General features: G+C 35.8%; 1 protein-coding gene across 1 annotated transcript; it reads left to right on the top strand.

The window, feature by feature from the left end:
* The first annotated feature begins 18,112 nt into the window (after nt 1-18,112).
* On the top strand, nt 18,113-39,987 carry LOC141289438 (collagen alpha-1(XII) chain-like). Its single transcript, XM_073821533.1, has 11 exons — nt 18,113-18,173; nt 19,038-19,187; nt 23,474-23,593; nt 23,662-23,826; nt 26,454-27,092; nt 35,254-35,415; nt 36,614-36,769; nt 39,200-39,319; nt 39,416-39,580; nt 39,657-39,806; nt 39,902-39,987. The coding sequence occupies exons 1-11, from the start codon at nt 18,113-18,115 to the stop codon at nt 39,985-39,987; spliced, it is 1,974 nt and encodes a 657-aa protein (XP_073677634.1).
* Nucleotides 39,988-62,300: the final 22,313 nt, after the last annotated feature.

The raw sequence follows: 62,300 nt of genomic DNA, 5'->3' as shown, positions 1-62,300 counted from the left end.
AGCGTCTGTCACTAGTGCGTCTCTTGAGATCGGGGAGTGAGGTTTACCTGCACAGCACCTACTAGCTGGCCTCCGTTACACCCGCATACCTCTTCTACAGGCAATGGAGGAGGCATGCGGAGACATTGAGCTAATGTCAATAAATGAATGGATTCGGCACACAAGAGGTAATTTTCCCCGTTGCTTAGCAGGAGAAAATATCGCTTGTGACGTTGATGAGATCCTGTGGCCAGACCCAAACAGACGGCAGGATCTGTAATCCCACCCACGCACAATTGGCCTGTTTTTCTGTATTTACAGTAGTGCATTTTGTGTTTTTGCATTACTGCATTTACTGTGCTGTAAAGTATAGTACTGTGATGTGCAGTATTGAGTTGATGCCATTTGTAACCTTTCAGTACTTTCATTTTTGGTTGTTGTGAAAACCTTTGTTGGAAAAAAATTGAACAAAACTGTAATCTTTGCATTGAGCTTCACAGAATGCTAACTGATGAACTGAATCAAAACTGTGAAAATTAAAGACTGCAGTGTTTTATATAAAGTTCACTAGTGTGTTGCTGCTAATCTGAAAGTGTATTCATATGATGCAAGTGTGTATTTGTCATACATTTTGTCATCAGAGTGACATTTTAACAAAGGACTGTCAGCTTTCGATAGCAGAGTTTCAATTCGACATAGATGTGAATGGTTTATTTTCCCAGTGTTGTGTCTTGTGTGTAAAGTTTTGACACAATGAGCCAAAGTTTTGCAAAAAGTGTTCAAGCAATAGGCAAAAACTGTAATACACTACCATTCAATATATATATATATATATATATATATATATATATATATATATATATATATATATGTGTATATATATATATATATATAATTTTTTTTTTTTTTTTTTTTAAGAAAAATTTGATTCCACAAGGGTGCAAAAAACAAAACAAAAAAAAGATCAAACGTGTCAGTAAAGACATTTATAGAAGACTTCTATTTCAAATAAATGCTGCTCTTTCTATTCATCTGTGAAGCCTGGGAATAAAAGAATGGGTGTCTCTTAAACTGATATAATGCCAATCTGCTGTTAGCATTCTCCAAATATTATGTTATGTAAAAGATTGAGTGATGATACTAATGCTGAATTGTGAAGTGTTTTTTAAAGACAAAGAAAAACCTGATTCCTCATGATACAAGAGCTCTGTTTCTGATTGATTTATTCAGATCTGCCATCAGAGGGCAGTGATGATGATCTTACCTGCAACGCTGAGGAATCTGGGAAATCAGCCCAAGAAGACTCTTACATTCACTGGTATGATGTGTTTCTGTTTCATATAAAGCAATGCCCTGATTCTCCTAAACATATTTCACGGATTTACTATAAATTCTGATGCCTAAATCCAGTCTTTTTGGCTTGGGATTATGTCAAACTGACCAACATTCCCAAAATTCAAAGTGATTGCAATGTTTCTTTTAGTTTTAGAACGAAACCAGAACGAGACCCTTACACTGTCTTCATCTGGTGCTTCACGTGTCTTTCTGCTGTCAAATCTTAACTGATTTTGATCAAGTAAACGTCATAACTATAGTGATATTTCCAGATGAACACTTTCTTGATTCTCCACGAATCTTTTTTCGTCTCAAATCTGATCATCAGGATCTTTTGAGGAACGTTTGTTTCCAGAAGTTTTTCTTTCACTGTTCCTCAGTGGAGGAATGATCTTTCCAAGTCTCCGAAACATCTCACATCTTGTGAGGAAGATTTATTTGTCCATCTCTCAATCATCATTGGATTGCATTGCTTTATATGTTTGGATCATTTTAAACTCATCTCACTAAGACTGGCATTTACATTATTTTATGTCAGTATCTGCTGTACTCTTATAAAGATCTCATTGATTTATATTACAAGAATCAAAATTTCATTGAATAAATGTCAGAATCTGCATTTTTGCTCAGTTTGATTCTCTGAATAAAACTGAGCCATTTCCCCCTCATATCCGCAACATATCAGACTTTGTGAGCCATAAGAGCCTGATGGATAAAATTTGATACAAAACATAAAACACATTTGCAAACCTTTCTGAAAGACATTTAATATATATTTATTAAACCGATCAATACAAAAAAAATGTCATTGGTCAGGGTAAAAATTTTTAATCCCTAAACAGTCTCTTATGTCACCAGGTTATGATAGTGTTATCATCATCATCAAATATGTTGTCAAGTGGCCACAGGTATGAAGTGTTTCTGTTTCCTATAATGCAACACCCTGATTCTTCTAACCAAAATTCACAGATGATGATGATGATGATGATGATGATGATGATGATGATGATGATGATGATGTAAAGAATCAGGTTTGATCAGTTATGAGGAATCATCAGTGAAGGTGGGTTTGATTCTCTGGTCGTGTTTATCTCAAAGTGTTGTGTACTTTCCCTTGAGACTCACTGCAGCATTACTCTGGAATAATCATTACCGTTCCCTATAAAGCCCATCAGTCTGCAGTTTGTGTGTCAGAACAGAACCATGAGTCCAGCTCACAGCAGCACATCTTTTGGGTGGTTATGCCACAAAACATGCCACAGATTCTCTTCATCATTAGTCACATATGTTTAGAGAAATGGGAGTGTCATGCAAGAATATCATTTTATAGGAAACAGAAATGCATCATGCCTGTGTAGTCTTGAGCAACAAATTTAATAGAACTGATTTTGGTTTTCTGATGTAGATTAACATTAAGACATATGTTTAAAATCTATGCCGCATTACTGTATGCAGTATGCAAATGACACTCTTTATCAGTATTTTGTCTTGCTTTCCCATACAAATAAGTAAACTACTTAAATCAAAATTGATTTACTGCAGAAGCAAAATGACTTTCAGCCAATGGGATATAAAAATAATCTTAGTTCAAAGGGAAACAAGATCCTTTTTCTGACCCGATGGCATTTTTTTCCCGATGGCATACCATTTAATTTCGGTATTTTTTCTCAGAAAACAAGACTTAATAAGTAAATGTATCGATAATTGATTTGGAAAACAAGACAGAAATACTGAGGAAGAATTATTTGTGACCCTGGACCACAAAACCACTGGGTTAAGTTTTTAAAAGATTTATATGAGATTTATACGTAATCGTAAACTATTTCATAATCTAAAACTATTTTCATTAATGTATGGTTTGTTAGGATAGGACAATATTTGGTCAAGATACACCTATTTGAAATCTGAGGGTGCAGAAAAATCTAAACATTGAGAAAATCACCTTTAAAGTGGTCCAGATGAAGGTCTTAGCAGTGTATATTACTAATAAAATGAGGTTTTGATATATTTACAGTAGGAAATATACCAAATATCTTCATGGAACATGATCTTTTCCTAACATCCTAAAAAAATCGATCATTTCGACCCATGTAATGTGCTTTTGGCTATTGTTACAAATATACCTGTGCTACTTAAGACTGGTTTTGTGCTCCAGGGTCACATTTGTTATTTAGTGCTGCAGTAAATGATAGAGGAACAGTTTATCTACTGATGTGTGAGAGTGCATGTTTGTAGCATCAGTTAATGTTTTTCTTTTCTTTTATTTTTTATTTTGTAGATTTAAATAATTTTAGAAGGACATCAGAATCATTTTTATATAGTATTTCTTAGTTATCAGATGACACTTTCCAGTTTCTGTTGGAGGCTTTGAACAACAGAAATCTGTTTCTGTTTTTTTAAGAATGTTAAAATGGATAAACACAAATCTCATTGATCATACTCAGATTTTAATTAGAATAAGATCAATAGAATACAACTTGTGCCTTTGGCACCATTGTGATTCTCAACTAAGACAGTTTTATGTTTTGTATAAACATTTTTTTGCAAATAATTTGCTGATTACTTTTCCAAAAATTAGACCTATTTTCTCTTAGACTGACATCAGCATCACATGAATGACTTCATGATTTCCTCATAACAGGTCAAACCTGATGATCAGCACAGATTTTTTTCCGCCATCATTAGTGAAAGATTAGACAGAGTAACAGGAGTGCTGCCTGTGTGTAAGTTTCACTTTATAGGAAACAGAAATGCTCAGTGTTTCTGTGGCTTCTTGAGAAACATGAGAACACCAGTACAGTTTAAACTCAACTCTACTGTATTCATATAGCACCAATAAAAACAATGATTGTTGACCAAGGTGCTGTACAATCAATTAAATATCAACATTAACAATAACACTATGAACAACATAACTTTTACAACATAGAAAGGACCTAATGTCACGATCTGGGCTGTGGGGCTTCCCTCAGCCACCTGAGGTCGTGACACCTAATACCCCACAGTTAAGTACAGTTAAAAGCCAGAGAAAAAATATGGGTTTTAAGTTTGGCTGTAAACTCATTCAGTATAGAAGCAGTTCTGATAGAAACCAGAGTTTCGGAGTAGCAACAGCAAAGGCTCGGTCACCTTTTGATTTCAAATTGGTCTGAGAAATGTTTAATAGACCCTAATTGAAAGACCTAAAGGACCTTCCAGGATTATGAGCAGATAGTTACTCAGATAGGTATACAGGAGATAACCCATTCAGAGCTTTAAAACCAGTAGCAGGACTTTAAAGTCAATTCTATAGCAAATGGGAAGCCAATGAAATTAAATTAGTACCCGTGGGGAGCCTAGCAGCAGCATTTTGTACCATTTGAGGTCGATTAAGAGATACTTGATTAATTCCGACATAAAGGGAATTACAGTAATCAAGTCTGGTTGGAATAAAAGCATGAATGACCCTTTCAAAGTCCTTAAAAGAAAGAAATGGTTTCACTTTAGCTAAGACTCTGAGATGGAAGAAACTTGTTTTGACTACCGTATTAATCTGTTTGTCAAATCTGAGAGCACTATCAAAATAAACCCCCAAATTCTTCACAACTGGTTTGACACAGGAAGACAAATGGCCAAGGTTTTTTTTCCAGGGGAGCTGGCAACTTCAGATGATTCAAAAACTATAATCTCAGTTTTGCCTTCATTAAGGACACACCATGACACCAGGGGAAGCATGAATAAAATTGGAGCGAGAATAGAGCCTTGAGGAACACCACACATAAGGGGAACTGCATCAAAAGTAGATTCACCAACATAAACAGAGAGCCTTCTATTGTTGAAATAAGATTGAAACCATTGAGAGCCTTACCCTGAATGCCCACCCAATGCTCCAAACGAGAAATCAATACAGAGTGGTCAATTAAACAAGTACAGAAACACACAGAGGGACTGTGTCGGTGTGTAAGATGACATGTTACTGGCATCATTGGATGTTATGAACTGTTTTCGCTTTGGATATGAAGGAAGTTAACAGGACATTGAATAAAGATACTGTATGTGCTGTTCTGGCTTGTGAAATGAATGACACTCAGCCTTTCTCACTATAGAGACAGAGCAACATACGTCATAATCTGAAAACCACAGCCACAAGGGGAGAAAACAATTCAGCACTCTCCACAGAACAATGTCTAAAAATCAGAACAATGTGTAAAAGCTGCTATGAGACAAGATGTACAGTAAACAACACAGAAAAACACGCAACTACCGTAAATCCTCTAATATTGGCCTGTATTCCATTAGCGGCCGGGTCTCCAACATTGGTCGGTCTCGCTGTCAGCTGAGGTAAATAATGGCCGGTCTCTAATAGCGTCCGGGGCTATTATTAGAAACAATGTTTGTCTGGGCAGCAGTGTATGTGAGTGGAGCGGTGTAATTTTGAATGGAGGAAGGAGCGGATTTTTGAAAAGTTGCGCTCCACCACCACTCCATCATGGGTACAATTCACGCCAACGGTCCGTAATATAACTGCATATTAAGCAAGAATTCACATGTTAAACATGTATAGCTAGCTTGATAGAGATGGATCACTCAAATCAGAAAGAATGTAAAGGCTATGATGACGGCAATGGACATGAGCGGTAAATTATAATTCACTAGGAATTAGTTTATTCCTTCTAGATACTGAAACGGGTACATCACTAATTCACACGCAATCGCTCTGTCAATAATGCATTAAAACAAATGTAATGGTATCTGATTTCGAATAAACAGACATCTGTAAGAAATGCAGCGATCCATAGGTAAAATAACTGATGAAAATGTATTTTTTATTTTCATAACAAACTTTGCACGGCATAAAGCAGTAGTTATACTCTTTTAATGCTGACAATGTTATTAGCTTGGTATGTGGTAGGAACAAAGTTTGCACACCAGTGTTCCAAACGCTCCTGTTATTTTATTTTAGTATTTTTAATTTTAATATGTGTTATGAACAGGACCGTTATTTCAAACATTATTTCTTTTTTTTTTTTGACGCGGAGCGAAGGCGGAGCGGTGTTTCTAATATCAGTGAGCGAGGAGTGGAGTGGAGCAGGAGCGGGAAATTATGAACCCGGAGCGGAGTGATTATTAAATGCACCTAGTAATTTATAGGTTCAAATAGACACAAAATCTCATTTTTTTTTTAAATTCTACTGGAAGTTCGTTTTGCTCAAATAGAAATTAAGGCCTGCCTCTAATTCTGGCCTCCTTCTAATAAAGGCCTGGACCGCGATGCGCTGGAGTAAAATAAAGGCCCGGGCCTGTATTAGAGGATTTACGGTACATTTTTATAAGCTGTAGACCTAAAAAACAAGCACTTAAGGACACAAAAGTAAAGCGGAACGTGTCATATTACTCAGAGAACTACAGCCGCTGGAATAACATTCATTATTTAACCATGTCAAAGGATTATTTCACCAGCCTGAAAGAAGGAAATATATTGAGAAACTAAATTTTATTGGTCTACGTCCGTGCTCCTTTTCCTTAACTTCTTTTGTTGGAAAAATAATCCAACTGAATGGCCCAACGTGAAAAACTCGGACAACCTCTTTTTTTTTTTTTTTTTTTTAGGTCGACAGCTTATAAAAACATAGTTCTGAGTTTTTTATCTTGTTTACTGCACATCTTGTCTCAAAGCAGCTTTTAGATATTGTTCTGTTTGTTTTTAGTCAGGAATGCCAAGGAATCACCTTCCTGCAATACAAAGTCAATGGAGAGAGTTGGATTGTTCGCCCCCCCCCCCCCCCACCCCCGTTGTGGGCGTGGCCTAAAGGCACTCTGTCTCTATTGGCAGGTGTTCTTGGCATCATTAATACCTGAAGGCACGTGGCTGAACGTGTTAGTCGATGTGTCATCATTCACTGAACTGGTTTCAGAAATTCCTCACCTTTAAGTGTCGGGCCTAATCAGACTATAAAAGAGCAACCAAGAAACATCGAGACATTCTGGGGCAGGAGCACCACCACAGTTGATCTGACAGTCTCTACAGTCTATTGAAAGACAAGACTAACTTCAAGACCATCAAACAGAAGATTTCGACAGACTATTCAAAGTCAAAACTGACCTTGATATCATCAAATAGAAGATTTTTCTACAGTTTACTGAAAGACGAAACTCATCTCAACACTATCAAACAAAAGATGTCTACCGTTTGTTCAAAGAACAAACCGACCTCAACGCTGTCAGACTTCAGATTTTTACCTTGGTGGCTCCTGCCCCGGGAACAGATCTGGATAACGCCGGTGAGTTATTCTGCTCTGATTAAATTAGTTTGAATGACTTTACTTTGGTGTTTAAATGACAATGTAATGTAATTTTGAAATGTTAAATGTATATTGTTTTTTAAATGCTATATTTTAACCTTTATGGGGAGACACTGCAGGCAAAAACAGTTTTTTCATGCACCTGTCAAGTTTGAGATTTTGGGCTTTTTGTTTTTTTAATTAAGTGTTTATCAGACTAGTGGAAAGAAAACACCCAAATGACACTGATAAATGTTTATTTTATAGCACTTTATCTATTTGTGTCAATAAATTTCAATTACAATACTGTTTTCTCAAAATGAGCATTATCTCCTACACTGAGCCGTCAATCTCCTCTTCAGCAGCACTTACACACACCTAACTTTACATTTGTGTTCCTGTCTATATCCTGAAGGTTTTTACAGAGGGATTTGTTCATATAGAATTTGCTTGATTTTATACAACATTGTATTCCCCCCAAAATTGTAAAAAAAATCGATCATTTTCTAAAATCCATTTTGTAAAAACATTTGACTCTAATATGTCAAAAAATATGTTATATGCTAATATGTTAAACAAGAATTTTGAAACTGACTTAACATTTTTTTTGTACTCTATTCACCTAAAGTGTCTTGCCTTAAAATTTGTTTAAAAAATAAGATTTGTTTATTAATAGTCATGACCTTACTTACCCAGTTGATTGATTACATTGATAATTGCAAAGTTCTTCTAAAATGTTAGGTTTTAATATGCAAATGAGGCACTGTTTAGTGAAATATGTGCTAATTTGCATACATTTCTAGTACAAAAATCTAAACACTGGATGAAGTCTGTTTCAAACTCGTTTAATTTTTTTGTTACATATGTTCTTACAGAGGTAATTGTGGGTCTCTCATTTTGACACTCCATAATTTGGGGGAAAAAAATAAAACAGACAGAAAACCATGTTTTTGTTTTGTTTTTTACCAGTTTTGGGGGAATACAGTGTTGTATAAAATCATACAACAAATTCTATATGAACAAATCCCTCTGTAAAAACCTTCAAGTGTAAAGTGTGGTGTGCTACTGAAGTGGAGATTTATGGCTCAGTGTAGGAGAAAAAACTCACGACCTTTAAAAATCTGTATTGTAATTGAAATGTATTGACACAAATAGATAAAGAGCTATAAAAGAAACACTTAACAGTGTCTTTTGGGTGTTGCTTTACACTAGTCCGAAAAAAGCCCAAAATCTCAAACTTGACAGGTGTTTTTGCCTGCAGTGTCTCCCCTTAATCACAACCAAAAATAGTAATGAAAAAATAGTACATGTGAGTGCACTTTTTGAATTACTTATCGATCCTATTTAAATTTTAAAATACATTTTTACATTTACATTAAGGATAAAAATCATTCTAACAATTGCTTTTGATTCTCCCTTTTCATTATAGAATAGAAGAAAGCAACCCGGGATCAAAAGACAGCAAGATTTCAGACGGTAAGAAATAATTGATGGACACAATAAACAGACTCTGATCACCTTCACCGCTTCAGGTATGGGGGGGTTCTGTGGTTCACACATTCCATGCTTCTTTTTTTTTTTGATCCAGAGTTTTATCTTCTAAGTGAACTGACATGTTTTCACACAACCCAAAATTATAAACTAAACAATGAGAGATTGTGAAATGTATATTTGCGACTTATTTGTCAATTTTACACAATCGGTTTACATGAACAAATACAAGATGACTTCAGCCTAATGATCAGAACACTGCATTTAAACAAAATAAATAAATAACCGACCTGTTAGATTATAAATAGTGAAAAACATAAATGCTAAATCCAGGACTCTTTTTTTTCTGTTATTAATTGTGTGAAATGACTCATTTGATTTCACTCTCGATGTTTTGTCAGATTGATGAAGGTTTCGGAGGATGAAGAGGGCGCAGATGAACTGTGGATATACAGAAATAAAAATGGCATAATCAAGATTATTAATTTGAGTGTCAGGGTGACATATTTTAAAACAGTATTTAATCGAATTTATTTTAATTTTCCTCATTATTTTAAGAATGATCATTTTTTTCTTAAAAACTTTTTTTCCCCTGTCAATCAAACTCTGTCTTCTAAAATGTCATATTTTTTGAGGCACTTTAAAATCAATGAAATGGTTGATTTACACAAACAGTTTGCATTTGCAGTGATTGAACTTAAAAAAGGAAAACCTATATTAATCGGACCCTTTAAGCCAAAAAGCATTGATCAGACTGGAAAACATTCAGAGATACATCATACTGAACATCAATGCATACAACCTATATATGAGTATGTTAAGGAGAATAAGAATATGATAAAATGTATATACATGTTTACAAAATATAGTCCGTGTTTAGGTATACAGGGCAGTTGTGAACCTTGTATGATCGAGTTGACTCGTTTCTCTGAAGAAATGTATAATGAGTTTAATATAGATGTTTACATAACCTTTCAGGACATGTATGGTGCGTCAGGCAATATAGTTAAAGAGCTTAAGGATCCAAGTAGTTATAAAGATCCTTTGATTGAAAAAAAAGTCCTGGAGTTAAAAGAAATGTTTAACAAAAAACTTTGCAGATCAAAATTTACAGGCAAGGTTTTCCAGGAAAATAGAACAAAAAGCACAAGTAGAAACATTAAAAGATGTATTGAAAAGGAAATGCTGGAAAGTGACTTAAAGAAGTGGAAAGTTGTGAGCTACATTTTAAAAGTTATTTCAGTTCATTTTCCTAGTAAACCGATGACATTATATGAATTCAAGAACTATGGAGAAAGACAGGCGAATACAATCAAATTACAGCTGAGAAACCTGAATGTTAGTGAGAAAATTATTAAAAAAATATCTGAAATTTTTTATTCTAAGTGGTGCCGTCTGGTTTATGAAGAATATGAAGAGTTTATATATGAGAACATCAGTACTTATATTAACACATGCGCTGTTGCATTCGCTTACAAAGACATAAAAGCAATCACAAACCATTTCATTCTGGAAAGAGTCCATTTAAATTTTTAGAAAGAACTTGCATTGCATTATGTTTGATTCTGCATGTCTATCTTATAGTTTTCTGGATCGTTTAACTGGAACCTTAGACTCCATGTACCTGGTCTGTCTGTTTCTGTCATCTCCTCATTTCTTGTCAGTGTGTAATGTTGTGTTGTCAAAAGGCTCTGTAGTGTCTCATTGTTTTGTATTTGTAAGCATTTCTCTGTAATCGTCTCCATATAACCACCTGAGAGATGAGATGTTTCCATCTACAGATTCCAGAAAGACAGTCAAAATGGAGATTCTCCGTCTTAATGCCTGTTAAACACCTGTTCAGTGTCAACAGACACACATCTGTATCTATTCAATAAAACTATATGCTTTCACTTTGACTCCTGCTTTCTGTTCTTGGCTGTGAGAGTGCATCGCTAACAGAGACCTTGCTAAACTCTTGCTAACACTTACTAAATCAGTCTAAATCATTTTTACAGCGGATTTTTTGAATAAGGTGTTTACATGCATCAAGTTCCCAATTAAAAACAGGCTTAATCCAGGAGTCTATGTGAATAAACTAAAATATTTTAAGTGTCTCCACATGACTTTAGATCATAACTCAGTGCTGTCCATTTAAATTATACTGCCCTCCAAAGGCAAAGTACAGAAACTACAACAACACTGAAACTGAGAAAAATGCCTTATACCAGCTAGTCAAACATGTTGACACTCTCGTTTCTCTGAAACAGGACAAAATTGAACCAGGAGACTTTGCCACAATACAAAACAATTGTCACAAAGTCCATTTTAAGCCTTAACTCAATTTTGACCAAATGTGTAGTTACTGCGTTTTGCCTTTGGAGGACAGAATAGACAATTGCAGACTTGTTGCTTAAAGGGATAGTTCACCCAAAAATGAAAATGTGATGTTTATCTGCTTACCCCCAGGCTATCCAAGATGTAGGTGACTTTGTTTCTTCAGCAGAACACAAACCAAGATTTTTAACTCAAACCATTGCAGTCTGTCAGTCATATAAAGGCAGTCAATGGGAACCAAACCTTTAAGAGCGAAAAACGTTCCAGTGGATCAGAGGTAAATAGTGATATAAATACTGTTCAGTTTCTTGCGCAACCCAAATGTTTTGTGTCTTAACACCTCAATGTATCGTGACGAGATGTAGGGTTTAATTTGGTTTTGTCTGTGTTTGTTTTTTTTTTTACTCCTAAAGATTTGGAGCCCATTGACTGCCATTATATCACTGACAGTCTGCAACGGTTTGAGTTAAAAATATTTGTTTGTGTTCTTCTGAAAAACATAAAATAATAAACCTTCATTTTGGATGCCCTGGGGGTAAGCAGATAAACATCAAATTTTCATTTTTGGCTGAACCATCCCTTTAAATGGTCACATTATTAAAATCAGACATTTTTTTATGCATCATCCATGCAACTGTACTGAGACCAATTAATTCCCAATTAGGGCTTTTAAGTCCAAATGCGTACAAACATATAGACACATATACAAAGCAGAAAAATACTGCTAAACTATCGTAGGTTATTCTTTCAGCCAAAGCAACAGGGGAGCTCACAGAAAATTGAGTTATATGAGTTTGAGAGTTATGAAATGTGTGCATGCAGAAGTCAAGTATCAACAAAGACACAGGGAAGAGACACATTCCTGCAGAGTTTAGCTCCAACCTTGATCAAACTCACCTCCCTGTGACTTTCTAGTGATCCTGAAGACCTTGATTAGCTTGTTCAGATGTGTTTGATTAGAGTTGGAGCTAAACTTTGTAGAAAAGTGGACCTATAGTGGACCTATGCTTAATATAACAAACGGGAAATGAGAAGCAGTGCTAAGACCGTCTCCTTATACTCGGATTAACTCCACTTTTGTTAATGACCTCTCCGCTTTGGCCCAAGGTATTTGGTGGCCCGAAAATCCCTGGCCATTGGCCACGAGGGCCGATCAGGCCCCAGAAGTTACACACTGCAAAAAATGCTTTTCTTACTTAGATTTTTGTCTCATTTTCAGCCAAAATTAAAAAAAAAAAAAATCTTGAATCAGGAAGGATTTTCTAGACAAGTAAAAAATTTTGTCTTGTTTTTAGTAAAAACAAGTCAAAACTAAGTGAGTTTTTGCGTAAAGGTTGTATCAGCGATTTCTAGCCTAAAACATAAAGTGTCAATTTCAGCTGAGCTTTCTTCACGATCCGCTCGCTGCCTGCCCCATAAATTGTCTGTGAAAAAAACGCGTCTCTCTGGTCAGCCTAGGGTCCGAGATATGCCAAAAAAACAATCGGCGCTATCAACTATTCCACAGATAAACAAACCGTGTTCCAACCAATCAGCGTCAGGGGGTTCGTGTTGTGGACTTTCCTACTGGTGCAGGGATGTGAGGGAGGCGGAGCGAAAGTCCACAACACCAAACCCCTGACGCTGATTGGTTGGAACATTGTTTGTTTTTGCTGTGGAAAGGTTGGTAGTGCCGATTGTTTTTTTGGCATATCTCGGACCCTAGGCTGACCAGAGAGACGCGTTTTTTTCACAGACAATTTATGGGGCAGGCAGCGAGCGGATCGTGATGAAAGATCAGCTGAATTTTACACTTTATGTTTCAGGCTAGAAATCGCTGATACAACCTTTAAAACAAGCAAAATGATCTGCCAGTGGGGTAAGAAAAAAAATCTTGTTTTAAGCAGACAACTAGATTATTTTTCTTACCCCATTGGCAGATTATTTTGCTTGTTTTAAGCAAAAACAAAACAATAATTTTTACTTTTCTAGAAAATCCTTCCTGATTCAAGAATTTTTAGACATTTTTGCTGGAAACAAGAAAAAAAATCTAAGTTAGAAAAGCATTTTTGGCAGTGCAGTGGAAATGCGCCTGACCATGGCACACACTAGCACGCTTGCGTTTGGCCCGACAGTGGATTAAAAAAATTGGCCTTTGATACACAACTATTCTGTCCTCCAAAGGCAAAGCGCAGTAACTACACATTTGGTCAAAACTGAGTTAAGGCTTAAAATGGACTTTGTGACAACGGTTTTGTGTTGCGGCAAAGTCTCCTGATTCAATTTTGTCTCGTTTCAGAGAAACGAAAGTGTCAACATGTTTGTCTAGCTGGCGTAAAAAACTTTAAAGGCATTTTTCTCAGTTTCAGTGTTGGCGTAGTTACTGCACTTTGCCTTTGGAGGGCAGTATTGTTTACTCCTTAACGGAAATGTTGGGAACATTTGTTTGTACAATGGGTGACTTGTTTTTACAATGGATCAGTTTTGTGTTTGGTTAAACTGAAGCAAGACAAACAGTGTCACTTAGGTGCTAATTATGTTTTGTCGCTAAGACACACACAGACAGAGCCTGTAGAAACACTAGTTGGTCTTTCATAATTCAGCATTAGGGCCTGTTTGAGTTTCGGTGCCCATCCCATTTTATGGTCCTGTTTTTTTGTTGTTGTTTTGTTTTGTTTTTTTAGAAAAAAGAGAAATTAAACTGTTGTAAAATCAATGACAGAAATACTCAAGCCTCTTACGACAGAATCACATTTTCCCTCAGCTGATGGAACCCCAGAATCGATTCTGTCGTAAGAGGTGTGAGTATTTCTGTTTGAATTAGTGTATGATCATAAGTTGCATCAACTTTTGAAATATACATGTTTGAGTTAGGATTTTCTACTATATTTGAGAGTTACATTAAGGTTAAAATCATACTAACTCTATTATAGCTGAGAAGAAAGAGACTCAAGAGTAACAGAAAGTTCTATGAGGACAGAAGGTAAAGAAAATAAAAATATATATATGTGTGTGTGTGTGTGTGTGTGTGCGTGTGTGTGTGTGTGTGTGTGTGTGTGTGTGAGTGTGTGTGTGTGTGCGCGCAGTGTTGGGGGTAACACATTACAAGTAATGCAAGTCACATAATAATATTACTTTCTCCAAGTAACTAGTAAAGTAACACATTACTTTTTAATTGACAAGAAAATATCTGAGTTACTTTTTTCCCTCATTTATTGATTAAAAGCTCTCCTGTCCCCATGTTGAGAGAAATTGTAAGATGTTACTTTAGTTCTAGAATAAATGTGAACATGCATTAATTCATCTCACTCACTAAAAACAGATACAGTGTTCTTGAAAATGAATAAAAACACTGAAATTCAACTCAAACCTGCAATAATTAAAATATGGTAAATAATAAAAAAAATATGTTAAATAAAACAAATATCCTTTATGTATTTAATCCCATTTTATTAACCGATGTCTTTGCTGCTGACCTTCGATGATCCAATTCATCCATACTAATAAGCAAAAATTACTCAAGATAATCTAACATTTGTTTTCCTTTTTCTTTTCTTTTTTTTTTGCTGAAAAAGAGGTGACATTTTTTCTTCTGTGGTCTACTGTTGTCACATCCATGTTCTGTGTTTTCCCCCCAGCATTAGTTCCAGTTTCCTAATATGGTCTGTTTCCTGTTCTTGTTTAGTTAATTAGTTATTTCGCCCACCTGTGTTTATTAATCATCCTCATTAATTCCTTGTTTTGAGTATTTATAGCCCTGCTTTTCCTCTGTTTCTTTGTCCTGTCTTAATGTTGTATGAAGTGGTTGTATTCTCCTTGGTTCTGGCTCTGATTCATAAGATATTCTATTTATTTTGACTTTGGTGCTCCTTTGTGTTTCCCTCTTGCTCCTCTCCTCCCACAACCCGTGACAACTGTACGGATGCGAATTCACTTTTGGCTTTTACATTTGACAAAAATGCAACTTTTTATATTAAAAACAAACAAGCAAGCCCTGGCCGGAATTAAAAAGTAACGCAAAAGTAACGTAACGCATTACTTTCCATAAAAAATTACTAAATAACGTAATTAGTTACTTTTTTAGAGAGTAGCTCAATTTTGTAATGCATTACTTTTAAAAGTAACTTTCCCCAACACTGTGTGTGTATAAACAGCTGGGCTAAACACAAATTGGTTAAAAGACTTGCTTAATTGTATTTTCCTTGAAACTCCTAGATGGCTCCAAATGGTGCGTTTCTTTACATCCGCTGGTCAAGGAAAAAAATAAAAAAATAAAAACTGGCATTTGAATGTTATACTGTATAATTTAACAAAAGCTTTTTTATTTCAGATAAATGCTGATCTTTATATCTTTTGATTCATCAAATAAACCTGAAAAAAATTACTCAACTGTTGTAAATATGTATAATAATAATAAATGTTTATTGAACAGAATATTACAATTATTATTTTTTTAAGGATCATGTGACACTGAAGACTGGAGTAAGGACATTTTTAAATATATTCAACTAGAAAGCAGTTATTTTATATAGTAAAAATATTTCACTTTTGCTGTATTTTGGATCACAATGACGCAGGCTTGGTGAGCAGAAGAGAATTAAACAAAACATTTTAAAAAATCTTGCTGTTCAAAAGCTTTTGACTGGTAGTGTATATAAACCGTGTCTAGTTGGACAGAAACCAAACATCCTTTTGATGCCTATTCTAAAGCCATGATTAGTTGGTGTTAAGTAAAGCAAGGAGTGTTTGCACAAGTGAGGAGTTAGTGTGAAAGCATCTCCTACCACTAAAGTAAATGTTCAATATATATAGGCTGTATATTGTAATAAATATATTACACTGCTATGATGTTCCTCATTCATCTGCAGCTATGATGAGAAGAGCAGTAATAAACAGTGATCGCTAGTTCACTCACTCATTTCCCCTAAATGTCTAAAATTACTTTGTAGACCAGTATCCTGTCAGAAATGCAGATCTGTCAGTATTTTGATGGTGGTGCAAACACAACCACACTTCCTGTGCTGGCCACGATTTCCTGCCACAGAAGGATGGCGTGTGTTCTTGGTTTTTATTATATATTAATAACAGGGTAATGAAGAATGAAGAAATATGACAAAAAGCAATAAAAGGACTGCTTTCATTTATTTCTTTAACCCATGTGCTGCTGAAAATAATTTACTTCTGTTGGTGTTTCTGGCCAAAATGATGAGCCTTTTCAAAATCACTTGTAGATCTCTTGATGTGAACTCTATTGCCACCAAATCTTGGATTGAATCTTGTTTTCTTTTAATCAGAACAGGTTTTGTGTTTCTATTTGGCACTGATTGATCACAGGCCTCTCTGATCTGAGATCATGCTCTTTGGTTTGTGAGTAAATATTGACAAAATGACCCAAAAATAATGTTTTTTTTTTTTTTGTTTTGTTTTTTTTTACTCAGAAATGTATTAATTATTTAAAATTGAATCATCCACAAATACTGGTTAAAGTACAATAATTATCACTTTTGGGGGAAAGTGTTTTTTTTAATCAGTTGATCTGGATCTCATCTGTGTTCCTGTCTTCTCAGAATCTCTTCGCTGTATTTTGGAGTTGTTCAGTCTTCATTCGCTCTGACTGCGCTGGATTCGTTCACCTCATCTGATCTGACCACTGGTTCTTAACAGCAGGTGAGCATGATATTGTGTTTTTAACAAACAAACAAAAAAATCCCATTACCTGCAACATATCTCATTATCACCAGACAGAACTTGCACAGAAGTGTGTGATTATGAGTTGTGTTTTGTGTGTACATCTGCTGGTCATTTGTAGAAACAATGTAAATATGAAGTAAAGAAAGTGTTTTATGTGAATGCAGTTTTCTGTGTGGGTTATAGTATGTTTGCTAGCTGTACAGTATATAAAAACACAAATTTTACGTGTCATTGTGAAGCATCTTTGTGATAAATGTATGTTTCTACATTACAATTGAATTGTAATTTATCAGTGGTGGCTCTGTTTAAGTGATGTCCATATGGCAGTAATTGTAGGACAAATCATGCAGTTAATTGAAGGACTCTAGCAGCTGCATTTTGGACACCTGTAGCTTGTTTATTGAAGATGCAGGACCACCACCTAGTAATGCATTAATAGTCCAGTCTAGACGTCATCAGTGCATCAACTAGTTTTTCTGCATCAGATACATGCATCATTTCATGTTTCTAAAATAACATGAGTAATATGAGAAATATGATTTTCAAAAAAACATTACCAACTAATATGAGACCCAAGTTTCTGACTGCAGATTTTAAGATTGCTGTTTTTCCTGTAGATGCTTTTTTTTTTTTTTTTGGTCCAGTAAGTAATTTCTCTGTCTTATCCGAATTTAGTAGATACTAAAGACAGAGATCTTTTTCACACTCGATAATTTAGTTTCATCTGGTCTTGTTGAGATATATAGTTGCATATGAACAGCAAAACTAATTCCGACATATATATTGAAAACAGCAGATGACATGTAGGACAGATAAAGAATTTGCAGAAAGGAGCACAGTTGAGAAGACACAAGTTTTTTATTTTTTTATTTTATTTTTTATTTTTTTATTTTAGATGTAAATGAAAGATTTAAAATTCTCTGTAATTTGATCTAATTGTGGTTTCTTAATGAGTGGCTTAAAGGGTAAAGGGGAAATTGAAAGTAATCGTTTATACGGACTGAAGTGTGTGTAAATGTATTTAGTAATGTGATTATTGTGTGTGTTGATCAGCTGGAAGGATGCAGGTTCGAGTTCAGCTGATCCTGATACTCACATCAGTATTAATCACACACGTTCCAGGTATGACTGTCTGTCTGATTTATGACAGAAAATGACATTTTGATATGATGAAATTAGACTCAGATTATCAAATGCATGCACAGTTGTTCACTAAAAGTTACACATTTGTCTTACTATCCACATAAGCATTCATTGATGTGTTCTGTTTTTTTATTTTTTATTTTTTTTTATTAGATAAAAAATGGCAGTCTGCAGCACTGATCGCTTAAAGGAGTAGTTCACTTTCAAAACAAAAATGAACAGATAATGTACTCACCCCCTTGTCATCCAAGATGTTCATGTCTTTCTTTCTTTAGTCGTAAAGAAATTATGTTTTTTGAGTAAAACATTTCAGGATTTCTCTCCATATAGTGGACTTCTATGGTGCCCTGAGTTTGAACTTCCAAAATGCAGCTTTAAATGGCTCTAAACGATCCCAGCTGAGGAAAGAATGGTCTTATCTAGCAAAATGATGGGTTATTTTCTAAAAAAAAAATACAATTTATATACTTTTTAACCTCAAATGCTCATCTTGTCTAGCTTGGCAAGACGAGCGTTTGAGATTAAAAAGTATGTAAATTGTAAATGTAGTAAATCTGGATTATTTTGCAGACATGAGCTACTATCCATTTGTCTGTGGATAGTCAGATATATTTGAGACATTGATCAAATTCATAACTGTGCATGCATGCATTAATAATATTGAGAATTTCATCATATCTGACTATGTGCAATGTTTCTGAATGTTCAATATAGACTTGTGCACATGTAATCAGCAAAGACTTCCATCATTGCATTTAGGGATATCAAGTAAAGAAACATTGGATGGACGCACCAAGATGTGAATTAAATTTCTGACAAATACTAAAATCTGTCTGTCTTTAGCAGATGTCTTCACATGTGCAACTCCAGCTGATATCGTGATTCTGGTGGATGGATCGTCGAGTGTCAGCTATGAAAACTTTGAAACTTTGAAGAGCCTTCTGGAAATTTTTCTTGGGTCTTTCACAGTTGGATCAAACCAAACACGCATCGGTACGCCTGCACTATCTCACACCTGTACCTTACTACAGTGGTTTGAAAGTGTGTTGGCCCACATCCTGATTTTTATTATTTATTTATTTTTTGCATGTTTGTCTCACTTTAAAATTTCAGATCATCAAACAAATTTAAATATTAATCAAAAATAACGCAAGTAAACACAACGTGCAGTTTTTAAATAAAGTTATTTATTATGAAGGGTAAACAAAATCCAAACCCACATGGCCCTGTGTGAAAAAGTGTTTGCCCCCTAAACTTAATAACCGGTTGGGCCACCCTTAGCAGCAACAACTGCAATCAAGCGTTTGCCATAACTTGCAATGAGTCTGTCACAGCGCTGTGCAGGAATTTCAGGCCACTCATCTGGGCAGAATTGTTGTAATTCAGCCACATTGGAGGGTTTTCCAGCATGAACCGCCTTTTTAAGGTCATGCCTCAGCATCTCAATAGGATTCAGGTCAAGACTTTGACTATGCCACTCCAAAGTCTTCATTTAGTTTTTCTTCAGCCATTCAGAGGTGGATTTGCTGGTGTTTTTTGGATCATTGTCCTGCTGCAGAACCCAAGTTGGCTTCAGCTTGAGGTCACCAACAGATGGCCGGACATTGTCCTTCAGGATCTTTTGGCAGACAGCAGAATTCATGGATCCATTGATCACATCAGGTCTTCCAGGACCCGTATTCACAAAACATCTTAAGGCTAAAAGTAGCTCCTAACTTGCTGATTTAGGAGGAAATCTTAAAAATAAGGGGCGTGTCAATCCTAAATTTAGGACTCCTAAATTTTTGCTTTAAGAGTATTTCACAAAGCATTTAATTGTTAAAACTAGCTCCTAAACCTGTGACATGTTAGGAGTAGTGAAGAGGACTCCTAAATCACTAAGACTAAATCCCAAACTATCTTAAATTGGCTATTGCCGGTAATCTGCCTCAGAACGTAAACTTTTTATAAACACACTGCATTTATTTGCACACGTTTTTTTTTTTTTTTTTTTGCTTTTGGAGGTTATCTCCAAATTTGTCCAATCACATTTACATACTGCTTCCAGAACTTCTGTCCGTCATAACAAAAAAATAGGATCGGGTTTGATTATCTGCATTTTTTTTTTTTTTTTTTTTTTTTTGCATCTGTAGCAAGCATTTTGAGAGTTGTTTTGACAGTTTAGAGCCACCATACAAGCGAACATCAAAATCCAGAATTGCGTCTGACAAGTTCATCCACTTTGTCTTGCAGCACAAAGCAGTGTAAAGATCCTTGAACACTTGAATTCACAGAAATTAGTGGTCTTCTTTATATCATAAAACGGTTAGTTCCATTCCTCAATTCTGATTGGTCAGCAGCTGTGTTTTATTCATGATACAGCACTGCTATGACCGTTTCACTCAACGGTTTTGTGTATCATTGAACCTCCTTAGCAACCACCCTTAGCAACGTAAACAAAGCTTTAACAGTTAGGGACTACTTTTTACAGCGGAAGGCAGGTAATGATTTTACTTTATGAAAACGTACAACCTAATATATATATAAATTAATATATATTTTTGATATTAATATTATCAAAAATATCGTGCCTAGCACGCCCTTCAGCCGTGATTTATTCACGATACAGCATGGCCTCTCGTACCTTATTGCTTAAATACGTGGCTCCAGTAATTCTGGCAAAGCATCAAAGTTTACTGACATTGCCTGGGATAATCAAGGAGATTCTTTGAGAAGGTGCGCACAAAAAGTATTCTCTCCTTCCTCTCTATATATCTAATAACTGGATGGACCCAGTATGTACTTTCTTTTGTTCTCTTTTTAAGAAGAAAGTGGACAACAAAATCATTTTCACTGGTTTTATATGACTTTTTATTTTATATATATATATATATATATATATATATATATATATATATATATATATATATATATTGCAACAGATGAATTACTATGCGAGTAGTGTGCAATATTTCGGTGCGTGGCAAATTTTTAGAATGATGAATACAATAAAACGCATACAAAAAAAAGATCTGACTCAGTGTGCAAGGGTCTGGCAAGTATAGTAACAGCTGTCCTTGCATCCAGTTTGGTTGTCTTTTACGTTTACACGCGTTCAGCAATGATCATTCTACTATTACTAAAAGGGTGTTCATATATCCACAAATTGTTTACGAGAAGCACACATTTAAGAGGCTGACAATTAGCTGAACATATAGTTGTTTAATTAGTGACATGTAGCCTGCATTTTAAATGCTTTATTTTTAAACACACATTTTTATTTTTAAACCTTTATTTGAATTTGGCAAAATAATATTGTACTCTACAATATTTATATGAAAAACTCTCTGACACGGACCCCTTCCCTATCAGCCAATCACAGTGTGCATAGTTAGTAGGTATGCTGACATCATCTGTAGCAACGAGGTCAACCCCGCCCCTTACTCTTAAGGTGCGTTGCATTTGACCGTAAGTGGACTGCGAAGTGGACTTCACAGGGTGTTCCGCCATCTTAAGTGAGATTCCAAACCGAAGGGAGCGAACATGTTCAGTTCGAAGGGCACTGCGAACGGTATAGGGAATAAGGGAACATCGGTACTTCACTTCACAGGAAATGGACGGAGAAAACTACCCAACTGTCATTGCGCACCGCGTCACCAGTTAGAACTAACGATGGAGCAGAGCCGTTGAAGTTTTTTAAAGGCTTTGCAATGGAGCGGTTGCAGTATATGTTGTTATTATTATACAAATTAGAGTGTTTATGAATGGTTATGGCAAGTCATGTTACATTTGCATATTGTATTGTATAAATGAAAGTAAAACCGGTGAGGTGAAGCTCTGTCTTGTTTTATTTTGTTTTATTTAACCACAGGATAGTTAAAAATAGACTGTGTTTGGAAAAGAAAGTGCGTGAGATAAGACCACAAAAATCTGTTCATCTGTTAACGGTCTAAACATATACATTTTGACTATATTTATTAGATACATACGTTTATATGTATTTTTATATGTATTTAAATTTAAAAGTAAGATAAATTACAATATTTATTTATGTTATATCATAATCTGCGTGACCCTGCCGTTGATTTGCTTTGATGATGTTCCAGGGCATTCCAAATGAGCGATTATTGTCAGCGAAGTCCACTTCAGGCGATATACCGTGCTAAGGGAATAGGGAGCAGTGAACACTGCGTAGGGACCCTGTCGATCGGAACACACCTTTAGTTTAAGACTTCTCTCTATACCTTAGTAAAAGTTTGTCTCAGAAGCTTTGTGAATAGGTTTTAGGAGAAAACTCTTAGCTAAAAACTTTTACTGCTATTTAGGAGAATGTTTTGTGAATACGGGCTCAGATCTAGAAGCATCAGTACACTCTAAAAAATGCTGGGTTGTTTTAACCCAACGTTGGGTTAAATTTTTCAATTAAATTTTTTAACCCAACAGTTGGGTTAGTCCATATTTGACCCAACATTGGGTTAAAACAACCCAGCATATTTTAGAGTGTATTTTCCCAAAAGTCTTGGGGATCATCAAGATGTGTTCTGGCAAAACTGAGACGAGCCTTTATGTTCTTTTTGCTCAGTAGCAGTGGTTTTCGTCTTGGAACTCTGCCATGCAGGCCATTTTTGCCCAGTGTCTTTCTTATGGTGGAAAACTGACCTTTACTGAGGCAAGAGAAGTCTGCAGTTCTTTAGATGTTGTTGTGGGGTCTTTTGTGGCATCTTAATGAGTCGTCGCTGCTCTCTTGGGGTAATTTTGGTCGGTTGGCCACTCCGGGTTCCATGTATTGGCCATTTTTGGATAATGGCTCTCGTTGTGGTTCGCTGAAGTCCCAAAGCTTTAGAAATGGCTTTATAACCTTTTCCAGACTGATAGATCTCCATTACTTTCTTTTTAATTTGTTCCTGAATTTCTCTGGATCTCAACATGATGTGTAGCTTTTGAGGATCTTTTGGTCTGCTTCACTTTGTCAGGCAGCTCCTATTTAGGTGATTTCTTGATTGCGAACAGGTGTGGCAGTAATTATGTAAGTTATGTTTTAACAGGGAGAAGGGGGAGGGAGGTTGTGTTTACTTGTGTTATCTTTGAGTAATATTTAAGTTTGTTTGATGATCTGAAACATTAAAATGTATTTTTTTGCAAACATGCAACAACAACAAAAAAAATCATTAAGGGGGCCAACACTTTTTCATACCACTGTAGATCAGACTCAAGAGGACAAGATGCTATGCTTGCTGTGCTTGTGGTGTATTTATTAATAGACTACCTTTATATTCACGTGTGTGTGTGTGTGTGTTCAGGTTTGGTGCAGTACAGCGGGGATCCACAGATTGAGTGGCATCTGAACTCTCACAGCACTAAAAAGGCCGTGATCAATGCTGTGAAGAGTCTGCTTCAGAAAGGAGGAAACACACACACAGGTTCAAACACACTTGCCCTACTCACTGTAGTGCATCTGCTCATACCTTACCTTTGTGTGTTTTTCCAGGTCTTGCTCTGACGCGTATTCTGGAGAACAGCTTCAAAGCTGAATCTGGGTCCAGGCCTGACGTTCCTAAGATTGTTATTCTGATCACGGATGGGGAATCTCGGGATGATGTTCTTTCTCCTGCTCAGAGGCTCAGAGATGCTGGGATTGAGCTCTTTACTATCGGTACCAGAACTAAACCAGCTCTCACTTACAGTTTTTCTAAATTGCTAAAACATTTTTTTAAAACAATCACTCATTTTCTCACAACCTTAAACACAAATCCAAATGTTCAAACTAAATTCACAGAACCCCTCACTCAAACAGTCGCTTCAAAACCATTTCACCTGTACTCAAAATCAAACAAAGCTTTCAAACCATACACACATTAGTCAACATACGCACTACAGATCATTCATTAGACACCACTTTAAAAAAAATGGAGAACAGTGTACAGTGCATGTAGTTACAAAAAAGAATATGTATATATACTAACATTTTACAACTTTTACATTAACACATATGAATATGTTATCAGTGTTCATACTAGTTGCGTCTTCAGAGTTGAATTTGAGCTAAATGCGTGAAGGCATTTTGTTTGGTAATGAAACCTCCAAACTTTTCACCTGCATGTGTTCTTTTTCTTCTTTTCTTCTTCTTCTTCTTGTTCTTCTTCTTTTGATTCTATTGGCGGTTTAAAGATGTATTACCGCCACCTACCAGACTGGAGTGTGGAACAGTAGATGACAGTACCAAACCAAAAACAAAATTAGAATCTATCCATCAAACCTGTGTTTTTTTTAGATGAATCATGAGATGTTTAACAACATTCTGGGTACTTCCTTCTAAGAGATTCTGAATATTGATATTTTCACTGCCATTCTCTAACATTTGAAACATTTCTCTTCTTTCTTCTTCATATTTCCTACATTCCAACAATACATGTGTTACTGATTCCATTACTTTACAGTTTTCACATGAACCTGTTGGATGCTTGCCTATCATGTGCAGTGTCTGATTCAGTCCATTATGTCCTAATCTAAGACGGGTGAGCAGAACCTTTTCCTTTCGGTTTCTGCCCTTTACTCTGCCTTCACCAACTTTTTCCTGGATATTATATAAATGTCGACCCACATCATTTAGATCCCAGTATTGTTTGCCATTTTCCCATCATTCAAGATTTAATAATACTCTTTCCATCATCTCTACCTAAAAGGACATTTAAATCCACAGTTTGTCTTTTTAATAGTTTAGCCAGCCAGCTTATCAACGGCTTCATTCTCCTCAACTCCTACATGCGCAGGAACCCAAACAAAACCAACATTCAAGCTCTTCTGTTGCAAACAAAAAGTTACTTCATTTTCATTAATAATAACAAGTCTGCATGATTTCATAGTTTTATTACTTAAAAGAGCTGACCAGCTGTCTGTTGCAATTACAACACCATTAGCATTATTTCCCTCTATCCAGTTTAGAGCTGTTCGAACTCCCACAAGTTCTACTGTATACACTCATAAGTTATCTGTAGTTCTTTTAATTATAGCTAACTCATACTGAGGAATATATATTGCCGTTCCTGTGCATCCTGTCTCTGGATCTTTTGAGCTGTCTGTAAATATCAATAACTTACCCATAAACTGCTGTTCAATATAATTTTGTGCTAAAACACCTTTTGATATCTGTAAGGATCTGTAAAAGCTCCGCTGCATGTTCTTAGCGCTTGTGCCTGCTCCACATCCAGCTTCTTAAGGTGACTGTCTGCAGCCGACATAAAAGCTATACACCCATAGTCAAACGAGGCTCTCATAATAGCCTGATAGATATTAAGCATTGATGTTCTAGTTGCTCCCCAGTCTTTTCCAGCTAAACATCTCAAAAGATTTTTTCCCTTTTATTTTCTTATATATGCTGTTTCCAGGTTAACTTTTCTACTAGAAGCATTCCAAGAAGTCGAACAACTTTGACTTTCTCAAGTGTTTGGCCATACAGCTTAAGCGTTATTTCCTTATGTCTTCTAGAAAAACAAATAGCTTGCATCTTAGTTGTCAACAGTTTAAAAGCCCATTTATTTGCCCATTGCTCTACCTTTAAAATTGCTTCTTGCATTTTCTTCTCTATAAACCTCAAATTCCGCCCCTAATCCACAGGGCCCCATCGTCAGCATACAGAGATTTACCTATGCTTGCATCAATTCCATCAAATACATAATTTATCATGACATTAAAAAGCCCTGGGCTGCAAACACTGCCCTGAGGGATCCACATGATATATTTCTGAATATTCAGTACCTACCCTAATTTTTATAGTCCTATCAAAAAGAAAATTCAAAACCCAGTTGTATAGCCTGCCTCCCAAACCTAATTTATCTACTTAATAAGCAGCCCTTCTTTCCATAACATGTCATAAGCCTTTTCTATATTGAAAAACACTGCTACCACTATTTGCTTATTTAACTGTCCTTTCCTGATTTCTGATTCCAAGATTAATACCGGATTCATAGTGTCACACCCCTGGACTTTGAGTTGGTTTCTCCCATCCATTTCCCCCCGCTGTTTTCTGTTACTTGGTCATTGCCAACACCTGTGTTTGTAATCACCTTGTCTATTTAATGTGTGTGCTTTCAATGATGTCTTGTCGATCGTTAAATGTTACCACGCTGTGTTCCTGTATCTGCCTGCTTCCCTTGGATTATTAAATACCTTCACTTTTACTCCGTCGTTGTTCGTGTGTTTAGTGTATATTGTGACAGAACGATCGACCGTAACAGTTTATTTTTTGTGAATTCCCCCGTTTTGTTTTGCGTCTTTTTTCAGTCTTTTTGTTTCCGTCGTGTTCATCACCAGTATTCACCATTATGAAACTCGCTTCAATCAACGTCCGCCCAAGGAGGGGAAACGCCATTCTGGAAGGTTATACCACCTTTATATTCCAGGATGGCAGGGATCTTGAGGACTACGTGGAGGAGTTTATTAGCATTTGCCATCTTGCTAGCTGCGATGACGTCTGCCTTATGGAGGGATTTTGGTGTGGACTGGATGAGGATCTCCGCTTCGTCATGCCCGAAGGTGAACCAGGCTGGACCCTAACTCAATATATTAACATCTTGCTGAGTGCTTGGGGTTCAGAGCTCTGCCTTGACGAAGCGGAGGAGGATTACAACACCGTCCAGTCACACCACGCAGACGTCTCGCAGCGCGACCCGGAACCCAGCCAATTACCACCCCGACCCGCGGAATATCAGCCTGAGCCCACCGCTGACGGAGAGCTACCGCCCGCTGCGAACAGCGTGCCATCGCGAGGAGGAGCGACAGAGCAGCTGATCGTCACGGAGCCAGAGTGGCACGAGGCGTCAGACCAGGTGTGTGAGCCGGCTTCAGTAACCGCGACGGTGAAGAAGTCAGTGGAGGTTGAGAATGCTAAGGACAGCATTACCCACTGCACCACCACTGAGGGTGAGCTTAATAAGATTCCGGGACACTTCTCTATGGACAATGCTATGGACATTTCTGTGATTAATATGGATTATTCTGAGGATGTTTGGACTGAACTTTCTAATATCTCTGAACTTGCTACCCGTCATAATTTCCCACCCACCCTCCCTCAGTTACATCAGTTTATTAACGATAATGTGTCAGCCATGCCACCACTGCCACCTGTCAGTCCTTCTGCTCACCCTCAGCTTAACATCTGTGCAGTGGGTTCGCCGCAGGTCTGCCAGTCACCATCGGCGTCATGGCTGGAGGATTCCTCATCTCCGCCTCCAGCCTCAGAGTCCTGGACTCCGCCTCGGCCCTCCGAACCTGCGGCTCCACCCCGTCTCTCAGCTCCCTCGTCTCCACCGTCGCCCGTCGGTCCACCAGCTTCACCGCGCTCCATCGTCCTTCCGGCTCCGCCTCGGTCTGTCGTCATCCCACCTTCGCCTAAGGATTCCACTCCTCCGGCTACGCCTCGTTGCTCCATCCCACCGGCTCCGTGGAACTCCTCCATCCCTCTGGCACAGCCTCAGTCCTCTGTCGCTCCGGTTCCGCCGCGGACCTCCGGATCTCCGCCTCCGCCTTGGTCGCCAGAGCCTTGGGTTCCACCTTGGCCCTCCGGATCCTCGGTGTCGCCCGGGATCATCGGCTCTCCGTCTCCGCCTCGGGCTCTACCACCACCTGCTCCGCCTCCGTCGGTCGGCCCCCGGGAGTCGTCAGCCCACTCTCCACCATGGCTCCTCCCTCCATCGGCTCCACCGTGGGGTTCCATCTTGGCTGCGGTCTGGGTATCACCTGGCTCCTCCTGCTCCGGATCCCTCCCGTCTCCTCCTTGGCTCCTCCCTCCGTCATCACCACCATGGATTATTCAGTCACCACCCTGGACTTCATTCCTGGCCCCCCTTCCGGAAGAACGTCCTCCACCCAAACCCCCTCCTAAGGACTTTGTAGTTCGGTCGGCGCGTGGACGCGCCTTTTCCAGGAGGGGGGTGTAATGTCACACCCCTGGACTTTGAGTTGGTTTCTCCCATCCATTTCCCCCCGCTGTTTTCTGTTACTTGGTTTGTTCCCATCATTGCCAACACCTGTGTTTGTAATCATCTTGTCTATTTAATGTGTGTGCTTTCAATGATGTCTTGTCGATCGTTAAATGTTACCACGCTGTGTTCCTGTATCTGCCTGCTTCCCTTGGATTATTAAATACCTTCACTTTTACTCCGTCGTTGTTCGTGTGTTTAGTGTATATTGTGACACATAGTATTTCTCCCTTTTCGAAATCCATTTTAATAAGGCAATATCAAGCTTCTTTTTTCTAAATAATCTGTTATCCTTTCAGTTACTTTCAAGTTTGCGCTATAGATCTATAGTTTATGGGATTCGAAGCATCTTTCCCGGGGTAAGTATAGGTCCTATAATAGACTGTTTCCATTCTACTGGGATTTTCCCAAAGTCCCAAATTGTATTAAATAACTTGAGAACAACATAGAGAATACTGTCTTCCATGTGAGCCAGCATACTGTAACAAACATCCAAACATTCAAAATTGCCCTCTTTAATTCAAACAAACTAAAAGGCACTTCTAAACTCATATTCGTTGCTGCTTTCCTAACATTTACTCCAGGATTCAAAGCAAGTTCAGACAAGTTTTCTGAGCTGTATGTTTCTCAGCTAGAAGTTCGGCTTTTTCTATATTACTAACAGCTGTTTTCTTTCCACTTATCAATACTGGAATTACATATTGCAGTATTGCCTCCAATAGTTCCGTTTAGCTGATTTAATCGTCTTATGAACTATTGGCTGGTGATTTGTTTTAACTGGATTAAAGTTTCCAACAAATTATGTTTCCTTATCTGCCTAAATGATTTGTTCCTCTCTTTAATAGCTTTATTACAAATTTCATTCCACCATGGCACAATTTTTTCCCTCCCTTATTTGAACTTTTTGGAATTGATTCTTTTGCCGATTGTATAATAATTCCTGATCTTCTATTATATTCATCTTCATCTAATACCCCTTCATTACTTAATTGTTCATATTTATTTTTACCTATTTCTTGAAATAATTCCCAATTTGCTTTATTTAACTTCCATCTTGATAATGTTTTAACCTCGTCTAGAGGAAATTAAATTCTTATTCTAATATTAATTGGAAAGTGATCGCTCCCAACTAGTGCTTCTTTGAGCACCTCCGGTAGAAATTCCTGCAATGCTGTTTGTTACTACTGTTAAATCTATTGCACTTTCCGTAGTCTGACTACTATTATACCTTGTACCTGTTCCTTCATTTAAGGATACAAATGTTGCCACTCCAACCCCATTTCCATTTTTCCTATAATTTCTAATTGATGTATATCCTTGAATTAATCATTTGAATCATTTCGGGACATACTGTGCGATTCGCGAATCATTTGAATCATTTCGGGACATTCTGTGCGATTCGCGAATAATTTGATTCAGTTAATGAATCATTTGATTTAGTTCGCGAATCATTAGATTCAGTTTGCGGATCATTTCAATCATTTCAGGACATATTGTGAGATTCGCAAATCATTTGAATCATTTCGGGACATACTGTGCGATTCGCGAATCATTTGAATAATTTCGGGACATTCTGTGCGATTTGTTCAGTTAACGAATCATTTGATTAAGTTTGCGAATCATTTTAATCTTTTCGGGACATACTGTGCGATTCGCGAATCAATTGAATCATTTCGGGACATACTGTGCGATTCGCGAATCATTTGAATCATTTCGGGACATATTGTGTGATTCGCGAATCATTTGATTCAGTTAACGAATCATTTGATTCAGTTCGCGAATCATTTTAATCTTTTCGGGACATACTGTGCGATTCGCGAATCATTTGATTCAGTTAGCGGATCATTTGAATAATTTCGGGACATACTGTGCAATTCGCGAATCATTTTAATCATTTCGGGACATATTGTGTGATTCGCGAAACATTTGATTCAGTTAACGAATCATTTGATTCAGTTCGCAAATCATTTTAATCTTTTCGGGACATACTGTGCGATTCGCGAATCATTTGATTCAGTAAGCGGATCATTTGAATAATTTCGGGACATACTGTGCGATTCACGAATCATTTTAATCATTTCGGGACATATTGTGTGATTCGCGAATCATTTGATTCAGTTAACGAATCATTTGATTCAGTTCACGAATCATTTGATTTAGTTCGCGAATCATTTGATTTAATTCGCGAATCATTTGAATCATTTCGGGACATTCTGTGTGATTCGCGAATAATTTGATTCAGTTAGTGAATCATTTGATTCAGTAAGCGGATCATTTGAATAATTTCGGGACATACTGTGCGATTCGCGAATCATTTGAATCATTTCGGGACATATTGTGTGATTCGCAAATCATTTGAATCATTTCGGGACATATTGTGTGATTCGCGAATCATTTGATTCAGTTCGCGAATCATTTTAATCTTTTCGGGACATACTGTGCGATTCGCGAATCATTTGATTCAGTTAACGAATCATTTGATTCAGTTCACGAATCATTTGATTTAGTTCGTGAATCATTTGATTTAATTCGCGAATCATTTGAATCATTTCGGGACATTCTGTGTGATTCGCGAATCATTTGTTTCAGTTAACGAATCATTTAATTCAGCTCACAAATCATTTGATTTAGTTCGCGAATCATTTGATTCAATTCGCGAATCATTTGACTCAGTTTGTAAATCATTTGAATAATTTCGGGACATACTGTACAATTCGCGAATCATTTGACTCAGTTTGTGAATCATTTGAATAATTTCGGGACATACTGTACAATTCGCGAATCATTTGATTCAGTTCGCGAATCATTTGACTCAGTTTGTGAATCATTTGAATAATTTCGGGACATACTGTGCGATTCGCGAATCATTTGATTCATTTCGCGAATCATTTGATTCAGTTCGCAAATCATTTTAATCATTTCGGGACATATTGTGTGATTCGCGAATCATTTGATTCAGTTAACGAATCATTTGATTCAGTTCGTGAATCATTTAATCTTTTCGGGACATACTGTGTGATTCGCGAATCATTTGATTCAGTTCGCGAATCATTTTAATCATTTAGGGACATATTGTGTGATTCGTGAATCATTTGATTCAGTTAACGAATCATTTGATTCAGTTCACGAATCATTTGATTCAGTTCACGAATCATTTGATTCAGTTCACAAATCATTTGATTCAGTTCGCAAATCATTTTAATCATTTCGGGACATACTGGCAGCGTTCGAAACCGCATACTCAATGAGTAGGTACTTAATTTCAAGAAGTACTTACTTAACGAGCGCTAAAAGAGTACGTACTCTACAGCCAAATCTCGTTGAGTATGGATGTGATCTGCACGTCTTCCGCCATGTTGACGTTATCATGTGACCAACGACGTTATAACAAGTGCAACAACTTAACATATAGCGACAGGTTTAATTCATCTTTCTATAAATATTTTGATATTGATGAAATTTGTTCATTTTGTGGTCATGTTGAAGAAACAGCTGTTCTTTTATTGTGATTGTAGTATAACAGATACGTTTTGGGTTCATTTAGGTTTTTGTATTTTTTAATTCTTAAAGAAATAATTTTTGTCAGGAAAACCCAAATTCTTTATTTATTGAATAAGTTATTTCTTTTGTTTTGTATTCAAAATTGTTTATCCACACGCAAAGCTAGCTTAAATTCTTGTTGAATTTCTCTTTTCATCCCTGAGGCTTATCAATAACAAATAACAACAAATCCAATTTTTGATAAACGATGATGTGAATATTTTGATTATTCAGAGATATTTAATCATATTTCCCCGTGTATATAATTGCATACTATGATGTAAGCAAGCCTAATAGTTATGTTTTTAGTTTTTCTCATTATGATTGTTCATTGTTAAAGATAAATACTATCTTACCCTGAGCAATAATTAATGCATATGTTAATGAAACTTATATTTTATTTACTGATAACAACATGGATATATGAGTAAAATAATAAAGTAACCATGAACATAAATAAAGACACATGGAACAAAGCTTTATTCAGACATATTGGTATTTTAGTCTTTCTCTAGATGCTCTCGCTGGCTCTTTGGTCTCTGAGGATGAAGAGACCACAGCAACATCTGGTCCAGATGAGACAAAGAGCAGGTGGAGTGATGGAGGGTCTCATCGATGGCACTTGACCATTTCCAGGATGCTGCTGTGGATTTCTCTTTTCTCACTGCACACACCAGTCTGCAGACATTTCAGATCATACAAAGATGCACAAATACAATACAAAAGTTGTCATTTTAACAGCACAATTTCATTAGATCTCTGTATTAGAAGTAACAAAATTACCAAACTTTATATTAAGTTACAGATTTAACTTTTTTCCCCACAAATGCTGCTGTCACCTTTCCTTTCAGGACCTGCTCCACCGCAAAATATCTGCAACAAAGGCACAGAAATCTAGAATCAGAAAAGTGCTTAAAGTTTTTTTTATTATTATTAATAAACTGCAACTTAAGGTTTGAATAGATGTCTGCAGTGTACTCACTCAAAGCCTTTGATGGCAGCACTGCTTCATCAATCACTCTTCACCAGACAAGCATACTTGTCTCATCTGTCCCTGTAACATCCACACAAGATTCAGTTCCCTCTGATTCCTGTGCTCAATACTACATTTATGAGGTAGCTGTTGTTTATTGGCTTTTTATCCAATACAAATGCTCCTGAATTTATCAACAGTACTATTAGACAAACTAAATAGATAACTCATGTTTACTTGTTTACTAACTATATGTTTATTTACATTACATTAATCTAAAGCAGTGTTGACAACAGAGAATTCTACATAAACTCACATAACGTCCATATCACTCATTTAGATGTCTGTTTGGTGTTGTCATTTAATTCTCTCAGAACATGTTCCTGTCAGTTGTTAAACATTTAGTAATCATCTTTAAGATGCTATGGTCGCTATACGTAATAAAACATGTTTTACAGCGAAATCACAAATATACTTTAACGTTACACATCTTGGCACCTTATGCAAATCAGCAGTTTACGATACAGTAGCTCAACAAATACGATTTTAAGACAGGGAACCGTGTTTTGGTTTGTAATACTCACATTTGTAAACACTCTCGTTGCGGTTCCCAATCACGTTCGATGATGACGTTTTGGCCTCCTGTGGCCTCCTGGGATTGAAAAGTGTGCATCGGATGAACACTTCAGAATCTGGGCTGAAGCAGTAGGACATCCGGGGATTTCTCGCCTACTCTTTTATGAATACTGAGGTTTCGAACGTACTTCTTTCTTCACGTACTCTTTTTTCCTACTATATAGTAGGTAAGTAGGCATATTCGAACGCACTTTAAGTAGAAGTTCATCCGAATCTCGCGAGAATTAGTGCACTCGCCTACTAATTCTCGCTTACTCTTTTATGAATACTGAACATTCAAACATACTTTTTTGCTCGCCTACTGCTTTTTGCCTACTATATAGTATGGAAGTATGCGGTTCCGAACGCAGCCATTGTGTGATTCGCGAATCATTTGATTCAGTTAACGAATCATTTGATTCAGTTCACGAATCATTTGATTCATTTACATTTACATTTACATTTATTCATTTAGCAGACGCTTTTATCCAAAGCGACTTACAATTGGGGAATACAACAAGTGATTCATCCTAAGGAGGCAGATCGACATAGGAAGTGCTCAAAAATACCATATATCAGGCGTTGTTAGATGAGTACGGGCTAGAAAGGGAAGATCAGGAAAGAGAGGAGAAGAATTTTTATTTTTTTTTATTTTTTTTTATTATTGAGTCAGATAGTGTCGAAAAAGATGGGTTTTCAGCAGTTGCTTGAAGACAGTTATGGAGCCTGCGTTCCGGATAGGGGTGGGAAGATCATTCCACCAGGCAGGGACGTTGAAGGAGAATGTTTTGGAAAGTGATTTCGTGCCTCTCTGTGGTGGTACAATAAGGCGTCTTTCACTAGAGGATCTCAGACTTCTGGAAGGAGTGTAGATGTGTAGTAGTGAATGGAGGTAGGCAGGTGATGATCTGGTGGCTGTCCTATAGGCCAGCATCAGTGTCTTGAATTTGATGCGTGCTGTAACCGGTAGCCAGTGCAGTGATATGAAGAGAGGTGTGACATGGGCCTTCTTGGGCTCATTGAAGACCAGTCGTGCTGCTGCATTCTGAATCATTTGTAGAGGCCTGATTGTACATGCTGGAAGACCAGCTAGTAGAGCATTGCAGTAGTCCAGCCTGGAAATGAGCAGGGCCTGGACGAGGAGTTGTGCAGCATGCTCTGTTAGGAAGGGCCTGATTTTTCTGATGTTGTGCAATGCAAACCTGCAAGATCGAGCAGTTTTAGCTATGTGGTCTTTAAAAGTCAATTGGTCATCAAAGATTACACCAAGATTTCTGGCTGAAGTCGATGGGGTAATTGTTGATGAACCTAACTGGATGGAGAAGTCATGTTGTAAAGTTGGAGTGGCAGGAAAGACAAGGAGCTCAGTTTTAGCTAGATTGAGCTGAAGATGGTGTTCCTTCATCCATGCAGAGATATCCGCCAGGCAGCCTGAGATCCGTGCAGCTACCGATGGATCATCTGGTTTGAAAGAAAGATAGAGCTGTGTGTCATCAGCATAGCAATGGTAGGAGAAGCCATGTGCCTGTATGATGGGCCCCAGAGATGTAGTGTATATGGAGAAGAGGAGAGGTCCAAGAACTGATCCCTGAGGAACCCCAGTGACCAGTTGATGAGTTTTGGAAACCTCCCCTCCCCAGGCCATTTCGGGAATCATTTGATTCAGTTCGCGAATCATTTGATTCATATTGTGTGTAAACAATGACAGCCGTGTTGCAGTTGAGCTTAACTTTTGCTTTCTTGTGTTTAGGGTTTAGCATCACAAGTTCATCACAGAGCAAATTGTGTCTTAGTGAGTGAGAATGTGTCTAGAGTTCTGCAAAAAACTCTTTTGCAGAAATAGTGATTTATTTGACAAATTGGTTTAGACTATTGAGAATTTGGTTCTGAGAATGGGGTTTAGTGTTTTAGCAAATGTGAAAAATTGTAAATACGGTTTGTAAGTAAATAGTTTACTGACTGTGTGAATCTGCAGGAGCAATAGACGCTGATGTGAATGAGCTGAGAGCCATCGCCTCCCCGCCGCAGGAAACACACGTGTATATCATGCCTGATTTCAGCAACATGTTGGACATCATTGGAGAACTCAACATGAGCGTCTGTGAGCGCATCTCTGAACTCAGCAGAGAGATCAGCGGTGGGTTTCAATGGAAGCACATGGGTATCTATATTCAATTTGAATTATGGTTAGCAATGTTCATTTGGAAATTTAAATACAGAAACGCATTACCATTTTACATATTGCATTGCCATTTTGCACATTACATTTTGAATGGAATATTGCTATCCCACTGCAAAAAATGCTTTTCTTACTTAGATTTTGTCTTGTTTCCAGCCAAAATATCTAAAGATTATTAAATCAGGAATGATTTTCTTGACGAGTAAAAAATATTGTCTTGTTTTCAGAAAAAACAAGTCAAAATTAAGTGCGTTTTTTCTTGAAACATGCAAAATAATCCGCCAATGGGGTAAGAAAAATAATCGTTTTCTGTTTGAAATAGTATTTTTTTTTGCTTACCCCATTGGCAGAATATTTTGCTTGTTCTAAGCAAAAAATCCCTTAATTTTAACTTTTTTTTTTCTTCTGAAAACAAGACAATGTTGACTCGTCTATAAAATCCTTCCTAAGAGTTTTTAAATATTTTGGCTGGAAAAAAGACAATCTTAGCATTTTTTTTTTTTTTTGCAGTGAAATGCCTCCATAGGTTTCTGAGATCTGAGTTTGAGCTTGACCAGTGTGCTTTCTGAATGACGTTTTCTCCCTCTGACAAGACTAAAATTATGTTATGGTCCATGGCTACATCTAAATGTTTTGATAGTATTTTATCCTTTAGATTTGGAAAATATTTCACCATGGTATCCTGTAGAAATGGAACAGATTTCTATCTTATTCAGTATGTTAAATTCTGAACTTGAATTAATCAGTTTCGTAAAGAGCATATAAATGTGCAAACAGGCCTGTAAGTTTTGTGTCTGAGTGAGAAATGAATTCATGTCGTTTGAAAGATCATTTCAATGAATGAGATAATTCATTGACAAACAAGGGTCATTAATTAAGGAAAAGAAAGGACATGAAATGTGACCAAGTATGGTGACCCAAGCTCAGAATTTATGCTCTGTGCTTAAGATTAGACACAGGTGAATACAATGACAATCAGGAAACTAGGTAACAGGGGAACAGGCCAGCACTGACTTTATCTCATGTTTTATCTGTTTATTTGTAACCAACAAGTATCCAGGTTTTCATCAATGCATTTTTGTGCAAACTCAGTGATACTGGATGAAAAAAATGCTTAATGGACAGACAAAATAAGTAATAAAATCTGTCTCTATAGTGAAAATCCACACATGTGAAACTGCAGCTATCGCCGATATCGTGATTCTGGTGGACGGATCGTGGAGTATCAGCCGTTTGAACTTCAAAACTGTGAGGAGCTTTCTGGGAATGTTTGTCAAGGCCTTCGCTGTTGGATCAGAACAAACACGCATTGGTACGTCTGTGGTGTCTTTAGTTCCAACACATGCAACTAGATCAACAGGAGAAGAACAGCAGTTTAACAGTGCTTGTGCTGTATTTAGTGTTCAGTGTTGAATTAGATTCACTGTTGTGTGTGTTTTGGTAAAGTTGAGGTCAAAAGTTTACATCCATATTTCAAAATCTGCAAAATGTTAATTATTTTACCAAAAGAAGAGGGATCATACAAAATGCATGTTATTGTTTATTTGGTGACATATAGTCCACATAGAAAATAATAGTTGAATTTATCAAAAGTTTACATCCCCTTGATTCTTAATACTGTGTTGTTCCCTGAATGATCCACAGCTGTGTTTTTTTTTTTTTTTTTTTTGTTTAGTGATAGTTGTTCATGAGTCCCTTGTTTGTCCTGAACAGTTAAACTGTCTGCTGTTCTTCAGAAAAATCTGAAATCTTCCACAAATTCTTTGGTTTTCCAGCATTTCTGTGTATTTGAACCCTTTCCAACAATGACTGTATGATTTTAAGATCCATCTTTTCACACTGAGGACAACTGAGGGACTCATATGCAACTATTACAGAAGGTTCAAACACTCACTGATGCTCCAGAAGGAAAAGACATGCATGAAAATCTTTGAATGAGGAGATGTTCGAATGAGTAATGTGTTTTTTTTTTTTTTTTTTTTTTGCATAAATATCATGTTTGTTTGTTTTTTCATTTAGTACTGCCATTCAGAGGCTATAGAAGGTACAAAGTAAAATAAAGATAAAATAAGTCAAATTTACTCTGATCTTCAAATTTCACAAGTTTTCACCCCCGGCTCTTAATGCATGTTTTTTAACAACAAGTTAAAAATTATTTATTTTAACACTGAACATTTGTAACATTCTAGTAGACATTATAGCCTATCAACAAAGCACAATTGAACTTAAAATGAATAAGTTAGTAAAATAATATTCTTTGACCATTTTTAAGAGCCCCTTCTTGAATCAGGCTTTTGTTTTTAATGTACAAATAAATGCAGCCTTGCCGAGCAAATGAGAATGTTAGAATAAATGTATTAAAGGTGCCATAGAATGCATTTATATAATATTTTAAATTGTTCTCTGATATCTACATAGAAGGTATATGGCATAGGAAAGGGCAAAAAATCTCCAGAAACGGTTTTACAGCTCCATTTACAACCCTAGGATTTGTCCCTAGAATGAAATGCTCTGTTATTGCCTTATTTGGAAGCCTCATGAATATTAATGAGCTCTGCTCTGATTGGCTGTTTAATCTTTATAGCTGGCACATTGATAAAAATATATATTTAATTAGGAGCTCTTGCCGCTTTTAATATGTGGTTTGTTGAATCTGCCGTTTTGAATCGCCAACATTTTACTCTTACTATTGTGATCGCATGTGCTCTGTGTAAAGTTATAATGCAGAGGGAGTGCTTAGTTACCACATAAGTTCAGATGCTTGTCAGTGATACTCGGGATCTGTAAATCATTGGCCATCATCAGTCAGTCGTCTCTCTGTTTATGTGGGAAGTCAAATCCTATGTATTGCAATGTAACAGGCTAGCACTAGCATTAAGCTAACCGTGTCCCTTCAGTGGCTCGCCTTATTTTACTGACGTTACCGATGATTGGGCGATGCAAATGTTGGGGGCGTAACTATTAACGTTCGGGACTATTGCGTAATAGTCGGTGTTGTGTTGGAATTGACCTATTTTTCGGTGGTCTTTTGCAAACACTAGATTTATATAAGAAGGAGGAAACGATGGTGTTTGAGACTCACAGTATGTCATGTCCATGTACTGAACTGATATTATTCAACTATGCCAAGGTAAACACAGTTTTGCATTATATGGCACCTTTAATAGAGCTGTTGGAATGATTTTTGTCTTACTTTTATTTATTTTTTTGACAGAACAACAGTAAAATGCCAATACTAACATTTCTGAACGTTGACTTTTATTTTGTGGTAAACCCGTAAGAAGACCTCAGTCTTTTTTTCTGAATTATTGGTCTTTGAACCCTGGCTAAGGAGCTGCTGTCAGAATAAACACAATTGGTGTCTGGTGTATTAGACAACAGAACGTTCTGGAGTTGATTGACTAATGGATGATTTCAGTCATCATACAGTAACCTTTCTCTCCTCATGAAGACATGCGATGCGCTTCTAAACAGTCTCTCGCTGTCGCTGCTTGGAATGAGTTTTGCGTCTTTCTCAGACAGTTTATAATGCTTCCATACTGACCACATGTTTGATCATTAGTGCACGCCTCTTTTTGATCACGTCATGTCATTGTTTGCTATCATTTAATCAGCCTTTTCGCTATTTCCGGCCAAATAAGTTCAGTTGCCAAACATTTGGTGCATCTCTAGTATGTACAGAATATAAACCATCACACCTATGGTAGTCCCCGTAAACCACATCTGCAGTGTGTGTGTTCAGGTTTGGTGCTGTACAGCAAGGATTCATGGATCGAGTGGCATCTGAACACTCACCGCACTAAAGAAGCTGTGATCAGCGCTGTAAAACATCTGCCTTATAAAGGAGGAATCACACTCACAGGTTCACACACACACACACACACACACACACTAAATATAATCTAAATGATTCTCACTGTAATGCATCTGTTCTTACATGATGTGTGTGTTTTTCCAGGTCGTGGTCTGACGCATATTCTGGAGAACAGCTTCAAAGCTCAATCTGGGTCCAGGCCTGACGTTCCTAAGATTGTTATTCTGATCACAGATGGGAAATCTCAGGATGATGTTCTTGCTCCTGCTCAGAGACTCAGAGACGCTGGGATTGAGCTCTTTGCTATCGGTACCAGAACTAAACCAGCTCTCACTTAAATACGTTTTGTAATGAAATAAGTTTTCCTGACTGCGTGTATCTGCAGGAGTGAAGAACGCCGACAAGAAGCAGCTGAAAGCCATCGCCTCCCCGCCGAAGAAAACACACGTGTATAATGCGCCTGATTTCAGCTTGATGTTAGACATCATGGAGGGACTCACCAGGAGCGTCTGTGAGCGCATCTCTGAACTCAACAGTGAGTTTCCGAGATCTGTTATTTACTAAGCAGGCTCAGGAGGTTTTTTCAGGAGATGGAGGTTAAGTTTCTCTGTGTGTGTGTGTGTTTGCCAGACGCCCAATCTGACGCTCCTAGTGACCTTCTGACCTCTGAGGTCACACCTGGGAGATTCTGTGTTACTCGTCCAGTCAATCTCTAAGAGGCGCCAAGAGCACAAGTGAGTGCACATCTAACCGGACTAATGCTACAAGCCATGTCATTATTCAAGAATATATGAAACATGGCACCTAAGGTTTATAATTAGGCAGCTGCTATTTGCACAGTGAAAATAGCACATTTTCTTGGTGAGACATGCTATTTACACTAAGTGCAAATAGCTGTAGATTCTATTAACACTGTTGAAATAGTAGGATTTTCTGATATGTATAATACTTATTCCAAATAGACACAATATAGTATTGTAGAACATTAAAACAGTATGCATTAATTACATATTGAGTGTATTTATAGTGCATTTATTAAATGGTACTGCTATATTGGGACAATAAGCCATCCCTACACCTACCCCCCTAACTGATACTTTATTTTCAACTTTTCAATTATGTACTTTATTTTTATTGCAAATAAATGCCTTTCCGATATGATATGAGATTTGAAAAGGGAGAAAAAAAGTCAGCCAGAAGGGGGATTCAAACCCACATTGATCACATCGAAAACAATGTAACATGCAATTTATCCTCTGCACCACTGGAGCTGATGATTACCAGCCATCTTTTGTAGTGTTGACTATCCCAATCACACTTAGTGTAAATAGCCTCTGCCAACAAGTCGGCCTAATTCACCACTTCGCCAATTCGGCTATAATTATCCAGACGCACACAGCAGTTTGAAATGATAAAGACTTTTAATGTCAGATAAAATCAGCATCAGACTTTAAATTCAGCATTAGAACAGGAGAACAGAGAAGAACAGAAACTGAAAAAAATATAGAAAAAGAGAGAATATATGGCACAGAAAAACTGATTTGTAAATTAGACCAATTTTACCAGGAAATCGAGTGAACACATTAAAACTAGGGGTGCTCCGATTGATCGGCTACCAATCACTATCGGTCGATAATCTCTTTGGGATGTTTGATCGGCAGTCTCTGAAAAGACCGATCTCATAAAGTGATCTAAAGCTGATGATGTGCCTGCCTTGAGAGGTTTGGCACGACATGAAACGCCACTGTCTCAGTCGCTGTCAGGCACAGGTAAAACAATTATAATGCTGAAGGTGAGCTACAATCAGGGCCAGCTCCAGGTATGGACAAATGACTGTCTTGCCCACCCAATCAGAATTAGATATAGATTGTGTTATTCATGCAGCGACTAAAACCAATCTGAAGGGACTGTAATTTGAGTAATTTATGATAGCGCTGGAGACGGCCGCAACAGTAATAAACTAAGACCTGAAAACTGCTGTATTTTTCTTTTATTAGCCAAATGCAACATGCAAAGAATTCACAGGGAGGCCTCAGTTGGTTGCGTAAAAGCAAAGACTGACAACGAGCGAAAAACAGGAGTTTAATACATATCTATGTATAATAGCCTACCGCTGAAATTACCTGAGCAGTTCAAAAAATTTTCTAAAAATAGCTCATTCAGTAACGGGCATTCATTGCTGGACACGCAACAACATAATCTCTTCACAATCTGGCCCCTCAGTACTTAAAGGGGCAATAAGTAACTTTTTCCCCAAAATAAACGTAACAATAGCCTTTTTATTTGACCATTAATGACTCAAACATCTCCTGATGGGCATACTGACACCTTGTCAGCTCACAGTGGGTGCACCTATAAGCCTGTATCCTATTTTTCCTATTTTCTGTCGGGTCGGATTTTTCGCGCGCTGTCTGCGGATGTGACTTGCTGTTAATACTGAATAAAAACTGAAAGTAAAGCGCTTATGTTACAACCCTGACTCTGGGGAAGCAACATCAAGGACACAAAACAAGTTTACCAAACAAAAAGAAGTTTATTAAATGACAAAAGAAACCAAAAAGGGGATTGTGACAAAAACAGGATAAGCTCTGCCAGGCTTGCCACAGGATCAGAGAGAGAGTGAGAACATGTGTCCCAGAGTTTAAAATGGTTTCCTTCAGGTGACATCAATTAACCAGTTGATTGCAGGTGAGCTAGTGAGTAACTGCAACAAAACAAAAGTTAGAACACTCCCACATAACACTTGTGTGATGAATATTGCGTTCATTATGGCAAATGTCAACTCAACTGTAAAAATGTAAAATCCATTTAATAGAAATCAGGTCTGTCATTTACGTGATTTATGTAAATTAAAATTGATTATGACGACAAAAGCCTTGTTTTTTGCATTATTAACAATACAACTGAAATTAAATTGGTGCATATTTTAAAATAATACCTTACATAAATTAATGTTCTTTTATTGTTTTTCTTCTTCTTTTAATTCATTCCCCTAGATAAATCTATTTAATTCTTTTACTTGTTTAGTTTCTTTAAATAAATACCATTGCCCACCCAGGAATTCCACCAGCACACCCTTCTATAGCCGTCAAGAACTGGGCCTGGGTACAATTCATGCTCTTAGTTAAATAACTTATAAAGTAATTTGAAAATGAGTGAGACGTCACCTTTTATCTCTTTCAAATAGTCAAATGATGTCCAGTCACCACATTGCCCCTGACTATAAGTTGACACAGGAATTGTTACTTGCACAATAGAGGCAGTTTCGTATCTTCAGTAAAGTTGATAAATTGCATTTCTGTTTTAATTATTTCCAGTGTTTAACATTCATTCAGCACTCGCATGCTCTTCTGGAGACTAGGTGCTCATGCACATTGAAGCACACTCATATAACGCCAGCTTCACATATTTTTTTTTTCCATGCTCATGTTAAAGGATTAAAGCATTCAAGCTGTGCACGGTTGTGGTCTGGCAGTGTGTTCCAGGAGCGGTGCGTCTGCAGCAGTGCAGAGATCGTTTCTACACCGAGTCTGTGTTGCAATTAAAGTGACAGCGCATTGTTTGCAGTGAATATCAACAAGGATTGGCACGAAAATGTCATAATTACACCATAAATACATACAGTGGGTACGGAAAGTTTTCAGATCCCCTTAAAAGTTTCACTCTTTGTTATATTGCAGCCATTTGCTGAAATCATTTAAGTTCTTTTCCACATACATATCCCATCTTTCCGCTGTATAATTAAAGTCGCATATGGGGTTTTGGCTAGGTTTATAGGAAAAGAGCATTTTTAGATAAAAATGTCAATAATGTATAGCACTTGTGGAGGTAGGAAAACAAAGTTTTAAATACAAAAGAAAAGTCAGTAAAACATGTGTCAGTAGTAATTTTTAATAAAGAATGTTTGTGATAACATTAGCAGTTTAAATGTTTTGCCACTTGCTTGAGCAACTTAATATAGAAATCGAAAAGTAAATGCGAAAGTAAAAAGCATTGAATAATGTGTTGCTTATAATATTATGTTTAAACTGATCTGTAACAGATTACTGCACTGTGTAAAAAAAAATGCTTCACAATGCTGAAAAAGCATTTTCAATAACAATGTTTGGATTTTGTTGTGAATTTTTCTCTTAGAGACCAGGAGACGGTTGGATATCTTGAAGCAGAAGTTTCTCTTTATTGAGATACGAGCTGTTCGTCGCTGCAGTCATCAAAAAGTCGTCTGACTAAGGCATATACATTACAGTTTATATACCTTTCCAGGGGGAGGATTACGTAGAGGTGGAGACAATATAAACAAAGCATGCAAATGCAGTACAGGAATCAGCCCGTTACCGGAGTCTCAGCCCTGATCTCATTATCATAACAGTGTCATTCAAAGGCATAGGTGCTAATTCAATCAGTCTGACAATATTGCCCATACCTTCACATTATCATAGAGACAAAGGAATAGCTGTACCTTGAGAACAAAAAGGTTAATGTCTCAGACACCGGGGCTGCCCGATTTGATCTTCTTCGAATGTCATCATCTGTACCTCTAGAAGCTAAATTCAATGTACTTTACTTTAGGTTTTCCTGTGATGCTATGTAAGAGTCTAGGTTCAGCATATCATAAACAGATTCTTAAATTTGTAATTCCTTCAATTTGAAATAAAAAAAATGGATAAATGTGTTTGCAGAAAACAGGCTTTGCTGTGTGGAAGCTATTGAGCAATAATTGCACAAAAAATGCACTGCATGATCAAACATATATAGGTGAGCTAACTAAAAAGATTTAAAAAGATCATTATGTGTGATCAAATTGGCAGATACTGCTTCCTGTTATCGGCAATCGATCACAGGAAAGTATCAAATAATGTTGAAATAATTTTAAATAATCAAATAATATTTCAAAATAATATAATATAATACAATATAATATAATATAATTTAGTATAATGTAACATAATATAATGTAATATTCTTTTAGCATCTAATACAAATGAGAAATCTTCTTCATACATTCAATTTGTCATAAAACACATAACATCAAGAACACATTAAGACGTTTTCTCAAATGTAAAAAGTATACATAATTAGTTGAAGGTGCCACAGAATGCATTGAGAGAATATTTTATATTGTTCTCTGATATCTACATAGAAGGTATATGGCATAGGAAAGGGCAAAAAATCTCCATAAATGGTTTTACAGCTCCATTTACAGCCCTAGGATTTGTCCCTAGAATGAAATGCTCTGGTATTGCCTTATTTGGAAGCTTCATGAATATTAATGATGAGCTCTCCTGTGATTGGTTGTTGGAGGAAATGTATATTTAATCACAGAGCTGGAGCTGCTATTAATATTCATGAATAATGAATAATGTTCATTGAAACTGCTTTTTTGAATGCACCATCATTTTACTTTCACTTGTGTGATGGCATGTGCTCTGTGTAAAGTTATACTACAGCGGCAGTACTTACCACATAAGTTTAGATGCTTGTTAGTGATGCTCAGGATCTGAAAATCATTCGCCATCATCCGCAAAGTCATCTCTCCTTATTATGTTTATGTTGTTAGTCAAATCAATCTTATGTACTGCAATTAGTCTACTTTTCAGTGTTTTTTTTTTTTTTTTTTTTTTTTTTGCAAACACCAGATTTATGTAATAAGGAGGAAATTATGGTGTTTGAGACTCACGGTGTCCATGCCAACATAAATACAGTTTTACATTCTATGGCACCTTTAATATATCTATTTTTAATATAGCATTTAACTTAAATATAAGTTAATAATATTTTCTTTACTAATATTAGTTTCATGTGAGATATAGGCTGTTGTGATCTCTGCTGTGTTTTTGCAGTTCATCTGGGTGTGCTCTCCACGATGCAGAATCCAAAGTCATCACCACAAAATCCACAGAAACCACCTGAAACGAGCAGCCAGAGACCAAATGATTCACTTTTACATCACTGAATGCTGTTACTGTATGTAAAAAAAAACTTTCATTTTATCTTATTTTCTTCTCACCTAATGAACTAGGCGACAAAAATGAAGATGATGATGGGCAGGAAGATGAAGATGCCATATTGCAGGGTGTTTGCAGCATTATTTTGACGACGTGTGTGCTGCGGTTGTTCTGAAAAACAGAAAATGCGTTGTTTTATCGTTTTGTACCTTGTTGCATCTTTCATTGTAATAAACAATTTTTTCAGAGAGCTGTGTTATAATTATAACAGTATGGTCAGACTCACCTGGAGCTGGGCTGAACTCATCTGAAGACTGACAGAGACCTGATGGAACAGACAATACTGATCAATCAATACCGTAATGATGATATACACTGTTATTCAAATAGTGAATGGTAAATGAATACTTTTATTCATCAAGGACATCATAAATTCATCGAAAGTAAAGACATTTATAAAGTACACTGTCCAAAATTATAAACGCAGCACTTTTGTTTTTGCCCCTCTTTTTCATGAGCTGAACTCAAAGACTTTTTCTATTTACACAAAAGGCCTATTTCTGTCAAATATTGTTGTCTAAAATCTGTCTAAATCTGTGTTGCTGAGATCCCAGGTAAAATAAAAAGTGCTCTAAAATACACTTAGTGCACTTCCTTAATAAACTTAAAGTGCTCTATTTTCACGCAGTAATTTTGTACTTAATATACTAAAAGTTATTCTTTAGGAATTAAGATAAACTTAACATCATCTAAGTGTACTCAACTGTGCTATTTTGGGACACTATGAAGATGAACTAAAATGTGCCTTTAACATACCATCTCAGCATTTCCAAAAATGTATTTTGTTACCACATTTAATACAATTGAAACATATTTCACAAACCTTTAAACATACTAACTATACATAAAAATGCCCTTATTAATAATCAACACTCATTAATAATACACTTATTTAATAAATAATAATTATTATCAATAATTCATTAATGTATTGCCCACATATTTTTATACATAAAAAATACATTCTAAATACGCTTAACCATACTTACTTTTAACCATATTTATGAGGCAGTTGTTGTCAGATTTAATTGGGGATTTAAAAAATGAAATTTAATCATAAACGGCACATTTTAGAGTGGCCTTTTATTGTGGCCAGCCTATAATGCAATGATCATGGTGTCTAGTCAGCATCTTGATATGCCACACCTGTGAGGTGGATGGATTATCTCAGCAAAGGAGAAGTGCTCACTAACACAAGGCAAAACTTTGGTGATATTTTATAAATGTCGATTAAAAAGTATTGCAAAATGACGGCGTTTCCATCAACTGAAGTCATGGCAACATATTTTTGTGGGATTTGGGCTATATAGTGCCTTCCAAAAGTATTCATTTTTTCACATTTTGTTTTGTTGCAGCATTATGTTAAACTGCTTTAAATTAGCTTTTTCCCACATCAGTTTACACTCCATACACCATAATAATGACAAAGCAAAAACCATATTTGCAAATGTTACAAATGTATTAAAAATAAAACACTGAAATAAGTAGATTGCATAAGTATTCATACCCTTAACTCAGTCCATAGTTGAAGCAGCTTTACAGCCTCAAGTCTTTTTGGGTCTGATGTGAGCATCTTTGCACATCTGCATTTGGCAATTATCTGCCATTCTTTGCCTCACCTTTTCACCTCTCCATCTCTGTCAGCTTGGACATTTCCTAGAGTCCTAGTTGTTCCAATCGTCTTCCATTATGGAGAATGCTTCTGTCAACCTTCAATGCAGCAGATTTGTTTCTGAACTCTTCTCTAGATCATCGCCTTAACGCAAGTCTGTCACTGAGCTCTACAGGCAGTTATCTTGGTTTTTGCTCTGATCTGCATTTTCAGCTGTTAGACCTTTTTCTGAGAGGAGTGTGTCTTTCTAAATCAGACTCATTCAAATGAATTTGCCACAGTTTAACTCCACTCCAAGTGTAGGAACATCTAGAAGCAATATGAATGCTCCTGAGCTAAACTTCAAGTGTCCCAGAAAAGGGTATAAATTCTTATGCAACGGGATCTTTTCAGTTTTTTATTTCTAATACATTTGCAAAGTTGTTACAAACCTGTTTTGTGCTTTGTCATTATGGTGTATGAGATGTAGACTGATGTGGAAAAAAAGTAATTTAAAGCAGTTTAATATAATGCTGCAACAAAACAAAATGTGAAAAAAATGAAGGGGTATGAATACTTTTACAAGGCACTGTATTTAACCGAATGTAACCTGTAAATGCGAAAAAGCCATTTTCATTGCTGTTTTGCGAAATAATCCTCGAATTGCCTGAAAAACCACCTCATGCGAGCGTAAAAACGTTTTTCCGATATATGGTAGTTTTTGCGCAATTAGGCGTATTTTCAATTCACAATTTCAAGTTGCGTAATTGAAGGAGGAAACACAGCTACTGATTTAGACAGATTTGTGGACAATATTTGAGAGAAATAGGCCCTTTGTGTACATAGAGAAAGTCTTCGATCTTTGAGCTCAGCTCATGTAAAATGGGGGCAAAAACAAAAGTGTTGCGTTTTTTAGTAACTGACCCCAAGATGAAATATTGAATACAAAAAACGAATATGAAAAACATCACAGATTTATTTTTTTATACAGTAAATAATGTTTGCACTCACCCTTACAAGGCAGTTCCTCATATTTCTGCAGAGAGACATGCATGAGAACACATGAGAAACACATGCTGTTATATATGTTTTAACAACACTGTCCAAAACTTTTCTCTACAGTCTTTATCTCATTGATTTGATAGACTGGACCGAACTCCTGACCTCCAGTGATGCACAGTCCATCCGGAAGATCACATCAGTGTGTTTTGCTTTCAGAATGACCCTCTGTGGTCCTGCATCATGAATTCTGCTCTCATCCACTCCTCCAGTCTCATCAACCACTACCGTACCCTACGGATCACAAACCCTTCACATACAGCTTGATTCCTGAGAAGAGTCTTACTGTGTGTCACATTCATTTTGTGATTTCACTCTTAAAAATAAAGGTGCTTCAAAAGGTTCTTTACAGCGATGCCATAGAAGAACCATTTTTGGTTCCATAAAGAACCATTCAGTCGAAAGAACCGTTTCTTGCTCAGCTTTTTACAATCTGAAGAACCTTATTTGCCACAAGGAACCTTTTGTGAAACAGAAAGGTTTATCAGACGTTAAAGGTTCTTGATGGAACCATTTAGACAAAAGGGTTCTTCTATGGCATCGTGAAGCACCTTTATTTTTAAGAGTGTAGAAACACAAGCCTCTGGTTTGCTTAGTTGGGGACACTTTCCAGCGATATCGTATACTATTTGACCTGAACTGACGATGATATCACTGAATCATTGATGAACTGCCTTTAACTGAAAATTGATTGTTTACAATAATGCGTTACACACTATTGTGCTGTTTAAATACTGTGCAGTTGCTTTGACACAATCTGTATTGTTAAAAGCGCTATATAAATAAAGGTGACTTGACTTGACTTGATAAACAATGAATAAAACATCAGAAACCAAAGACACTTCTAGAGCACAATGAAGGCTCTAATGATAGAAGCCAAGAAAAAATCATGCTTTGGTGAACTATAATCATAAGAGAGAAAGGTTAAAAATTATGACGTGAATTTTTATTTTTAAACAGCAGAAGAAAAAAGTACCAATTTATTAGTCATATTTTTAACTTTTCTTCCATCTAAAAATTGAGTATGTCAATTTCAATTGTTTTATCTCATAATTTAGTTAATTTCTTCTTTGGTATATCATGCGTTCAAATTTTAATCGCATAGTTGACTTTATTACTCATTAGTGTTACTTTCTCAAATTATGACTTTTTTAAAAACAAATTAGATTTTTCCCCCACAGTTATGCCACACTTTCAGGTATGCCAAGTTAGACTTTGTATATCATAAGTATGACTTTACCATTACTGAAGTTTTCTCTCATAATTTCAACTTTTTATCTCACAATTGTTACTAGTATTGTCACACCCCCATTGGGCTGTGTTTGTTGGTTTCTTCCTTATGTGCCCATATTTGGTTATTTCCTGTTCCTGCCCTCATTATGTCATTATTAGTTACCTTGTGTCAGCTGTGTCTTGATTAGTTCCTTGTTATCACCTGTCTTTATAAGTTGCATTCAGTTTAGTGATTGTCGTCGGGAAATGGCAGTTTCCGGTGTCGAAGAACATAGACGCATTCAAGGATACGTAACAAACTTTCTTTTTCTTGGCGGATTTGCATAAACTGTACTGTGAATGTAACATCATGTCAAATAGTTCTGATGGGGATGAAATGGATTGGATGATGATCAAGTCTTCAAGAATGAAACGTGCTTTGAGAGAAAGAAATAGAGGATTAAGTTGGTCGGAAAATAGCGAATCTAATGAGAGAAATGTTAACAAGAAACAAAGAGCCAATCAATATGAGAATACTGAAAAAGTACAAGGAAATGACTGGAAAGTTATAACAGAGTTTAACAAGGATGGCGGGCATTATCATCCAATCAAACTTACCAGGGCAATTGAGAAGGAAATTGGTAAAATCAAATTCGCAAGATTTATGAACAACAAAAGAATTCTGATTCATGCAATAAGCAAACAACAACAAGAAAAAATTCTTAGCATGTCCTCACTGCAAGGAGAAAGGATGAAGGCTCATATTCCGGGAGCAATGACAAAAGTGAGAGGAGTTATTTCAGGAGTCCCATTGAATATGTCAATGGAAGATGTCAAAAAAGAGATCCAAGGAGGTAAAGTAGTTGAGGCGACACGGTTGAAAACTAAACGAGATGGAGAATTAAAAGAAACATTATCTGTGGTCGTGCAATTTGAGAGAACCCTTCCAAAATCAGTTCAAATGGGATATATGAATTATAGCGTGAGAGAATACATCCCTAAACCTCTCAGATGCTACAAATGTCAAAGAATGGGTCACACAGCAGAGCAGTGTAAAGGACAACTAAGGTGCACTAGATGTGGAGGCCAACGTGAGTATGGCAAATGTGAAAAGGACGCAAAGGTCAAATGTTGTAACTGTGGAGGGGAGCACAGTGCAGCATTTGGAGGTTGTGAAGTGCAAAGAGAAGCCAGAGAAGTCCAGAAGGTTAGGTTTCTGAATAAAGTATCATATGCAGACGCATTAAAGAAAGTGAGAGAAACAAGATCAGTTGGCAAAAGCTACAGTGAAATAGTTCAAAGAAACATAACCTCAGTAAATCAGACACAAACCCAGATTCAAGGACATAAGCAGAATGACTGTGTGCACAAATGTAAAGTTGATGATGATACTTTAGTAGTGAAAAAAGTGAACTTCGTGGGTTTCATTTGTCACACTATCAATGTTGCAACACAATTAAAAAAGAAAAGTGACAGAATTAAGGCTATTGTAGAAGCAGCAGGAAAATTCCTGGACATAAGAAATGTTAAAGCAGATCAGATTCATGCATTACTGACTGAAACTGGAAATGGAAGAAATACTCAAGCTGAAGATTAAGCTACTAATTATGGTACTACAAATACTACAGGGGAATGCTAGAAGTCTTTTAGCAAACGGTCAAGAACTTAAAAAATACATATATGAATTAGATGTTGTTCCTGATATAATATGTGTGCAAGAAACCTGGTTGCGATCCCAACTGGATTTTGTGATTCCAGGGTTTAATTTTATAAGACATGATAGATCTAGCAATCATAATGGTGGAGGGTGCATAACCTTTATTAAGGATGGGGTGGCATATAAGGAGGTTCCTTGCCAAGAAGATATAGAGTGTGTAATAGTTGAGATATTCAGTACAGGGAAAGAGGGAAATATTAAGTTGATTAATTTATACAACCCATGCAAAGATTTAGATATTAATCAGTTAAATAAAATAGCTGGGACTGCTTACAGGAAAGAAATATGGTGTGGGGATTTCAGTGGCCATAACAGCCTGTGGGGTAGCAATCATACAGACACAAATGGGAACATAGTTGAAGAAATGATGGAAGAAAGATCATTGGTATGCATTAATAATGGACAGGGTACTAGAATTGATGTAAATAGGGGTAATACATCATGTTTGGACCTTACGTTGGTATCAAACAACTTAGTAAATGTATGTGACTGGTATATTAAGAGTAATTCTACCCTAGGAAGTGATCACTATCCAATTCTTACTATAGTTAATACAAACATAAGCATTCAAGAAGGAAGTACAATCAATAGATGGTGTTTTGAGAAAGCGGAGTGGGAATATTTTAGGACATGCTGTGAAGATACCGTAAACATAGTTTCACTACAAGGAGACATAGAGGAATGTACAAAGGAAATTACAGAACATATTTTTAATGCAGCAGTGTTAAGTATTCCAAAAAGAACAACAAAGGTAAAGAAGAAAGTGGTTCCTTGGTGGAATGAGGAATGTTGTAGAGTGGTAAGAGAACGAAACAAAGTATTTAGAACCCTGAAGAAGAATCTGACTCAAGAGAATGTTTTGGAATATCAAAGGAAAAGGGCAGAGGCACGCAGGACAATTAAATACACCAAAAAGAAAAGTTGGAGAGAGTTCTGTTCCACCATAGGTAGAGGAGTAGAGTTAGGAGATATATGGTCTATGTTTAAAAGGATGAGTGGGAAGAAGAAAACTGTTAAAATTCCAGCTTTGACTGATGGGGATAATGTGATAGCGACCGACAAAGAAAAGGCAGATCTTTTGGGCAGGACATTTATGTTAGTGCACAGTGGTGACCATCTTACAGACATTCATAAACAGTTGAAAGATCTTGCACTTAGTGAGAATAAGGATATTAAGCTGAAGAGGGAGGATAACAATTCAACATTAGATGTGGACTTCACAATGTCGGAACTGAACATAGCTTTGCTAGGCACTGGATATACAAGTCCAGGACAAGATCAGTTATGTTATGCCATATTTCGACAGTTACCAATAGAATCTACTAAGTTAGTGTTAAGACTATTCAATAAAATATGGAAGGATGGAGTAATTCCAAATTGTTGGAAAAGTGCAGTTATTCTACCATTTAACAAACCTGGTAAAGATCCAACAAATCCTAGTAACTATAGGCCCATAGCACTGACATCTCACTTATGTAAATGGATGGAGAGGATAATAGTTCATAGGATATCACATGCTCTAGAGCAGAGAGGATTATTGACTAACATACAAAGTGGATTCCGAAAAGGATGTTCCACCACCGATGCTTTAGTAAGAGTAAGTAATGAGGTGGAGAAGGCATTGAAAATGAAAGAGTTGTTGACAATAGTATATTTTGACATAGAGAAAGCTTACGATACAATGTGGAGAGAAGGTCTGCTCATTAAACTAAGTAGAATGGGTTTTGGAGGAAGGATGTATAATTGGATAATGGACTTTTTAACAAATAGAAGAATTAGAGTTAAAGTGGGATCAGAGGTTTCTATGGAGTTTTATGTAAACAATGGTATTCCTCAGGGGAGTGCAATTAGCCCTGTTCTATTCAACATTATGATTAATGATATGTTTTCAAATTTAGGTGATCATATCAAAACAGCATTATATGCAGATGATGGGGCCATATGGATGAGAGGAAGGAATGTGCCACATGTGTCAGAGAATATAAGAAAAGCAATAGGGAAAGTAGAAAAATGGTCATATGATTGGGGGTTTAAGATATCAACAAGCAAATCTTGTTATATGATGTTCACAAATAAGCGTAATTGTCATATTGACAAGCTAACCTTATATCAGCAACCAATAGAGAAAGTTAATGAGTTTAAGTATCTGGGTTTATGGTTTGATAGTAAGTATACATGGAAAACACATATAAAGCATCTTGAAACCAAATGCAAAAAAGTTATTAATTTACTCAGAGCTGTGGCTGGATGTGATTGGGGTGCAGATAGGCAATCACTAATTGACATATATAGAGCTTGCATGAGGTCATCAATAGACTATGGTTGCATAGTTTACAGTGCAGCAGCAAAAACAATATTAGAAAAAATCAATAGACTTCAGTATAGAGCATTACGTGTATGTATCGGAGCCATTAAGACCACACCTATTGATGCAATACTCATAGAAGCAGGTGAATTGCCATTAAAGTTAAGAAGAGAAAAACTTACTCTAGCATACTGGATACGACTAAAAGGAAGTGGGAAAGAAAACCTTACAAAGGAGACAATACAAGACTGTTGGGAGTATTCCAAGTTTCAGAGACAGGGTTTTGGATGGAATGGACAAAAGAGAGCAATGGAATATGGAATGGAGTCCTTAGATTTCACTAAGTTCACCCCAGTTAGTAATATTCCGCCATGGTTTTTTCCGGAGGTAAAGACAGATTTCAGTATCATAGAGAAAAAGAAAGAATGGAGAATGGAGGAAATATGAATTAAAACAAACATTTATCTAAGAAACAGTTATTATAACTACCTCAAAATTTATACAGATGGATCTAAGAACAAACAAGAATGTGTGGGAATCGGAATACATATCCCAGAATTTAAAGTGAACATTTCCAAAAGATTATCTAATCAGCTCTCAGTGTATACAGCAGAAATTGTAGCAGTCATCATTGCACTACAGTGGGTTGAAGAGGTCAGACCTGACAGAGTGATATTATGCACAGATGCCTTAGCTGTTATAAAAAGCATACAGTCCATGACATCTGCAAGAGAAGATTTACTAATAGAACTCTATCATAGTCTATTAAGATTGCATAGGGGTGGTATAGATGTTCAATTTTGTTGGGTACCAGCACATGAGGGAGTGAAAGGAAACGAATATGCAGACAAACTAGCAAAAGAGGCATTACAAAAGGAAATATCAGTTCCAATATCATTGGGAAAAGGTGAGGGAAAAGCAATAATAAAGAAGAAAGGTATTGAATTATGGCAGAAATGGTGGGAAGAAAACAAGAAGGGAAGAGGTTACTATAAAGTACAAAAGTCTGTCAGTATTAAAAATTATAAAGAAAAGAACAGGAGGGAAGAAATTTTAATAACAAGACTAAGAGTGGATCACACAGGACTGAATAGCACCTTGTTTTTAATGGGGAAAAGGCATAATAATAATTGTGAAAAATGTGGGGTTACAGAAAACACAGAACATGTTATTTTGCACTGTGCATTGCACAAATTAGAAAGGCGGCTACTTCAGGATAGGGTTCAGGAGGCAGGAAGAGAGTGGAATTTAATGGGGATACTGGGAACAGAAGGTGAGAGAGAAGGGATAAGGAACACTAGAGAGGCATTATTTACATTTCTTAAAAATACCGGATTAATAAATAGAATTTAAGGCACAAAGACATGATGTTACACACTCCTGTACAGTAGGTGGCGGTATGCACCTTTAAGCTGGTTGCAATCCACCATAACCAAAAGAAAGAAAGTGATTGTCGTCTGGTCTGAAGGTTACGTATGTGTCTACTCTCTCTGTGGATGGCTTCCTTACGCAGCCCGTGATAAGTATGCCATACAACTAATTTTTTTTATTTTATTTTATAAATGACTTTATATATCATAATTATACTTTTTATGTAATAATCATGTAATTCTGGGTTTAGTGTGTCACAATTAAGACTTTGTATTTTTAATCTCATAATTGGCTGTCATAATTTTCCTTTTGGTATGTCATAATTATAAAAAAAAAAAAAAAACAATTACAAAATGTAATAATTGACAAAAAAGAGAAATATGACATTCCATCATAATGAGAAATGTGACAGATTTCTCATTATGATGGAATGTCATATTTTTCTTTTTTGTCAATTATTACATTTTGTAATTGTTTTTTTTTTTTTATAATTATGCCATCCTTGTCTTATAGCACTGTAACAGCTTGTCAGTTTAGACTTTGTATATGGTATGACTTTACCATAGTTATGTTTTATCTCAAACTTTTTATCCCACAATCGTTACTTACTGTAGTATGCCATACAATTAACTTTTTTTTATCTTATAATTGACTTAAATCATAATTTTCCCTTTTTATGTTAATTTCATGATGTGTTTTCTTAAAATATGTATCATAATTATGACTTTATATGTCAGAATTTTGACTTTTATAATTTGTATCTCAATTTCCTTTTTTGCCGTAATTATTACTTTTTGTAATCTGATTTTTTTTATATATATATATATATATATATATATATATATATGTATATATATGTAATTATGCTATCCTTTTAATTATGACAGCATGTCAATTTGGATTTTGTATATTGTAAGAATTATGTCATAATTAAGTTTCATCTCCATTATTTTATGTCTCATGACTGTTGTAGTTATGACTATATATCAGGATTTCGACTTTTTCCCAGAATTTTTGAAGAAATGATGGAAGAATTTTTTTCCCAGAGTTTTTCATAATTATAAATTTTTTCATAATTTACTTTTTGTAATTAGATTTTTTTTTTCATAAATATGCCATGCTTTCAATAATGACATGTCAATTTGGTCTTTGTATATAGTAATTATGATGCTTTATCTCATAATGTCAACTTGTTGTCTTACAATTGTTACTTAGTATGACTTACAATGAACTTTTTACATAACTTTTTACATAATTACCCTTTTTATGTTATAATCTTTTACTTGTGGTTTTAGTGTATTATAATTATGACTTGTGTATGTCAGAATTTGACATTTTTATATCATAATTATGAAATATTATCTGTCTTTTGATTGACTTTTGTCATAATTATGGCAATATCTCATTTTGACTATCTCATAATTATGAGTTTGTGTATCATAATTTATAATTATGTCATTTCATGTGATTTTTCTTATGTGTCAGGAATGGTCTTCAACAAATGAGGCTCAGACTCACATCAGCGAGCCACTCCACAGCACAGGTCGGGTCTGGATGGTCAGTCAGCTCATAGGAGGTCGATCCGTTGCTGAAATCTCTTCTGCAGCACGAGATAGAGTCCTGTCCAGACGGCGTCGCCAGCAGATCTACAGAAGACAGACCACAATCAGGAAGCCCTTCAGCTTCAATTGAGCAAACTCCACCTGTGTGAGTTTCCTGTGGGTTTGAGCCACCTATTATTTCCTGATACAGCAGCCCACACATGCTTGTTTACAACCACAGTATATGTCTAGCTAGTTGTTGTTGTACTAATTCAAACAGTGATTGCAGTCATACTATTGCACACAGTCGATAATATGAGGGCACTGTGGTTTTACACCATAGACAGCACTAGCGTTGTGAAGTGTGCCCTACACGTGGCTGGCACACGTGCTCATCTGGAATCTGGAGTTGTTGTTCAGTCATTTACATTCATGCATTTGCCAGAGGCTTTTATCCAAAGCAGCTCACGCTGCATGCAAAGTATACATCCGATCAGATCAAACTCATGCATTCCCTGAGAATCAAACCCATGATGCTGGTGTTGCGAGCACCACGATCTGCACGAGCAACAGGAATGCTATCAGGATCTGAACACCTGCTCATTGTTGTCTCTTGGTGCAAAAAACACATGTGCCTCAGACACAGATGCTCATTAAATTTCAGAATAGATGAGAGAATGAGTTTGGCTTTTGATAGTAAAAGTACATCACGTGTCCAACATGGCTGCTAACAATAAGAAACAGCTAACACGTTTTGCTTTGGCAAACTTTCTACTTTCGCTTTTAAAACGAGTTTCAAACACGATTAGGTTGTAAAGTTTCAGCGATTGCATGAGAAATAAACCACACTTACATGTGCATGTTAGGATGCAGCTTCTGATTATCAGTTTGTGTGCCATCGAGTTTGCTCTGCTCAACTCTGGTGGAAAATCGAAAGTAAAAAAGAGAAATGGCTGTATTCATCCGTTTGTGACGTTTACTCAATGTGGTTACTCATCTAAATGTCATTCATACATCACAACCCACAGTAATTGTCAGTGGCTTGGCAAATGATAATAGCCATGGGGGGAAAATGCTGTAAGAAAATGTTTTTCATCTAAAATTATGACAAAAATCCAAGCCAACAACAACAAAAAATAAATCATGCTTTGGTGAATCATAATCATAACAATAAAAAGGTTGAAATTATGACCCTTTTTTTTAAAGAAAAGGAAAAAAGTAGCATTTTTTTTTTTTGTCAGAATTTTCACTTTTTGTCAATTTTGATTATTTTAATCTAAAAATGGTTATAATTAATGGCTAATAATGGTAATATTTCATATTTTTCTCTTTTTTCATAATTACTTTTTGTAATAAATTAGATTTTTTTCCCCCATAATTAAGCCATACTTTCACTTATGACAGCATGTCAATTTAGACTTTGTATATCGTACATATGACTTTTTATCTCATAATTATAAAGTTTTATTTCATAATTTCAACTTTTTATCTCACAATTGTTACTGTAGTACGCCATACAATTAACTCTTTGTATCTTATAATTGACTTAATATATAGTTTTCCCTTGTAGTAGTTGCTCATCTAAAAATGTAATTCATGCTTCAAAACCTGCAGTAATTATTGTGTCAGTGACTTGGTCAATTATGATAGCCAAGAAAAAAGAAATTATGCTTTGGTGAATCATAATCATAGCAAAAAAAGTTTGAAATTATGACATTTTTAGGAAAAAGGAAAGAAATTTTCACTTTTTGTCAATTTTGATTTCTTTTTCATTTTTGTCATAATTGCCCCTTTTGTATTGACTTTGTATGTATGCATTTTATGTCATAATTACAATGTTTTATCTCATAATTTTAATTTTCTCATGACTGTCATTTAGTAAGTCATCATTTAGACTTTTTATAAGTATGACTTTACTATTATGTTTTACCTCATAATTTCACATTTTTATCTTACAATCATTACTAACTGTAGTATGCCATACAATGAATTTTTTTAATCTTATAATTGACTTAAAATATCACAATTTTCCATTTTTATGTCAGAATCTCATAATTTTGTCTTTAGTGTGTCATAATTATGATAGTATTTTTGACTTCTTTTTTCTCCGAATTTTGACTTTTTTCATAATAATTAATTTTTATCTCGTAATATATCTCATAATTTTCTTTTTTGTCATAATTATTACTTTTTGTAATAAAATAGATTTTTTTCATAATTATGCCATCATCTTATTATAACAGCATGTCAATTTAGACTTTGTATATCGTAAGCATGACCTTTTTATGTGCAAATTACAATGTTTTATCTCATAATTTCAATTTTCTCATGATTGTCACTTAGTAAGTCATATTGACTTTTAATATCATAAGTATGACTTTACCATAGTTATGTTTTATCTCATAATTTCAACTTTTTATTTCATAATCGTTAATTACTGTAGTATGAACTTTTTTTAATCTTATAATTGACTTAAAATATCATAATTCTCCCTTTATATGTCATAATCTCATAATTATGGGTTTATTGACTTTATATATCAGAATTTTGACTTTTTTCATAATTATTAATTTTTATCTCGTAATATATCTCATTTTCTTTTTTGTCATAATTATTATTTTTTGTAATAAATTAGATTTTTTTTTCATAATTATGCCATCCTTTCAATTATGACAGCATGTCAATTTGGACTTTGCATATCGTAAGTATGACTTTTTATGCCATAATTATATTTGATCAATTTTATTTCATAATTTCAATTGTCTCATGACTGTCACTTAGTATGTCAGAATTTTGACTTTTAATATCATAAGTATGACTTTACCATAGTTATGTTTTATCTCATAATTTCAACTTTTTATCTCACAGTCGTTACTTACTGTAGTATGCCATACAATAATGTTTTATTTTATTGACTTATTATATCAGAATTTCTAAGGTTCCGAACTTAGTCAAATTACTTTTTATGTCCTAATTACAATGTTTTATCTCATAATTTCAACTTTTTATCTCACAATTGTTACTTAGTATGCCATACAATCAACTTTTTGTATCTTATAATTGACTTAATATATCATCATTTTCCCTCGTAGTAGTTGCTCATCTAAAAATGTAATTCATTCTTCAAAACCTGCAGTAATTATTGTGTCGGTGATGATAGCCAAGACTCTAATGATAATAGACAAGAAAAATGAAATCTTGCTTTGGTTGCTTTTATTTTGTTAAAGTAAAGGAAAAGCAGCAATTTATTAGTCATAATTTTCACTTTTTGTCCATTTTGTTAGCGGCCATGTTGGAAAATCTTTTGACAGTTAAAAGCCAAACTCATTGTCTCATCTATTCTGACAGACTTTAATGAGCATCTGTGTTTTTTGATGTAGGAGACACAGATGAGCTGGTGTTCAGATCCTGATAGTATTCCCATGGTGCTTGCAACACCAGCGTCATGGGTTTGATTCCCAGAGAATGCATGAGCTTGATCTGATCGGATGTATACTTTGCATGCAGTGTGAGCTGCTTTGCATAAAAGCCTCTGGCAAATGCATGAATGTAAATGACTGAACAACAACTGAGAAACCCGGATGTGTCTTACACAGATGAACACGTGCATGAGTCACGTGTAGGGAACACTTTACACAACACTAGTCTATGGTCTAAAACCAGAGTGAAAAGTCTCAGATTATCGACTGTGTGCCATACTATTGCTGTACACTGCAAAAAAAAATGCTTTTCTTACTTAGATTTTTTGTCTTGTTTCCAGCCAAAATATCTAAAAATTCTTGAATCAGGAAGGATTTTCTAGACGAGTAAAATTTGTATCTTGTTTTCAGTAAAAACAAGTCAAAATTAGGTGAGTTTTTGCTTAAAACAAGCAAAATAATCTGCCAATGGGGTAAGAAAAAAAATCTAGTTGTCTGCTTGAAATAAGAGTTTTTTTTCTTACCCCATTGGCAGATTATTTTGCTTGTTTTAAGCAAAAACTCACCTAATTTTGACTTGTTTTTACTGAAAACAAGATACAAATTTTTACTCGTCTAGAAAATCCTTCCTGATTCAAGAATTTTTAGATATTTTGGCTGGAAACAAGACAAAAAATCTAAGTAAGAAAAGCATTTTTTGCAGTGTAATCACTGTTTGAATTAGTGCAACAACTAGCCTGAAATATACTGTGGTTTAAACCGTCTGAAGCATGTGAGGGCTGTAGTGTCAGGAAACCCACAGGAAACTCATACAAGTGGAGTTTCCTCAATTGAAACTGAAGGGTTTCATGATTGTGGTCTGTCTTCTGTAGATCTGCTGGCGATGCCGTCTGGACAGGACTCTCTCTCGTGCTGCAGAAGAGATTTCAGCAATGGATCGTCCTCCTATCACTAGTGGAAGCCCATTCCTGACACATAAGAACAAAATTATTATATTATAAGATTAAAAAATAAAATGATGGGATTAAAAAGCCATTTTTATGAGAAAGTCAAAATGATTACAGTCATAATTATAAGATGAAAGGGCAAATTAACAGATAATGTCATAATTATGAGACAAAAGTCAAAATTGATCATATAATGTCATAATAGTTGCAATTATGAGAAGTCAAAATTGTGACACATTAAAACATAATTACAAGATTAAATTGTTTAAATGATGACACAAAAAGGTAAAAATTGTGAAATATTGTCATTTACGAGAACGTTATTGAAATATTGAGATTAAATGTCATAACTAGATAAAGTTTGTCAAGACAAACATTAAGTTGGCATGAAAAAGCCTGATCAGAAAGTGTGAAAAAGTTTTAAAAGTTAAAAGTCATGTTTAAAGTAGTTTTAAAGCTTAAAGCTTGAATGTTTTGAAGGCAATACAGTCTGTCAGATGGATGGATGGATAAATGAGATAAAATATAACTATGGTAAAGTCATACTTATGATATTAAAAGTCTACATTATGACATACTAAGTGACAGTCATCAGAAAATTAAAATTATGAGATAAAACATTGTAATTAGGACATAAAAAGTCATACCATATACAAAGTCTAAATTGACATGCTGTCATAATTGAAAGGACTAACTATAAAAAAAAACTAATTTAAAACTAATTTAAATTTTGTCATAATTTCAACCCTTTTTTGTTATGATTGTGATTCACCAACGCTTTTTTTTTTTTATCATTAGAGTCTTGGCTATCATCACTGACCAAGTCACCGACACAATAATTACTGCAGGTTTTGAAGCATGAATTACATTTTTAGATGAGCTACTACTACAAGGGAAAACTACATATTAAGTCAATTATAAGATCATAAGTTCATTGTATGGCATACTAAGTAACAATTGTGAGATAAAAAGTTGAAATTATGAGATAAAACTTCATAATTATGACATAAGTCATACCATATACAAAGTCTAAACTCATAATTGAAAGTATGGCATAACTATATTTTTTTTTTAATTTATTACAAAAAGTAATAATTATGACAAAAAAGAAAAGTATGAGATATTCCATCATAATAATGAGTAATAATGTCAACTATGTGAGAAACAAAACACAGGTTGAAATTATGAAATAAATTTTTATTAAAAAAAGCAAAGCTTTTTGTCATTTCTGATGTTTTATCTCATAATTTAAATTGTCTCATGACTGTCACTTACTATGTCGTAATTTATACTTTATATATCATAAGTATGACTTTACCATAGTTATGTTTTATCTCATAATTTCTCACAATCTCTTATCTTATAATAGACTTAATATATCATAATTTTCCTTTTTTATGTCATCATCTCATAATTATGATTTTAGTGTGTTATAATTATGACTGTGTATTTTGACTTTTTATCTCTTTTTCATAATTATGAATTTTACCTCAGAATTTACTAAGTATGTCATAATTTCCCATTTGGTATGTCAATTTGGACTTTGTATATGGTAAGTATGACTTTTTAAGTCATAATTTTAATTTTCTGATGACTGTCACTTAGTAAGTCATAATTTAGACTTTTTTTATATCATAAGTATGACTTTACCATAATTATGTTTTATGTCATAATTTTAACTTCTTATCTTACAATTTTTACTTAGTGTGTCATAGAATGAACTTTTGATCTTATAATTGACTTAATATATCATCATTTTCCCTTGTAGTAGTAACTCATCCAAAACATCCAATTCATGCTTCAACACCTGCAGTAATTATGCTGTCAGTGACCAATGTGGCCAATGCCACCAAATAAAAGGG

Source organism: Garra rufa, chromosome 17 (genome assembly GCF_049309525.1).
Source record: "Garra rufa chromosome 17, GarRuf1.0, whole genome shotgun sequence".
In the NCBI taxonomy this organism is placed as follows: Eukaryota; Metazoa; Chordata; class Actinopteri; order Cypriniformes; family Cyprinidae; genus Garra; species Garra rufa.
Note: the sequence above shows the minus strand (reverse complement) of the source record. Positions and strands in the feature narration are given on the sequence as shown.

Excerpts from the sequence above, each read along its gene's own strand:
- LOC141289438 (XM_073821533.1), top strand. The coding sequence starts at position 18,113 with ATGCAGGTTCGAGTTCAGCTGATCCTGATACTCACATCAGTATTAATC. Across the intron at positions 23,827-26,453 it reads GATTGAGCTCTTTACTATCG|TCTTTTTGTTTCCGTCGTGT; the intron begins GTACCAGAACTA and ends GTCTTTTTTCAG. Across the intron at positions 36,770-39,199 it reads ATCAGAACAAACACGCATTG|GTTTGGTGCTGTACAGCAAG; the intron begins GTACGTCTGTGG and ends GTGTGTGTTCAG.